This window comes from Capra hircus, chromosome 13, assembly GCF_001704415.2.
Source record: "Capra hircus breed San Clemente chromosome 13, ASM170441v1, whole genome shotgun sequence".
In the NCBI taxonomy this organism is placed as follows: domain Eukaryota; kingdom Metazoa; phylum Chordata; class Mammalia; order Artiodactyla; family Bovidae; genus Capra; species Capra hircus.
In genome coordinates, this window is record NC_030820.1 from 59,823,484 (window position 1) to 59,895,572 (window position 72,089).

Below are 72,089 nucleotides of genomic sequence, written 5' to 3' on the forward strand. Positions count from 1 at the left end.
GTCATTACTGTGGACTTTCAGTCCACTGAGGTCAAATGCCACAGACCTCTCTGACAGACAGAAGAGGCCCAGTAAAGGTCACAGCCACCTCCTTGAGACCACCACTGTATGTCTGCAGCTGCCACCACTCCATCCCTGAGGGGAGGAGACTGTCTCTTTGACAGCAGAGGTGCCAGTCAGCTGACAGCTGTGAAAGGAGAGCTGGAGAAGGTGGGGAGGCCCATCCCCCGGGGTCAAGCAGCTATTCTGAGGCAGCTCAGGGATAAAAACAAGTACCAAAATAACCCAGCCTTCTCACCCTTGTTCCAGACCTCACACCTCTGCCCCACCAAAGGTGAAGCTAACACTTGAATACCTCCCAGTAACACACACACCAGCTTTCAGCAGGGCCTGCAGGGAACAGGGTGACCAGCAGACTCAGCCCTGTCCACTGGGAGGTCACAATCTAATGGAAGAAGCAGGCCACAGATGGTGAAAGACAGGGAGGCCTGGTGAGTTGCAGTCAATGGGGTCGCAAAGAGTCGGACACAACTTAGCAACTGAACAACAAAGGGAGGGAAGAACCCCAGAGAAAATGATCCTTGGATTGGTTCAATGGACATACTGAAGTTAGCCAGTCAAGGAGGTGGCAGTAACACAAGTAATTGCCAGTGCAAAGGGAGGGAGGCAACACAGAAAAGATCCAGGAACAGTCGGCAGTTTTAGTGAGTGGGAGCCTCAGGAAATTTTAATGAGAGCAGCAGAAGAGGGGGCTTGGGGCGAGGGGTGGCGGGGTGGGGGGGCGCCGTTTTGCCTGGGGGGTGGGGAGAAAGGATGGCGGTAGTGTCCAAATTATGCAGAAATTCCGTGTTAAGAGCTTGCGCTCTTTTTGGTGCACAAAGGAAAGTCTTGGGAGATGTTCAACCAAGAGGACGTCATAATCAGTTTTGCACAATAGAAAGTGCCCTGTATCTGCCTTGGGGCGGTTGCCTGGTAAAGTAGGGTGGAGAGGCAGATCGAAGAGAGAAAATATTTTATTCTGGCTAGGGCAGCTCTGGCGAGGACTCCTGTAAGAGCAGAAACTGGGTCTAAGTCTCCAGAAGGCTAGTACCGTCACTTCTCGACTCCTGCGCCATCCCACTCCTGGGGTCCAACTTTCGTTCACTTGTTCCGGAACTCGAAGTGTGAGCAGAAAAAAATGTGCTGCTGGAACCCCGAGCCTAGACGAGGGACCAGGGTAGGAGACTTCAACTCCCAAAATGCTTCGCTCTCCAGCTCTGCAGGTCGCGCATGCTTCTTTTCACGAAAGGCGGACCGGCTTGCAGACTGTAGGACTTGCCAACTGGATGAAATGCAGGAAACCTAGGGACCGCCATCTTACCTGAGGTCAAACCAATTGTACACATAGGGGGAGGTTAGTGTTCTCTCTCTCGTCAGCTCGTACAGGTACTGCAATAAAGTTCGCTTAATTATTGCAAGTCTCCTTATTATGATTTACGATAAGAACGCCTTCCATTTTGCGCCGCAGTTCAGAACTGAACCCCTAGGGATTCAATGAGACATCCCAGCATGGCCGCACTCTGCGAGACTCCGCTGGGGGAGGAGTCGGAAGCGGTCCCTCCTCGCCTCCCGGTCGGAGGGGGGTTTCCGCTTCCGGCAGCGACGGCTGCAGCCTCGCTCTGGTCCCTGCGGCTGGCGGCCGAGCCGTGTGTCTCCTCCTCCGCCGCCGCCATATTGTCTGTGTGAGGAGAGGGGAGAGCGGCCGCCGCCGCTGCCGCTTCCACCCCAGGTACCGTGGGAGCTGCCAGGCGAGGTCGTTGTGGGGTGCGGGTGGGCCCAGACGGGGCAGCGGGGCGCGGCCGCCTCTCACGCCTCCAGCAGACTCCGGAGCAGCCCTTCGCCTTCCCCTGCCCCCCTCCCTCCCCCCTCACCATCCGAGGCCCCTGCAGCTCATCGGAGAGGCCTGGGGCCACTCCCCAGGGCGGGGAGGGAGGCTTTGGGGGCAGAGGCTGACATGAGGATGGGAGCTGGCTCTCGAGTCCAGCTTATGGCCGGGGAGAGGGTTGGGCTGGGGCGGGGACTAGGGGCAACTTGGAGAAGGGGGTCGCCAGAGGGGGAAGGGAGCTTGAGGGGTGGGGCCGCAGGGGGGATGCTAGCGGAGGGTGTCTAGGGGACTGATGCCCTCAGTGTAGGCTGGGGTGGACCTTCCTGTGGAGCAGAGCTGCTGGAGTGGGGGCCTCCTAAGGTCCCTCTGGGCGAGGCAGGGCTTCCCACCTGCACACTGGGGTGCAAGGTGGAGGCGACCCGGGGCGAGGTCATTGAAGATAAAGGGGAAGGGAACCGAGAAGTGGGGCAGAACGGGTGGAGTTGGAGTTAAGGTTAGTTGGGAGCTTGGGTGGAAGAGGAGAGGTACATAGAATGAAAGATTGGTTGAGTTTACGTGTTAGTTTGTGACCTTTTGAAGAGTAGGACTTTTATTTTTGTTTTTCGGTTGTGTTTTTGTTTTTGCAGCGTTGGAACATTTCTTGCCTTGGCAGGTGATGGGTGGAGCTTATGTAGTTTGTTTTTGGGAAGCAAAGTTGAGGTCAGGAGAAGTTACTTCTTGTCTATTGCTATTGTGAGAAGGAAAGAGTTCTGGCAACGAGGTGGCAAATTAATTGGGGAGGCCTGATTACCTTTTCAACTGCTAAATTCTATGAGAAGTGGGCGTGCGGAGAGGAAATGAAAAGAAAGCTAGAAAGGGAAGATTTTTCTAAGAGTTGGAAGAGTCCATTCCATCTAAGGAGTGGCAGTACATCTCTGGATTCCCAATTAGAAGTGCCACTGCTGTTTCCCTGTGTGACCTAACTTCTGTAAATCTTTGTTTTTCTGTCTGTAAAATGGGGATGATGATATTTCTTAGAGGATAAGTTTGTGGTGAGTGAATAAGATAATTTGTGTCAGGTGCTTACTACAGTGGCTGGCAGGTCGTGAGTGCTCCATAGACCTTACATGTCACTTTTCTTAAAGGGCCTACTTGGTATATTTGGGGTTCCTCCAATCTAGGTAAAGTGTGTGGTCAATAATCTGACAGTAGGCAAGGCTTCAGAATATTATATTTGTAGTTGTTGTAGTGTTTTGTTCTAAGTCACTTGGCTTAACTGTCTTGGTGGACCTTGAGCTGAAAGACCAGGACCAATGCTAGTTCTACCTCGTGGTTTTTTAAAAAGTTCACCTGCAGTTTTGCCTAGACAGGTTTGTGTCCTTCTGTGAGTTTGAAATACTTGACTTTCATTTGCTGTTGGAGGAGGGTGTGTGACTTAAGAAAGAATGAAAATATTTCAAGTTTGCTTAGATCAGTTTATCAACTGATTGCAAAATTAGGTCACCCTGGGGTAACTTTTTTTAAAAAGCAAAACCCAAATAGGTCTGGTTATATCCTTTTATATGGAATACAGTAGAGAAGAGAAGCACACATTTAAGGGAGAGCAAAGGGTGAGTTCCTACCTAGTGTATTAATTGCATAACTGTTTAGGGATGAAACAAGTATATTTTTAATCTCTTTTGCTTAGCCAGTCTCTTCCAGGGTGAGTCCTTGGTTTTACTGTTGTCTCTGTCTCTGACCATATACCTTTACTTCACACACTCTTGGAGAAAGAAATTTTCTTTGGGAACTGAGTTTAAAGCTTTACTTAGGGTTTGGAGTTGTAGTGGGCAGAGTGACCACCACCACCACCCTTAAGATATCCAAACTCTTAATTCCCGGATCTGTAAATATGTTACATGGTAAAAGGCCTTTGCAGATGCTATTAGGGTTAAACATCTTACAACCGGGAGATTATCCTGGATTTTGTGGGTAGGCCCAATCTAATCACGTGTGCCCTTAAAAGCAGAGAACTTTCTCCAGCTGGGAGTCAAGCGAGATGGGGCAGAAGGGGAAATCAGAGAGAATTGAATCATGAGAGGGACTCCATTTGCTGTTGCTAGAGGGGGCCACATGGAAAGCATGAGAAGGAATGCAGGGAGCCTCTAGTAACAAAGACCAGCCCCGGCTGACAGCCAGGAGGGAAATGGAGACCGCAGTCCTACAACCACGAGGAACTGAAGTTGGCCAACAACCTGAGTGAGCTTGAAAGTGGATTCTTCCCCAGTTTCCAGCAAGGATAACACCTTGATTTTGATCTTGTGAAACCCTGAGCAGAAGACCTAGCCAAGCCCACCCAACTTCTGACCTATAGAAACTATGAGATAATAAATTTCTCTTGGTTTAAGCCACTTCGTTTGTGGTTTTGTTACGGCAGCAGTAGAACACTAGTATAAATTTTGGTACCAGAAATGGGGTACTATTACATAAAAACGTTGCAAGTGGCAGTAGAAGAGGCCAGCAGGTTTTTGAGGAGCGTGAGATAGAAAAGGCCTAGAAACAGATTGTTAGTAGAAGTAATGAGGACTCTAGTGGAAGTGAAGTATACATTGGAAACTGGAGAAAAGAGGATCTTTTTACATAGTGGCAAATAAACTTAGAATTGTGTTCTGAGGTCATGTGGAAAAGAAAACTTACAAGTGATGAACTTGGATGTTTAGCTGAGATTTCCAAGCGAAGTGTTGGTTTACTTGTAGATGTGGGTCTAACGGTGAGCTCCTGTGAAATTCACGTGAAGCTCCCTAAGTTCTTGAGCATTTTATTCTAACAGAAACAATGTCCGCTTGATTGAAAAACATAGAGTAGGAAATTAAAGGGGGCTCTCAACCACTCCCCTCCCCCAGATTTTTTTTTCACTAGTGAGAAGCAGGCTGGTAAAACTAGAGATATGAACGTGTTTCTTTTCTTTTAAAAAAGGGTGACTTAGAGGCTGGAACCAAGAGCCCAAAGAGGTAGAACTGAAGGTTACAGAAGAGATTTCCCTGGCTTTGAAATGTAATGGAGTTTGCCCACATTTTGAAACTGCTTTGGACCGATGGATCCACTTTCCCTTATATTTTGCCTGCTTGCTTTTATAGTTACATTCCGTTTGAACTGGAATGTTTTTGACTATTGCCTTATGGCTGTCTCACCATTACAGATTGGGAGCAGATAACTAGTTGTCTTTTTTGGTGTTTTTTTAGAAATTGTGCTCCAGGGGGGTGCACTTCATATATTATACCCAGAGCTTCATCCACACCTGCTTTAGATGGTGAGATTTGGGAGTTTTGAATCGATGAACTTTAGATGAGATTTTTGGACTTTGAGTTGATGCTTTAATGAAATAAGACCTTATGGTGAATTGGATGGTTTTTGCATTTGGGAGAGGTGTGAGTCTTTGGAGGCCATTAGGGTGGACTCTATTCCAGAGATCCTTTGGAATCTGAGTTTGTTACTGTTTTGTGGCAAAAGGGACTTTTCAGATATAACTGGTTTAAGAATTCTAACAATGGTTATCCTGGATTTTCTGGGTAGGTAGGTCCAGTCTGTTCACGGGAAAGCAGACGACTTTATCCAGCTAGAGTTAGATGTGAAGCATGAGAGGGACTCAACCACCGTTCCTGGAGGGGGCCACGTGGTAAGCACAAGAAGGAATGCCATCAGCACCAGCTGACAACCAGCAAGGAAATAGGGACCTTAGTCCTGTGCCCACAAGGAACCTCTTTCAGCCAGCAATCTTAATGAGCTTGAAAGCAGATTCCCTACCCCAGAATTTCCACCAAGGAACATAGCCCTACAGACACTATGATTTTTGGCCTTGCAGGACCCTAAGTAGAGAATCCAGCCAACCCTACCTTCTAGCTATAGAAACTGTGAGATAATAAATTGCGTTGTTTTATGTTTGTGGTAGTTTGTTCCAGCGACAATAGGAAACTAATTAGAAGAATTTTAAAAGAAAACTAATTAGAGGGGTTTTGCTTACTTTAAGAATCTTTCAGGGATTATTTTCCAGAGAACAAAGACAGTAGAGATTATTCTGTAAAGTGAGGATTTGGTCCTGGAAGACCTCACAGAATAATGGTGTTAAGTGGAACCTAGGCTTCTTCCTAGATGTGTAAGCGTCCTTACACGTCCTTACACGTCCTTACACGTTTCCTAGATGTGTAAGCATGTGTCATTAGATGAAGTTTGAAGGGCCTAGATGAACAGCTTGGTAAAACAGATTCTAGAGTTCTAGGCCGTTTTGGTAGAATTTCTATAAATTGATGATTCTTCCATGCCTGTTATAAGCATCCTGGATAATTCCTTCATTTTTATTAGCTGAATAAAGCATTGAGTTTATTTGACAATCCTTTAAAGATTTCCGTTTTTTTAGAAGAGCTGAAAATGGGTGATTATTTTTTAGTAATTGATAACCACCTATATACAGTAGTCTGTTCTTTCACGCTTCCCACCCCAACCCAAAATTGTTAAAAGGTCTTTTCTCCCTGTCATTGCTGCCCGCCTCCTTTTTTTTTTTTTTTTTGGCTGAGCTGGACTTTTGTTGCTACACGGACTTTTTCTAGTTGCGATACACAGGCTTCTCATTGAGGTGGCTTCTCCTGTAGCAGAGGATGGGCTCTAGGGCACAGGCTAGGTTGCCCCACAGCATGTGGAAACTTCCCGGACCAGGGATCGAACCTGTGTCCCCTGCATTGGCAGACAGATTCTCTACCATTGGACCACCAAGGACGTCCAGTCATTGTCATTGGTCACTTGAGGTTAAGAATAAGATTTGGGGACTTGCCTGGTAGTACAGTGTATAGGAATATGCCTGCCAGTAAAGGGGAGACGGGTTCGATCCCTGGTCTGGAAAGATTCCACATGCCGCAGAGCTATGCACCATGACTGCTGAGCTCGCGTGCTGCAACTACTGAAGCAAGTGCGCCTAGACCCTGTGCTCCCCAACAAGAAAAGGGACCGCAATGAATAGCCGACTCTCACGTCTACGAGAGAAAGCCCATGCACAGCCATGAAGACCCATAGCAGCCATAAATAAGGTTTGGGTATATGTGTATAACTAAATCACTTTGCTGTACACCTGAAACTACTGTAACACTGTAAATCAACTATTAATTTCTAAAAAAGCCAATACAGTTTTAAAAAGAATACGATTTTGGAATCATAATTGCAGAAAAGACTTCTGACTTTTAAGAAAGGCCTTCTTGTTGTTGTTTATCAGTATGTTACTAATTAGATACAAAAATGTGGACTCTCAACTTTAGTGAAGGGAACCTCAGAGGATGGAGGAAATAAGACAAGTTTCTCTTTGAGTTAGTTACCTGAATAGAAAGATGATTACACAATTAGAGCATTTCAGGATATGAAGGACTTTTGTGATTATCCGTTTGACTTTTAGGTTTAGAGTAAAGGAAATTGGGCCACCTGAAGGTTAAGTGACTAAACCAAGTATCTCAGTCCTACAGCTGGCCTAGAATCCTGGTCCAGGCAGTGGGGATTCGTGGCTTTAAGAATATATTCTCTGTGTACCTTGATCCTGTCCTTTTTCCATAGTTTACCTTACATAGATTATCTCTCTGTGCCTCATTTTCCTCATGGGGTCATTGTGAGGATTGATTGAGGTAACACATAACACATTTAGCATAGCACCTAACACAGGAAGTGCCCAAAAGATGTTAACTGTTACATTTATGATAATTGTTTTGACAACTGTTTGACATCTTTCGCATAAATATTACAGTACAATTTGTACAAGTTCAGAAACAGAATTACGTGATTTGGCATTGGATTAGGTAAGGACTTACTGTTTTAAGGTAATGCTTGTGATCCTTAATTTAAAATGAGAAGCTGGATTTGATCCTTGGTCTGTCACAATTCACTGGGTGACCTGGACCAAGTTTGTTTCACAAGAATGTTCGTGCCTTCATACACCCAGATTTCCCTGAACTCCTGAAAGGGATCATTTAAAATGGTACTGTGTCGTTTAGTTGTTCCTTAATGTATTGAGATCTAAGCCATCTAGCTTTTCAAAGGAAAAAATTCCTCTAGAATTATTAAGAAAAAGGAACTGCTGTCATTGTAATAAATATTTACATTGGGTTATAGGCAATTGGTAGTTTCTCCAAGGTAGAGTTCAGCTGACCTACTTGTTGACCAAACTTTTTTCTCCTTCACATTATAGAAGTCAAGTGTTATCTTTTTAAAAGTTGAAGGTGAAAGAATTAATAGTATCATGCTAGGAGTGACTTTTCACTGGTTTCTACAGAGTGTGTGTCTTTCAGCCTTAAACATAAGAAATATACTTAGCAACAGTTAGTATGGTGGGCAAGCTTTTATTACATTAGTGATGATAGTGTTTTCTTGCATAGAAAGTATGTGTTATCTGAAGTGAGGGTTTTAGGGTTAAATACTGGGGTATACTTAGAATAATGTTTTATAATTTTATATGTGTCTTGTCTTAAATGCCTTTATACTGGCCACTTTTTTCTTTTCACACTTTCTGGTCTTGTGGATTTTTCTGACAGATTTCTATTAGCTGAAACATTTTAATCTGCTTAGAAAAGTGAACACTTGAAATTTTTCTGAAGGTATGACTAATGCCCTAGTGGGCATTTCTCAATTTAGCTATCTCATTAATGTTCTGTAATTTTTAAGAAAGCAACCTTGTTAAAATGAATGGATAAATTATTTTCCTAAAAGTTTAATCATGTCATATCAGAAAGTACAAAATAGCCATTTGACCTTATTAGATTTATAACCAGTGAAACGATGTTAATTCTTTCAACAAGCCGTGAGTGCCTGGTGTATTTCACTAGGTGCTGTGCCTACCTGATCTCTAGATGGTCCTTGACCTCAAACTTAAAATTGAGTGTCATTTTGTCTTAATGTTATGTATCCTTCCGTAACTTGGCAGCTTTCTGCACTTGATCTTGGCCAAAAGGCAGAGGCTTTCTGGAGTGGTTTCTTATGAAAACTCTTACTGGCTTTGTATCTTAGGTATAGCTTCTGAAACAGCTGCAGAAATTTGGTGGGCAGTGGATTCAGGATTTCTGATTCTTGATGAAATTCTTTAACCAAGATTACTGGGGCTCAGCCATAAAAAGGAACACATTTGAGTCAGTTCTGATGAGGTGGATAAACCTAGAACCTGTTATACAGAGCGAAGTGAGTCAGAAAGAGAAAGATAAGTACCATATTCTAATGCACATATATGGAGTCTAGAAAAAATGGTACTAAAGAATTTATTTACAGAGCAGCAATGGAGAAACAGAGAATAGACTTATGGACATGGGGAGAGGGGAGGAGAGGGTGAGATGTATGGAAAGAATAATATGGAAACTTACATTACCATATGTAAAATAGATAGCCAACAGGAGTTTGCTGTATGGCTCAGAAGACTCAAACAGGGTATTTGTGTCAACCTGGAGGGATGGGATGGAGAGGGAGGTTCAGAAGGAAGGGGATATATATATACCTGTGTGATTCATGTTGAGGTTTGACAGAAAACAACAAAATTTTGTAAAGAAATTGCCCTTCAATAAAAAAGAAAAAGAAAAAAAGATTACTGGGGGAACTAAGGGAGAGAGCCAGCAGGATAGTTGGAAAAAGCTTCAGCTTTGGAATGAGACCAAGTTTGGGTTTAGTAACCAAGTTTACTTAACTCTTAAGCCTGGATTTTGTCATCTCTGCAATTGGGATAACAACTACCTTGGGCAACTTATTTATTAGCCTTTTGTTCCTTCATCTATAAAATGGGCATCAGTACTTACCTCAGAATATTCTTGTGAGGATTAATAACTAAAGCAGCAGCTAGTTATCATAGCTCGGTAAAGAATCCGCCTTTAATACAGAAGACCCTGGTTTGATTCCTGGGTCAGGAAGATCTGCTGAAGAAAGGATGGGCTACCCACTCCAGTATTCTTGGCTTCCCTGTGGCTCAAGCTGGTAAAGAATCTGCCTGCAATGCGGGAGACCTGGGTTCGATCCCTGGGTTGGGAAGATCCCCTGGAGAAGGGAATGGCTACCCACTCCAGTATTCTGGCCTGGAGAATTTGGGTCACAAAGAGTTGGACACAACTGAGCGACTTTCACTTCACAACTGAAAATTAAAGGAGATAATTTATAAAATGCCAGGTACCTTTTCCTTCCCTGTCAGTGAAAACTGTGTTCATTGCCAGTGCCGATACTCTTGATTCTCATTTTCTGCTGCCAGGAGTTCTTATTTTTCAGTGAGGCCTTTCAACCTGTACTTCCTGTTTCTGATGTGGCCTGTTGGATGGGTGAGGTACTGAATTGCTGCTTAGGGGTGGGTCAGTATGTAACTCATGCCCAGTGTAGATTGCCTCAGTTACTCATCTACAGTGAACATGGTCAGGGTGTTATCTAGTCTTGGTGAATCTAGGGTTCTGTTGCTTCTAGATAGAAAAGTGACTCTTTCCGTCTCAGACTTGGGGAAAGTTCAAAGTTTGCTCACCTATGGACTTGTGAACCTGACATCAGAGATCTTATTCCTGATGGTTCTTTGATCACAGTTTGGGAATTAACTTGTGTATTGTGTGTTAGGGATATGTTTAGAGGAGAACTTTTTCCTGCATTAACATCTGTGTGTCTTGCTCGCTAAGGTAATCCACTAACTTGCTTGCTTTGCTCTGTATTCTTAAATCATACACACACACCTTTAGGCATAGCAGAAACCTGCCTTCATCAGTACTTACAGTCCTCTGTATATTTATGACTGTATAGAATGAGTGCAAATAGCCATCTGCCTTGGGAATTGTCCCATCTTTTCAAATCTGATTTTTTATACCACTGTGACATTGTGGCCAGCCTGTTCAGGTAAGAGAATAACAAAGACTCCAGATTGTCGAAACTCAAATCTCTCACCCCTCACCTTGCCTCCAAATTTAAAGAAATCCATTTCATTTTAATATTACAAATGATAGGTTCTTGCTGAATCAGTATGCAGAATTGGGGAAATAGTGTTAAATTAGTGAAGAATAATCCCTGTTTAGGCTTTGAAATAATAGTTGACTTGGGTTAAAATCTGGCCTCAGTTACTTAGTAGTCCTGTGATATTTGGCAGGTTATTTATCCTCTGAATCCATGTTTATTTCTAAAATGGGAATCTACATCTAATACCATGTCTGGCTTATACGAGACATTCAAATGATAGTTATTACATACATATATGGGTTATACTTTAGATTCCTGTAGGTCACAACGAATCTTTTGGTTCCGGAGGGTGGTGGCAAGTGGAATAGAGTAGCAGATTGGGACTTTATTCCACTGTGTTGCCTGGTAAAAAGACACAGGTAATAGCTTCTTTGCCCACCATTTATTGTATTTTATATTATTGGAAACAGTATTGTACTTCATACTTATGTCCCGTGTTTGAGGTAGAACTGTGTTAATTCAGATCAAACTGCTTGGGGATGTTCGATTTCAGTATTATTAAAGTGTAGTTGACTTATAATGTTTCAGATATACAGCAAAATGATTCAGAAATATTTGTATGTGCTAGAGTAGTATAGTGTTAGTCGCTCAGTCATGTCTGATTCTGCGATCTTATGGACGTAGTCCGCCAGATTCCTCTGCCCACGGGATTCTCCAGGCCAGAATACTGGAGTGGGTAGCCTTTCCCTTCCCCAGGAGATGTTCCCAACCCAGGGATCAAACCCAGGTCTCCCACAATGCAGGCAGATTCTTTTACCAGCTGAGCCACAGGAAAGCCCAAGAACACTGGCATGGGTAGCCTATCCCTTCTCCAGGGGATCTTCGCAACCCAGGAATCAAACTGAGGTCTCCTGCATTGCAGGCGGATTCTTTACCAACTGAGCTATCAGGGAAGTCCTTGTTAGGATTATATCAGGTGTTATTGTGAAATTTATATTCCTAATTCAGACCCGTAACAGGATCTAAAAAAATTTACACTGTTAGCTTTGAACCAGGTAGTTTTCTTGCTTTTCAGTGTGCTCTTGGGATCTTGGAATTTGAGGGTTGGAGTGGGTATGGCGAACTGTCAAGGAGCTAAATTGTTAACATTTTTACCTCTGTATTTTTCCCAAATTGAAAAAATAAAACACCATTACTTATGGCATTAGTTTAATAGATGAGGGAGAATCATTTTAAAATAGAGGAAAGACGATCGCTTCATTTAATCTTCATTTATTTCCACCATTGACCTGTTTTCTTTTGGGTTATTCTTTCAAGCTATAGGGTTAGGAGGTTTAGGTTGTGCTTATTGTTTTGGTTTTCTTGTGCCAGCGACCTCTGAATGGATGACCTCCCAGAAGAAATGGTAGTATATTAGTGAACTGTACTTGAAAGCTGTGAAAGATGAATTGTGTATCTCTTAAAATAAAGGAGCACTAAGAAAATAGTTTTCTCAGCCTACTGCATGGATTTTGACAATTCAGCTCATGATCTCTTTAGTTAAATGAGAATTTTTCAGCCAATGGACTATGTCAGGGAGAGTTACAGATATGCTGAGATTCTGGTCCCCTCAGACTTCAGGCCATTTGGGCAGAGTACAGGGCCTCCAAACCAGTGACCTTAAGTCCAAAAGTCTTGATCATTTATCCATTATTACAAATACTACTCTTTGTGTTTTGAGTTTTTAAAAGGCTGCGTGTAAGCGCTAGTTGAGAAAGTTCAGTAATTGAGTGTCTTAACAGTTTTAAGGTTCGAGGGGATGCTGATCTGAAAATAGTCTTGATTTTAAGTTTAGAAAAGACCGTTTTAAAGTGTGTCTTCCTGATCCTCAAGCAGTTTCCTTTCCACATATAATTCAGGGGTTATACTTTAAAATGTGAGACTAAACGATTAAGAGTTTGGGCACTTGTGAAGAAATTTGAGTTCTTATTTGTTTAAGCAATAATGTGAAGCAAAACAAGTTCCCTTGTATAAAATTGGTGTCCTCATCTGACTCTGAATGCCACTGTATCTTTTCTGGGAACTGACACTTTGTTAATCATTCATCAGGCATGGGTCTCCTGCTTTAACATAAATTGAAATCTAGGATACATTGTCTTCCCCTCTTCCTTTCGGAAATAATGGGATATACTAGCTTAAAATTTTTAATTGTTTAATATTTATGTAAATTATTAAGTTAGGTCCGGTCCCCCCGCCCCACCTTTTTTGACCGTGCTGTGCAGCCTGCAGCCTCTGCCCAACCAGGGATCAAACCTCTACCCTCTGCAGTAGAAGCATGGAGTCCTAACCACTGGACCACCAGGGAATTCCCATCAAGTTAACTTTTAAAAATTGATATTTTGCAGTGTTAAAAATATACCTCTCCTTTTGTCTAACTTAGCAATTCTTAATTCTGCCGGGGTTTACAGATTTATCTGAGCCTGTAGTGAAAGCTGCAGATCTTTATTTAAAAAAATGTACTGTACATGCTACTTTGTATTACTTTAGGGAATTCATGGACCTCCAATCTCATTGATGAATTCCAGTTTGAAATAATTTTTTTAGTCCAAATAACAGTTTCCCCTTTTTATTATTTTTAATACAGTAACATTTGTATGGTTATCATTTTTCACAGTATTTTTTAAATTGAAATATAGTTAATTTACAGTGTTGTGCCAGTCTCTGCTGCACAGCAAAGTGACTCAGTTTTACATACGAGTGCATTCTTTTTTTTTTAAATATTCTTTTCCATTATGGTTTATCCCAGGAGATTGGATATGGTTGCCTGTGCTATACAGTAGGAGCTTGTTTATCCATTCTAAATATTGTAGGTTGCATCTACCAACCCCAGATTCCCAGCCCACCCCTCTTCTTCCCCTCTCCTCCTTGGCAACCACAAGTCTGATCTCTGTGTCTATGAGTCTTTCTCTGTTTTGCAGATAGGTTCAGTTGTGCCATATTTTCGATCCCACATACAACTGATGTCATACGATATTTGTCTTTCTGACTTACTTCACTTAGTTTTAATAATCTTGCATCCATGTGGCTGCATATGTCATTTTTATGGCTGAATAGTATTCCATTGTATATATACATACTACATCTTCTTTATCCCTTCATCTGTTGATTGACATTTAGGTTGTTTCCATGTTTTGGCTATTTTGAATAGTGCTGCTATGAATATAGGGTTGCATATATCTTTTTGAATTACAGTTTTGTCCAGGTATATGCCGGGGAGTAGGATGCTAGATCATTCTATTTTTAGTTTTCTAAGAAACCTCCATACTGTTTTCCATAATGACTGTATCAAACCTACCTTTGATACTTATGTTTCCACCTATAGAGTAGGAGGGTTCCCTTTTCTTCACACCCCCTCCAGCATTTGTTGTTTGTAGACTTTTTAATGATGGCCATTCTGACCAATGTGAGGTGGTACCTCATTGTAGTTTTGATTTTCATTTCTCTAGTAATTAGTGATGTTGAGCATCTTTTCATGTATCTACTGGCCATCTGTAGGGCTTCCCACCTGCTAATGCAGGAGACATAAAGATATAAGTGTGATCCCTGGGTTGGGAAAATTCCTTGGAGGAGGGCATGGCAACCCACTCCAGTATTCTTTTCTGGAGAATCCCATGGACAGAGGAGCCTGGCGGATTACAGTCCATAGGGTCGCAAAGAGTCAGACACAACTAAAGCCACTTAGCATGCACACATGCTCTAGCCGCTGGTGTGTCTTCTTTGGAGAAATGTCTGTTAAGGTCTGTTTGGTTTTGCTGCTGTTGAGTTGTATGAACTGTTTGTATATTTTGGAGATTAAGCCCATGTTGGTTTGTATCATTTGCAAATATTTTCTCCCGTTCCTTAAATTGTCTTGTCATGTTTTGTTTTGGTTTGGTTTTTCAGTTTCTTTTGTTGTTGTTTTCCTTTGCTATGCAAAGTCATACGTTTGATTAGATCCCATTTTTTTAATTTCTTTTGTCTTGGGAGACTGACCTAAGAAAATACTGGTACAATTCATGTCAGAGTATATTTTGCCTTTATTTTCTTCTAGGAGTTTTATAGAGTTGTGTCTTATATTTAAGTCTATAAAGCATTTTGAATTTATTTTTGTTCATAGTGTGAGGGTGTGGTCTAACTTCATTGAATTACTTTCCCAGCACCATTTGCTGAAGAGACTGTCTTTTTTCTATTTTATATTCTTGCCAGCTTTGTCAAGGATTAATTGGCTGTAGGTGTGTGGCTTTATCTCTGGGCCCTATTCTGTTTCATTGATCCATATGTCTGGTTTTGTATCAGTACCACACTGTTTTGATTATTGTAGCTTTGTAGTATTGTCTGCTTCCCTGTGGCTCAGACTGCAAAGAATCTGCCTGTAAAGCAGGAGACCCGAGTTCAGTCTCTGGGTTGGGAAGATCCCCTAGAGAAGGGAATGGCAACCCACTCCAGTATTCTTGCCTGGAGAATCCAGTGGACAGAGGCAGGCTACAGTCCATGAGGTCACAAAGAGTTGGACACGACTGAGCGACTAACACATACATACGTATGTACATACATAGTATTGTCTGCGGTCTGGGAGAATTATGCCTCTTGCTTTGTTTTTCATTGCTTAGGTGTCACAGTATCCAACAGATATTTTCTGCATGGTGTTCTGTATGTCAGCTTCTGTGATAGCTTCTGCGGATGCACAGGCAGTATTCTCTGCCTTTGAAGCTTTGTTTAGCTAGGGCGACAGAGGTGTAAACAGTACAGTGACAGTGCTAAATGGAGGAGATAAGCAGAGTATGCTGTTGGAGTACAGAGGAAGGGGGGTCTTGATCATTGAAAATTTTCTATAAATCTCGTCAGTTCTGTATTTTCTAATTGGCCGAAGACATACTGCGAACTACTCCATGATTTTTGTTTTTTTTTAAGCTCGAATTGAACTAGTAATGGAAACTAAATCAAGGAGCAAATGATCTTAAATTGAGAGCTTAAATGGGCTTATTACTGTTGCATCTGATCATGCTGAACATTTTCTTTGCCCGTAGTTTTCCCTAGTTATCTTTTTAAAATAGTTTTAAATTTATTTATAAATTTATATGTTTAGTATATATAGTTCAGGGGTTGCTAATCGAAATACCTGCAGGAGTCAGGCCAGCAAGATAAATGTAGAATTGTCCAGGTTTACCTATGGTATCTTTGACTGCATAATCACAGTCAGCAGAAAGTGATGTGGTCAGTGCAGGAATGCAGAATCATTGTTACCGAAAAGACAGACCTACCTACCTTTTCTCATTTCTTCTTATAAGAAACAACATTAATTTGGTTTTTAGTGTTGGCAACCAAGACACACTTAAAAATACTAATTTTCATCACGAAAATCTTTTATACATAATTCAACTTAATAGCTGATTCACTTTTTAAAAACACTGGAAAATTTGCATAGAATGTTCATAGCGGCATTAGTCATAATGTCCGTAAAGTAAAAACAAATGTCCATCAACTGATGACTGGATGAACAAAATGTGGTAAATCCTTACAGTGGATTCAGCCGTAAAAAGGGATGAACTGTTGTAAAGCTACATCGTGAATGAACCTTGAAAACATGCTAAATGGAAGAAGCCAGGCACTTAGGGTTATGTATTGTGTGATTCTGCTTTTATGAAATGTCCAGAATAGGCAAATCTGTAAAGACAGAAAGCGGATGAATAGTTGTTAAGACTTGGGGGGCGGGGTGGGGAGTTATTAGGAGTGACTACTATGGGACGTTTGTTTTCTTTGGAGGTGAAGGTAATCATATGGTGGTGACAGTTGCATGTTAAAAACATCAGAAAAACCACTGAGTTGTGCACTTTTAAATGATTGATGTGATGTGTGTATTTTATCTCAGCTTTAAAAACTGAGCGAAAAGAGACTGTGTGAGCTAAATAGGGTGTATATGTTTGCTATAAAACAGAATGAATAGGTTTTGAATCTAGACAGAATATTTTAAAATCACTTGCCCTCTGTGACATTGTAAAAGTTGTTCAGATTCACCTACTGTAACATGGGAAAGGTATTACATAGGTCTTGGGCTTCCCTGGTGGCCCAGCTGGTAAAGAATCCATCTGCAGTGCAGGAGACCTGGATTCGATCCCTGGGTTGGGAAGAACTCCTGGAGAAGGGAATGGCCACCCACTCCAGTATCCTTGCCTGGAGAATCTCATGGACAGGAGCTTGGCAGGCTACAGCCCATGGGGTGACAAAGAGTTGGACACGGCTGAGTGACTTTCACTTTCACTGGGCTTGTTATTTTCAAAAGTGATCATTTTAAATCCCAAGAAACAGTACAGGTATAGGCATTCACACTTCTTTAGATTTGGAAGCTGGATAGATAAAGTTTGCTGTCCTGTTTCCAACCTATTTGTTTTTGGCAAGTCTAGGACAACCCACCCTATTTTTTATTGCTTATTGATCATCTGCAAGAAGTATGATTGTCTCCTAGGTTACCTGCCTCCATGATAGTAAAGGAGGGAGAGGGAGAGACTGCTACTCCTTATATCCTGCAGTTTCCTCAGTGAAGTCGGATAGGTTAAATGGCAGTCCCAGAGCCATATTTGATCTTAATGGCTCAAGTGTTCCTGTTCTTTCTACCACCTCATGAAGCCTTATAAATCCAAGTTCATGTTTTTCAGTAACAGAGTGCTATATTGTTTCTGTAGTTCTATCAAGGATGCTCATCACATGGGTAAGTTATATGGCCTCACAAAAGCTCATGGCTCTAAAGAAACATCTCCCACACATATTGACTAAATTCATATCTCATTGGGCAGTGATAGTATGACTGTTTCACCTCTGGTGTTAGTGATGTGTGTGATAAAATTTACATGTAAGACTGAAGAGCAACTTTAAAATCAGCTACAGATCAAATATCCACTATACAGCCAAACTACTTTTCTCAGTGTTGAAGAGGAGCAGATCCATATGCAAACAGCTTTGATTTTCGCCAATATATTGTCTGTTACTGTCTTAATATCAGTTAATGAAATATTCATAAAACATATTCAGCATGGCTTAGGCACAGTGATAAATAAAAAGTGTTATAGAAATATTAAGCTATGCAGTAGGGAAACATTAGGATGGAAAGGAGGTTGAAAACTGATAGCCAGTTATCATACTGATTGAAATGGAAATGGCTAGATATTCAGGATTTTCATTTCTTTTTGTATCAGCTTTGCTGAGTCTTTTTCCTCTCAATATTTCAGATTTGTCCCTCGTGTTATCCTATGTTTTAGGATACGGCATATGATAGGATTTTCCCTTTTTTTAATTTTATTTTTTTAATTAATATACAGTAAAACTGATTTCCTTTCTGTGTGTTAGTCACTCAGTCGTGTCCGACTCTTTGCAACTCCATGGACTGTAGCCTGCCAGGCTCCTCTGTCCTTGGAATTCTCCAGGCAAGAATACTGTAGTGGGTGGCCATTCCCTTCTCCAGGGAATCTTCCCAACCCAGGGAGCAAACCCAGGTCTCCTGCTTTGCAGGCAGATTCTTTACTGTCTGAGCCACCAGAGAAGTAACCACCATCACAACCAAGACACAGAACAATTATATCACCTCTCTGTATTACCCAGCCTCCCAGCCCTATTCTCTGGCAACCACTATTCTATTTTCAGTTATTATAGTTTTGTCTTGTTGAGAATGTTAGATAAATTGAATCAGGCAATATATAATATTTTGAAAACTGGCTTCTTTATTGCTTTTGAGATTCATTGAAATTATGTATATCAGTGGTCAGTTCCTTTTTATTGTTAAGTAGAATGCCACTGTATGGATGGACAACAGTTTGCTTATCCATTTAAGATTTTTTTGGTGATTATGAGTTGAGCTGCTATAAATGCACTTGTATAGGCTTTATGGTAGGGTTGCCAGGTTATATGAAAATTTGTAACTTTCTAAGAAACTGCCACACTGTTTCCATAAGGGCTTTGCTGTACTAGTTTGCATTCCCACTAGCAGTGTAAGAAGAGTATTCAGTTGTTCCCTATCTCTCTAGCACCTAGTATTGTCTGTATTTAACTTGTAATTGGAAATAATTTTAGACTTACAAGAGTTGCAAAGATAGAATCCTCACATACCCGTCACCCAGCTTCCCCTAATGTTAACATATCACATAACCTGACACTTTATTAAACTAAGAAATTAACACCGACACAATACTGTTAATTAAATTGTGGACTGTATTTCGATTTTTAGCAGTTATGTCCTTTTTCTTATATTTTCTCTGACTCAATCCTAGAATTACCCATTTCTCTAAAGAGCCCTCATTCCTTTTTATTGGAGAAAGGTATTGAGAAACCAAGGTTTGGATACTACTTATTCTTGTTGCTACTCATTAGCACAGCTTCTAGGTGCTGTTAGTGGACAGATCTCGGAATTTGCAACCAGTAATGTCCACTCTTTGTCATGGACAGTTGTGTGGGTTTTGAGAATACTGAAGATTAGCAAATTAATAGTAAACAGAACAGTAGCATTTCCATGTGTTGGTCATTCCTGGTTTTTTTAGTATGTCATATTGGAAACATACAATATCTAGCTTTTTGGATCTGGCTCTTTTACTTAACAAAATATATTTAATATTCATCCATGTTGTACAGATCAATAACTTATTTTCCATTGTGTGATTATACACATACCATTTGTTTATCCATTCACCTCTTAGACATCTTGGTGGTTTCCCTTTTTTTTTTTTTTGCAATTATGAATAAACTTGCTGTCTACATTTGTATACAGGTTTTTGTATGAACATATATTCACTTGAATAAATACCTGGAGGGGAATGCTGAGTTTATGGTAAGTGTTTATGTAGCTTTGTAATCAGTGACCAAATTTTTCCAAGGTTCCTATACCATGTTGCAGTCTCATCAGAAGTCAGTCAGTTTCTGTTGCTCTAATTTAGTTCCTGTTACATCCTCACCAGCTTTTGGTGCTGTCATTTGTTTTTAATGTGACTATTCTAATGTATAGTGTATCTCACCGTTCTGTGTGGTTGCACTGGGTTTTCATTGCTACATGCAGGCTTCCTCTAGTTGTGTCAGGGGCTGCTGCTCGTTGCCGTGCTCAGGGTTCCCGTTGCCTAGGCTGCTCTTGTCGCAGCGCACAGGCCCTAGGTTCATGGGCTTCAGTAGTTGCAGCACGTGAGCTCAGCAGTTGCGGCATGTGGGCTTCGGTGCTCCACAGCATGTGGGGTTTTCCTGGAGTGGAGATCGAACCCGTGTCCCCTGCATTGGCAGGTGGATTCTTAACCACTAGACCATCAGGGAAGCCCTGAAATTGGCTATTTTTAAAATATTCTGTTCCCTGCAGATAGTCTGAAGTTTATTTCATTTCTGTAAGGGTAGTCAATGTAGTTGTTTCCTTGAGTCTAAGATCAAAAGTCTGTAGGTTTTTTTGGTTATCTGTTCTTTTTCTGCTAGTTCTTACTCTGTTACAAGCTGGATGTTGTATTTGAAAAATTATTTATAAGATTCATTTGAAGCCCGTAGCAAGGTTCTTTTCTCCACAGAGAACTTGCTCGTGTCGGGTATCTGTGGACACAGGTGATCTAGAGGTCACCTTAAAACAGGCTTCACCGAAGATATTCCCTCTGTAGATAGGACTGTAACTCTTCCCTGGATCTTTTACTTCCTGTTCACTTCCACCCTAAGATTGTGACTCTCAAGTCTCAGCCTATTGTGACAAACGTCTTTATCCTCCTCCTTCCCTCCTCCCTCCCATTTATTTATATACCTGTTTACTAATAAATATCTATTCATTATTTATTATGACTCCTTACCTTGTCAGAACCCTGGGGCTTTGCTTTCTGTCAGAACAGCGTTCTAATTTTAGGGGATCAAACAAAGACCCTTGGGGCTTCCTTGTTTGCTTTCTTCTCTGAGTTCTCATTTTCTCTTCACTTTTGGCTTTTTGCTTGTTTGTCAGATGTAAAGAACAGGCTTGTGGACACAGTGGGGGAAAGAAGGAGTGGAATGAATTGTGAGAATAGCATGGAAACACGCACATTACCCTGTGTAAAATAGATAGCAAGTGGGAATTTGCTGTTTGACACAGGGAGCTTAACCCAGTGCTGTGTGACAGCCTTGAAGGTGGAATGGGGAGGGAGGTGAGGGCGTTGTTCAGGAGGGAGGGGACATATGTATACCTATGGCTGATTCACGTTGATGTATGGCAGAAACCAACACATTATTATAAAGCAATTATTCTCTAATTAAAAACAATTTTTTTTAAGTGAGACAGATGAGCAAAGGAAGAGGGAAGTGGTGGGGGGAGGCGGGGTGTTAAAGCTGTTCTCTTCGGTTCTCAGTAGGAAACTTCACCTAGTCTGCCATTACTGAAAACAGGAATTACCTGCAAAAACCTTGATTTCTTATTTTTAAAACTGAGAAGCAATCACACTTTTAAGGATCATCTACATACCCTTTCTAGGCATTTTCCTTTGTGACCTCGGCACCTCTACAGTAGAACTGATTTGTTTGAGGAGTAGAAAAGGAAAGAGAATGAGATCTCAAGTGCAATGGTTGTGGATTAATCATTGTTTCAGGACAGAGGAGAGAGGCACACACAGTAACAGTGGAGTAGAGTGCACTAGATCAGATATTAAAAGATTGTTGATCTGATATGCTTCTTATAGAGGACTGCAGGGTGTGCCAGCTTTTGGTCATTTGGAGATACAAATTACAGTCTTCAAAATTCCTAACTTGCTTAAAGAAGGGCTTTGTGATTTCTTGTTTTGGTGTTTTTCATCTGAATAATTGCTGTGCATCCTTCAAAACTGAGTATAGGTGTTACTTCTTCCCTGACTGCTTTTCCCAAACATTGAGGTACTCCACAGATGTTTATTGAATGCACGGTAGTGGGTTGGTGGGTGACTTGAGTTCCCTTCAATTCCTGCAAGAGCACCCTGACTTTATTCTTTCAAGTGCTGATTGCTTGTGATTGTAATGGTCTGTTTGGACAGACCATTACAATGCTTGGAGGGCAGAGTTACTTTCTCTTTATTCTCTAGGGCCTAGAGAAAAGATCCCTTCCTGTCAATCACGCGTGTTTCCTGGTGCATAGTAAGTATTAGATAAATGCTTAATGAGTGAACATTCTGCTCTTGATGTGAAAGGAGTAGATAATTGGAAATTAAGAGCAACTGTGGGCATTTGAAACAAGTAATTTTGTGTAGTATTAACTACTTTAGGCTCTTTTGGTGTTCATTTGGCCTTCTAAACAGTGCTACTTTGACAGAGGAAAGGACAGGTTTGTATGACTAAATGTTTGCTTTTGCTTCTACAGGAAGGCAAAAAACATACTCATAGTTTGTTCTGCAAAGCCTCTCACTAGTTTATGCTGCCTGGTTGCTGAGAAGAGGTCATTCTCTGCCGCTGCTTCAAGGTGTTTTTTCCTCATACAGCGGCTTTCCCTCTAAACGAGGAGTCCTGAGTCATGTAGCCAATGCGGTGTAGGCACATTCCTCATTCTTTACGGTGGAGCTCATCTTTGTCCTGTCTGGATGAGTATGAGCTGTTGTTTGTTCACCGTGGTTGATCTAGGGATGGAAGGGGCAATTTTAATTTTTTTTAAGATGGAGACCATCAGTAAGTATTAGGGTTAAAAGACCTAGAACTGTTTCATGGCTTGAAAATTGTTGAAAGTTTCAGAATAATCTTTTCCAGTTCTCATACTAGAAAATTTATCCATAAAAATATATTTAGCACAAATAACTGATTAGACTTATGCAGTTTTCTGATATTGGACCATTTACTAAGCCTATAATTTTCTTTTTTAGTTACCAGATTGAAAAACAGAAATCACATGGAGTAGAAGAGATTAGAGGGAGAGACTGGCTGAAGAGGGCAAAAGGAATTTTTATTGAAATTAATTAGTTCTGTTAAATTTATGTCAATAAACTTATGATTTTGCCAGTACATATTTTAGCCTGATGATTTAATGACGTTTTCATTTCCTTGCATTTTATTAAAGAATAGGTCAATCCGAGCCATGTAATTGGCCTTGGTTGCAAGTGTAGTCTGACTTTAGTAGGGAAACTTTTGTTGACAGGATAATTTTTCATAGTTGATTAATTGGCTTTTATTAGGCTAAACTTTGAACAGACAAAACTTAGCCATGTCTTCAGTTAGTCTGAGGGCTTTTAAAATAGAAGTGATCTGAAATTATTAACCGCAAAAGTTGCATGTATTATGCTTTACGTGGGGACAGTGAAGACTAAGTAAGGTCATTTAAAATAGAAATTAAAAGGAAAGGTGATGCTGCTTCTGTAAGTTATATATTTTTTAAGGTACACTTGATGGTGAGTGGTAGATAGGAGAATTGAACTTCAGAACTCAAGCAGTTTCCCTGACTTTTCAGATAAGCCATTGTAAAAATTGCTAAACTAAATCTCTTAGTATTCTTTTAATTCTAATTGTTGTGTAAGAAAAAGACAAATTTTAACTGTGGCCCTGTTATTTGATAGAAAAAGCTGTATTGGGGAGGAGGAGAGAATGGAAGGAAGAATTACTCAAGAGCCCTTGAGTTAATCTTTTAGTTTTCCTAGCTATGTACCAGATGACCTGAAGTGTTTAAAGGTACACTGCATTTTGGAGGCAACTTCATTTATGTTTCAGTTTTTGGATAAAAAACCAACATTGATTTAATTGATGAATAATATTTACTGAACATCCTACAAAATGCAGTGCCTTGGGCTGGGTACTGTAATGTAAAAAGATGGATTAGACAATCAATCTTGACTTCAAGGAGTTAAAGGTCTAATAAGGAAATTAAAGTTTGAAGACTACCATATGATGTAGGAAGTGGTAAGTTCGATAGGAATGTAAAGACACCTTGAAGGCCAGTCATCTGGGCTTTGAATCCCAGCCCATCTCTACTGGATGGTCTTGGTAAAGCTGCTGAATTTACTTAGGCTGTTTTCTTACCTGTAGATTAGGAAAAGAAATGCCTGCCACATAGAATTCTAGGGGAGAGGTGGGGGGTAGATATTTTTTGTTTGTTTGTTTGTTTGTTTTCTAAGGGGGGTAGATATTTTAAAGCTGGAAAACTTTTAGCTCCAGACTTGTAATACCTAATTGCCTGTTCAGTTCTCTTTTTAACATGTCAAAGAAGCATTTTAACCTCACGGACCTTACGTTCAAAACCTGACTTGTGAGCTGTCTTCCAGAATGTTTTCTATCTCCCTGAATGGCATCAACAGTCTCTATAGCCAGACATCTGAAAGTCACTTCCACTCCTTACACCATTAATCCAGTCCACCCAGAGCTGTTGATTTTACACCATAAATTTTGTTCATCTTAGTTAGTTCTTTTTATCTCCATTGCTACCACCATAGGTCAGGCTTTCATCATCTCTCTCGCATAGGCTACTGTTGATAACTTTTCTGTTTCCCCAGATGTATTCTCTCTGTCTGTCTCACACCACCCAGAATAAACTTACTCAAAATGTACATACAGGTCACTTGTCTGCGTAAAACTCTTCAATGAATTTCCATTGTCCTTAATCTGTAGGTAAAATCTTAAAGGCATATTCGTCTCACCCTGTTCTGCCATGCTCATTATTATATTCCCACAGGCTAGCACAGTACTTTTTCATAGTAGATGCTCATATAGTTAAAGGGGTAAACAAAGGAAGAAATGTCTGAAAGAACCAAATCTGTAGTTGAGAGATTTAGCTCATCCCTGTATTTCCTTCTTGTTAGGCTGCACGTAAATGTTCAGTTGCTAAATCGTGTCCGATTCTTTGCAACCTCATGAACTGGAGCATGCCAGGCGTCCCTGTCCTTCACTATGTCCTAGAGTTTGCTTATACTCATGTCCATAGAGTTAGTGATGCCATCCAACCATCTCATCCTCTGTCACCTCTTCTCCTTTTGCCCTCAGTTTTTCCCAGTATCAAGGTCTTTTCCAATGAATCCCAGCATCAGGTGGCCAAGGTATTGGAGCTTCAGTATCAGTCCTCCCAGTGAATAGTCAGAGTTGATGTCCTGTAGGATTGACTGGTGGTTTTGTTTGTTTGAACCCTAAATTAGTTATTTTTATTTATTTTATTTTTGGCTCTGCTGGGTCTGTGGTATGGCACACAGGGTTAGTTGCCCCACAGAATGTGGGATCTTCCCAGACTAGGGATGGAACCTACATCCACTGCATTGGAAGGCAGATTCTTAACTCCTGTGTCACCAAGGAAGTCTTAGGATTGACTGGTTGGATCTCCTTGCTGTACTCTCAAGAGTCCTCTCCACCACCACGGTTCAAAAGCATCACTTCTTCAGCGCTCATGCTTCTCTGTGGCCCAACTGTTACATCCATACATAACTACTGGAAGAACCATAGCGTTGACTAGACAGACCTTTGTCAGCAAAGTGGTATCTCTGCTTTATGCTGTCTAGGTTTGTCAGAGCTTTTCTTCCAAGGAACAAGGGTCTTTTAATTTCATGACTGCAGTCACCATCCCCAGTGATATTGGAGCCCAGGAAAATAAAATCTGTAAACAGTTTCCAGTTTTTCCCCATCTATTTGCTGTGAAATGTTAGGACTGGATGCCATAATCTTAGTTTTTTGTATGTTAAGCCAGCTTTTTCACTCTCTTCTTTCACCTTCATCAAGAGGCTATTGAGTTCCTCTTCACTTTCTGCCATTAGAGTGATATTTTCTGCATATCTGAGGATGCTACTTCTCCTGGCAATCTTGATTCCAGCTTGGAATTCACTGAGCCCAGCATTTTGCATGATGTACTCTGCATATAAGTTAAAATAAGCAGTGTGACAGTATACAGCCTTGACATACTCCTTTCCGAGTTTTGAACCAGCCCATGGTTCCATGTCTGGTTCTAACCATTGCTTCTTGACCTACATACAGGTTTCTCAGGAGACAAATAAGGTGGTCTGGTATTCCCATCTCTTAAAGAAACTTTCACACAGTCAAAGGCCTTATTGTAGTCAATGAAGCAGAAGTAGATGTTTATCTGGAATTCCCTTGCTTTTTCTGTGATCCAACAGATATTGGCAGTTTGATCTCTTGTTCCTCTGCCCTTTCTAGGTTCTACATCTGGAAGTTTTTGGTTCGTGTACTGCTGAAGCCTAGTGTGAAGGATTTTGAGCATTACCTTACTAGCATGTGAAATGACCACAGTTGTACAGTAGTTTGAACATTCTTTGGCGTTGCCTTTCTTTGGGATTGGAATCAACACTAACCGTTTGCAGTCCTCTGGCCACTGCTGAGTTTTCCAAGTTTGCTGACATATAGAGTGCAGTACTTTAACAGCATCATCTTTTAGGGTTTGAAATAGCTCAGCTGGAATTCCATCACTTCCACTAGCTTTATTCATAATAATGCTTTATAAGGCTCACTGGACTTCACTCTCCAAGATGCTCGACTCTGATGAGTGACCACATCAGAGGTTATCCAGGTTGTTAAGACCTTTTTTGTGTAGTTCTTCTGTGTATTTTTGCATGAAATGTTCCCTTGGTATCTCTAATTTTCTTGAAGAGATCTCTAGTCTTTCCCATTCTGTGTTTTCCTCTAATTCTTTGCACTGTTCACTTAAGAAGGCTCTCTTATCTCTCCTTGCTCTTCTGCATTCAGTTGTATATATCTTTCCATTTCTCCTTTGCCTTTCACTTCTTTTCTCGCTATTTTTGTAAGGCCTCCTCAGACAGCCATTTTGCCTTTTTACATTCCTTTTTCTTTGGGATGGTTTTGGTCACCGCCCCCTGTACAGTATTATGGATCTCTGTCCATAGGTCTTCAGGCACTCTGTCTACCAGTTCTAATCTCTTGAATCTGTTCATCCCCTCCACTGTATAATCATATGAGATTTGACTTAGGTCATAGCTGAATGGCTTAGTGGTTTTCTCTGCTTTCTTCAATTTATGCCTGAATTTTGCGATAAGGAGTTCATGATATGAGCTACAGTCAGCTCCCAGTCTTGTTTGGCTGACTGTATAGAGCATGTGAATATCCATACATACTTACAGAGGTGCAAGTGAAGTAGTATTTCTTGAGTAGAATAATGTTCATCATCTTTTTTCCATCCTCTTTACTCCATTCCATCACCTTCCCTCACCCCTCCTTGTACCATTTCACTTATCTGAAGGTGCTTGGCTGTGTGGTTCAAAAATACACACATGCACACGCCCCCATTTCCTTCTCCCCACATAAGGCCTTCTCCCCACGAAGGCCAGCTATTTAAAATTCATGTGAATGACTCTTACTCTAAGCAGATTACTCGGTATGCATGACAATAAAGTAAAGTACTGCTTTGGGTTGCTGCAAAACAACCATTTGTCCTCCCAGTGGAGGATCAAATTCCCCTGTTCATAAATTAGGTCCCTGTTGATAAGGCACAAAGCTGCAAATGTCAGTTAAACAGGTATTTGAGGATCTCAGGAGTTTCATTAGTGAATAGTCTTCCTCTGCTCTTCTCAGAGAATACGAAGGCTATATGAGAGCCGAAGACTTGGTGGTAAGAGCGTGATTGATATTTGGTCTATTAAAGGAGTTGGGGAATATTTTCCATGTGAGTCAGATGATTTCCATGGAGAAATGAGTCTCATTTTGTAATGGCGTGTCCACCCATAAGTTGGCCCTCAGAGGCTGGGAGTTAACCTCAACTCCTATAATTTTTGTAAATGAAGTGAAGAAAACTAAAATTGAAGACCACAGCCTTTTAAGGCCAGGCTTCTGCTTATTAGTTTTCACAACAATGGTAGAGTAATCATTTAATGTTAATTTACATTGTATTTGGTGTTTCTGAGCCCTTTTTAGAAGAACATCTCACTTGAGCAAGTGCAATTAGACAGGTTTTATAAGTGATGAATCAAAGCTGGAAGAAGCCCAGTAGAGGTCCTGCAGCCAATTAGGGATTTGAACCTAGGACTTGACTGCTTGTTTCATCACCCTGTTGCAGCTAATCCCAGTTATTAAATTTGTGCTGGTTTTGTAAACTTGTTAAGTTCATAGGGGAAGAGCTTTGAGATCCACAGTTAAAGGTCGTCTTATATCAGGTATAGAATATCAACAGAAAGAATAAATTTTAAAGGAATATAGAGACTGAAGAAGAAGATACTGTTGCAGAGAAGAAGGTAAGAATTTAAAAGTATCTAGTATCATAATTTATTAATTCCCGGGATAGTATTTCTTCTGGCTGCTGCTGTCTCTGATGGCTGTTTGTGCACATACACACACCTTTACTCATCTCCCTAGTGTCTTTTGCTGTTTTTAGTGCAAGGATAATAGTCACCAAGAAGCCAACAGCCCTAAAGCACAAATGACCTTGTTTCTTTGGGAGAAAGGAAAGTTAAAAGTGTCTGCTTTCTGGGTTTTTGCTTGTTTGGGGTATGTGTGTCTGTTTATAATTAATTGATATTAGATAAAGATAAATTAGGTTAGATAAATTAGGTTATTATCACTCAGGTTGTTTTATAAAACCAAAGAAATAATTTGGAAATGTTTTAAAGGCAGTTTTGGTCCACTTTTTAATAACTATCTGAACCATGTTGTTGTTTTCTGGCCATATAAATTGTACACTTAAGGGACACCAGAGGTCAGCAGAGGTGGTTATATTGGGTTTTATGAATGGGGGAATCCATTTGTCCAAAAGACAAATGGATCTTTTGGCCTCATGTATTGTGGGGGCAGTGGGAGTATCACTGTTGTTATATACTTCTGGAGTATATTGTTAACCCTTGCTCTGGTCTTTTATGCTCTTCCTCTAAAGCTTTAAGCCACTGAAACTAGGTATAAGGAGACAACACTGGTTTATCTTTTGGTGTAATAGCTAAGCTCCAACTTAAATACAAATTGGAGACAACGTGCAGATTGCTGTAAATGAGTTCTCAAGTAGGCAGAATTCTACACACTTTATTAACTTATTGGATCCTCACCACAAACCTGAGAGGTAAATAGTTATCTCTTGATTTGTAGTCTGGTTAAACATTGTCAGCTCCTTCTAACTGTGTGTCCTTTGGCAAGTTACTTAATCTTTTTTCACTATTTTCCTCATCCTGTAAATTAGAAATAATAGTAACCTTTCCTTACCATTTCCTCCTGTGGTAAGGATTATGAAATATTCGCGCAAAGCACATAATGAATCCTGTAGACATTAGCTTTTGTTATCTAACTAGATAACGATTACCTGGCAGGAAAAAGGTGTCACAAGAAACAGAAGTTCGGTTTCTGGTCCTTATTCTGCTATTAAGTAGCCATGTGATTGTAGGCAAATTTTCCTCTGAGGTAAATGAGCCTCAGTTTTCTAATACTCGTTTTTTTAAAACTTTTTATTTGGAAGTAACTTCAAATTAACATGAGACCAAAATAAAAATAGTAAAGCACAGACAAGACAGAAGGAAGAGACAGATTAGACTTCATCAAAATTTGAAAGTTTTGTGCATCAAAGGATACAATCAGCAGCTTACAAAGACAAACCACAGGGCTTCTCTGATGGCTCAGTGGTGAAGAACCCACCTGCAACCCAGGAGATGGCAGGTTCGATCCCCGGTCTGGGAAGATCCCACTTGCCACGGAGCTACTAAGCCCATGTGCCACAACTACTGAGCCTGTGCTCTAGAGCCGGTGCTCCACAACAAGAGAAGCCACTGCACTGAGAAACCCATGGACTGCAACTAGAGAGTGGCCCCTGCTCTCTGCAGCCAGAGAAAAGCCCACACGGCAACCGAGGCCCATCACGGCCAAAAAATAAGTGAACAAAATTAATTTTTTAAAAAACAAATCACAGAATGTGAGAAAATATTTGCAAATAATATATCTGATAAGGGATTAATGTCCAAAATATATAAGGAACTTCTGCAGCTTAACCACCCCACCACCCACCCACCCCCCGCCAAAGAAAAAACAGTTAAATAAAATACTTGCGTAGTCATCTCTGAATAAGATAAATGGCCGATAAACACTTGAAAAAGTGGCCAGTATCACTAATCATTAGGAAAGTACCAGTCAAAATTACAATGAGATACCACTTTATATCTGTTAAGATGGCTGCTATTTTTTTTTTTAAAAAAGCTGTTACATGGAGAGGATGTGGAGAAATTGGAATCTTTGTGCATTGCTGTTGGGAATATAAAATGATGCAGCCACTGTGGAAAAGAGTGTGCTGGTTCCTCAAGAAATTAAAGATAGCATTGCCATATGATCCACAGTTCCACCCTGAAGAATTGAAAGCAGAAACTCCAGAAGATATTTGTACATGACTTTCTAGCAGCATTATTCACAATAGCCTAAAGGTAGAAACAACTCTGGTGTCTGTTGAATGAATGGATAGACAAAATATATACATACAATGGAGATATTCAGCCTTAAAGAGGAAGGAAATTCTGGCATATGCTACAACATGGATGAACCTTGAAGACATGCTAAATGAAAAAAAATGAGCCAAATGTGAAAGGACAAGTAGTCTACGATTCCAGTAGTATAAGTCACCTAGAGTAGTCAGACTGAGAGACAGAATAGAATGGTGGTTATTAGGAGCTCGGGGATGAGGGAGTCGGTGTTTAATGGGTATGGAGTTTCAGTTTGGCATGGTGAGAATTTCTGAGGATGGATGGATATGATGATTGGACAAGAATGTGAAAGTACTTAATGCCTTTTAACTGTATGCTTAAAAATGTTTAAGTTGGTAAATTTTATGTATATTTTAAAAGTTTTTAAAAATAACATGTTTCAGCAAAATAAAAATAGTACAAAAAACATGTTTTCCCATTTGCTTTATCATGTGTAAGTATACTCTTGTACATACCTACTGTCTAAATTCCAGTTTTGTTATTTGACCTGATAGTATTGTTTTTTATAGCATTTCTCCCCCTCTAGTACAGGATACAGTCTAGTCTAGGGTAGGACATTGTATATAGTTGCCATGTCTCTTTCAGTTCAGTTCAGTTGCTCAGTTGTGTCCGACTTTTTGTGATCCCATGAATCGCAGCACGCCAGGCCTCGCTGTCCATCACCAGTTCACTCAAACTCATGTCCATCGAGTCAGTGATGCCATCTCATCCTCTGTTGTCCCCTCTTCCTCCTGCCCCCAATCCCTCCTAGCATCAGAGTGTTTTCCAGTGAGTCAACTCTTTGCATGAGGTGGCCAAAGTACTGGAGCTTCAGCCCCAGCATCATTCCTTCCAAAGAACACCCAGGACCGATCTCCTTTAGAATGGACTGGCTGGATCTCCTTGTAGTCCAAGGGACTCTCAAGAGTCTTTTCCAACACCACCGTTCAAAAGCATCAATTCTTTGGCGCTGAGCTTTCTTCGCAGTCCAACTCTCACATCCATGCATGACCAGTGGAAAATCCATAGCCTTGACTAGATGTACCTTTGTTGGCAGAGTAATGTCTCTGCTTTTGAATATGCTATCTAGGTTCCTTTATCTTTGATAATATTTACATTTTTGGAGAGCACAGTATATTATTCCCCACTCCTGACTTTTTTTAATAGAAGCTTCCTCATTTTCTGTTTGTGTTTTCCTTGTAATTAAATTGAGGTTACGCAATCTAGGCCGAAATATGCACAGCCTAGAGACTCATTACATTTTTAAAAAATATGATTGTATTTATTCAGATTTATGCATTGGACAGTGTCCCATCAAACAAACAGAGGGAGGTTCCCTCAATACATTTGTAATTCAATGTAGAGTTAAGGGAATCAAGAAATGCTATAGGACTCAGAGAATGGAGATTACTAGATTGGAGTGGTTGTTGATGAAGGAGACTTCATTTTTTACTGGTTTGGTAGAAAGCACGTTTCTGAAATTTCACCAGCTTTTCCTGGGTATAAAATTTTGCATTAGTTCAGTTAATAGATATTACTGTCTTCTACCAATTTGTATTAAGCTTGCTCATATATTGGAGAAAATTAATGTTTTTTTAATGAAGTGTGTTTCTCAAATGATGATCACCAGCCTATTGATTATTACATAATGTTCCCCCAAAAATAAAATAACATTGAACTTTGATGTATGAGAGCAAGTGTTTATTCCCTTCCTGGTTTCATCAAATATTAGAGTAAGACTAAGATTTGTACTCTACTTTGCCACCATTCTAAAGCCATTTAGCACCCCTCCTTGAGCTGTAGAAAACTGTTGAAAGCTTTTTGTAGAATGTATAAATAGTAGTAATGCCAATGAGTGTAACCTCAATGCCATTCTTCGCTTTCAGACTGCAAGAGCATCCAAGCTTTTGATGAGGCAGTAACAGGCTACTTTGTAGGATCAGGGCCAGTACAGGCTTAGATATGTTTCTTGGAGTTCTGTTGTTTTACTTTTTCCCCATGTTTTAGGAAATACTGATTGGCACAGTTGGGATACATTCATTGGTTAACCAGTAAAGAGCCTGAGGTATACTTGAGACCATTACTGTAAGATGACTTTTTTTCTTCCCATGTGCTTTTCAAAAATGGTTCCTTGGCCTTTATGTGTTTTGTTTCTGCAGTTTGAAGAAAACAGGTCTGAAACAAGGTCTTACTCCCCAGCTGCTTCTCAACACACTGACTGCCAGCTCTCCAGATACCAAGTCCAGCTTTGTCCGCCAACCTGTCTGACATGTCGGGACCCGTGCCAAGCAGAGCCAGAGTTTACACAGATGTTAATACACACAGACCCCGAGAGTACTGGGATTACGAGTCACATGTGGTGGAATGGGGGTAATAATTTCCATTCACTTCACTGTACTCATCCAGAGGGCTGACTGTGGTGGATTTATTGAGTAATTTACGTCAGAAATTCCCTGACTGCATTTATAAACCTCAAGATTGAACCCAGTTTTTGCTTTCTTCTACAGTAAAGAAACAGGTTATTGGCTTTGGCAAATTAACAGTTTTGATGGCTTATCATTTAAAAATCATTTCAATCTCTTATTTTTTTTTTCTCTGTTGTATATAAAGCTGGTAACAAAAGAGTTACCTATTAGTTTGCTCAGCTAAAGGCTTTGCATTTAGATGAGAATTAATACTTGAGAGAGTTTGAAAATACTAGACTCTTACATAAAAGAATTTTTGAGGTCAGAGAATGTTGTCCCATGATGATACTGATGGATAAAACAGTTCTCCAGAACTGAGGACACCCAGAAAGGTGTCCTCTTTCTGATGAGAAGCAAAATTAAAACTTTAAAACATTTGCCCTTATCATGAGACTAGCCATATGTAACATGGAATTCAGCCCCTTTTCCATTCTGAACAGTTGCAATCTGCCTGAACAGCTGTATTTGCAGTTCTAATCCTCTGTGCAGTCTCATCTGGATTTTTGCATATCTTATCCCAGCATAGTATGTACTTAACTATTGATCAGGTTGTACATTTTGTGATAAAATTATTTTGATATTCAAATACAAAAGATAGCCATTTACTCAGTAAAGCTGCAGCTCCTATATGTTACATTTTATATTTGTCCACATGTGATTTTCATAGCATGTGAGTGTTTACAGACAGTCTTCAAAAATTATCATAGGGTGTGTTTTAATCCTGATGATTAATATGTTGATGGCCGTAATTCTTAACAGTAAGTATATTGCCTCTGCACAAGGAAGCACAGTGTGCTTCAAAGATGCCATCAAGAACTGTGGTACAGTGCCAATAAGTGTTATTAATAATCTTAATTTTCCTCTACATTACATGCTTTGGACTCTAGGAATATCTGAGTTTTACTGCAGAAATTTCAGCCACTGTCTTCAAATTAAGTGCATTGTGCTTAGTTCTGCTTAAATGACACTAAACAACCCTTTTGAGTTTTTGGCTTAGTGCTGTTTGCTTGCTTGCATTTATCTTCTAGGCCCTCCCACAGGAAAAGAACTCAACCAGAACTAAGAGCTTCCTTCCCTAGACCTGTGATGATTATTATATTGTCCATTGTCCGTAGTACCTTTTGCCTTCTCTGTTCATTCACTTTCTTTATAGCTGCTTGAGGAAAATGAATGGTAGATTTTTTACATGTTGGATTTTCAAGGGTTCTCAGCAGGAGTAAATAGCATTTAGGCCTTATTGAAAAGGCTGCCATTCTTTAGAGCAAACTCCTCTAAGTTGTAAGCAGAGGCAAAGAAAAGGTGTTGGCATTTTCCCTTATTCCTTTTCACCTCAGATGTTGCTTAGTGGTCTTGGAATGTGGGTGAAAGTAGCGGGAGGAACACCAGACTATGACTCATGTTCTGTAGTGTGGTTTGCAAACTCCAGTGCATGGACTGTCCTCAGAGCCTTGGAGAACAAGCTGGCAGTCAAACCTATATGTTTGAAAGCCACTTATCTGCAAAGAGACCCATTAAAAATCAGCAACTCCCAAAGTGTGGCTGAATTGAAATATTCTTAGAGCACATATTGACTTCTTGCTAGATGCCACCAGTGGGCAAAGCTGTGGGGGGCAGGAATATAAAAATTATTTTCCAAGGGAAAGCTGTCTGTTGTTGGAGATAAACATACATAACAAACCCCAATACATGCTATCTATGTGTGGTATGTCAGTAGAAATATGAACAGCTTGGGATTTGAAAGAATAACTGAAAGACTTAAATTTTTTAATTCTGGGATTTGGAAGACACATTTTTAATTGCCCAACTTACAAAATACAAAGAAACCAATTGAATTATTTGAAATACTCATTTCTTTTACTCTACTGGGTATAGTTTTGTATGGACTCTGGTGGCTCAGATGATAAAGAATCTGCCTGTGATGCAGGAGGCCGGGGTTTGATCCCTGGGTGGAGAAGATCCCCTGGAGAAGGGAAGGGCTACCCACTTCAGTATTCTTGTCTGGGAAATCCCATGGAAAGAGGAGCCTATAATCCATGCAGCTATAAACCATGGGGTTGCAAAGAGTCATACTCAACTGAGTGACTGATAACTTGACAGTTTTGTGAATTGAATTAGTGCTTGATAATTTGAACTTTGTAAATCACTGTGACTTGGATTCTTTTTGTTCCCAGAAATCAAGATGACTACCAGCTGGTTAGAAAATTAGGTCGGGGTAAATACAGTGAAGTATTTGAAGCCATCAACATCACAAATAATGAAAAAGTTGTTGTTAAAATTCTCAAGGTAAGTACAAAAAGATTGTAATTCAGAGATTTTAAGTAACATTTGAAGGTATTTTTCTAGTGCTTTTAATGTCTTTATTTTATTGTTTCTTTGAAGTTGATAGAAGAGATTATCTTCATTTGACAAATCAGGAAACTGAAGCAAGAGCAGTTTTTTGACTCAAGTCATATAGAAGAACACTCTGCAGGCCACATTGGCCCGTGGGCTACTGGTGTGCAGATTGTTTTAGTTATAACTGTGCTGTGCACTGCACATACCAGGAACACAGCATACAGTCCCTTACCACAGAAGCTCCTCCATATTTGACATGAGAAGGAGAGGGCCCCAGACGTTCTCAATTTATAGCACCCATATTGCTTCAATAAGTTTGATGATGCCCCTAAGCCAAATGAAACAGTTTTGTTTATTAAGTGAAGTCCAAATAACTAAAAATAGTATTTCTGTTTCAATTTGGTAGCCTTTTAAAAAATTATACAAATGAAGTTAAAGAGAAAAGTAATTTTGTTTTATTCTTCTGTCACCATAATTACTGTTGTGATGTGTATACCTATTAGTCACTACACAGCTTCTCATATGGTGGAATCACACTGGACATCAGTAGCCTCATTTCCTGTTCCATGCTGATTTTTGCATAATATTTGCTTTTTGTCACAGCAACTGCTGAAAACCCAGCTTCACAAAGATATGCCATCAAAGAGAATGTAGTGCAGTGTAATTTTGAAACTGAACTACCTCAAGCTGGTAGTGTGCTCAGTGACTGGCAGACCGCAAGTAGTAACTGGTGCTTCCCTCAAAAATTAAAAAGCCCGCAGAGCACCTGTGAATTTTCTGGAGTGTTTTGGTATACCTTTCCAGAACCAGAGAGTTTTAAGTATTTGTATCTTACTGTGTGTACAAAGAGAACTAGGCTGAAATCTGGACTTTTAGATTCTAATCCCACTTTAAAAGTGATTAGCCATGGTAGCTGTTTTTTTTAAGACATGTTTATCTGTGAAAATGAGATAGTCTGGCTTTACCTGTCTTTCTCAGAGTTATTAGGATCAAGCACAATATTGTATATAGATAAATACTTTGGAGACCGAAGTTCTATGTAATTATAAAATGATATTCCTACAGAAAAGTATATGTTAGACTGAGGTAATAGATCATTTAGAGTCATATGAAAGGCACAAATAGTCTTACAGTGTAGAAGATGGTGGTGCTTGGGGAAAGGTCCCTGAAACTGTTCTCAGGGCCTGAGTGAGGAAGATTAGGATTGGTGTGCATGGGAGGGACGGGGGAAGCATAATCTAGAATGCACAAGGAGAGGAAGAAATAAGTGAGAGAAATGTTTCATATGGAAGTTTACACAGGAAGTAAACTTGGAAAGGGAGAATAAATTAGTGATGACCTGGAGAAGATAACCTCTGCATTCCCTTCCAGCCTAAAAATTATAATTTTTGTCTCTTCTAGGTTGTTGAGAGCCATTAATGGTCTTTAGTGATGGGTGGTTTGGAAAGATTTTTTTTTTTCCTTCCATTTATTAAGACAAAATTTGCATTGATCACATTAAATTAGGGTTTAAGTGACTTGCCTGGTTTATCACAAACTAGCTTTTGTAAGTGTATAGATTTTAAAGGATTCTGTAGGAAAAAATGTTTGTAAACCAGGAGGTATTTGCCATCAGCCAGCAGTAGGGATATAGCAATTAGTAGAAAACAGAAGAGAGATTAATGGATTAGTTTCTGGAGAGAGGGGATTCCCTGGTGGCTCAGATGGTACACATTCTGCCTGCAATGCAGGAGACCCGAATTCAATCCCTGAGTCAGGAAGGTCCCCTGGAGAAGGGAATGGCAACCCACTCTAGTTTTCTTGCCTGGAAAATTCCATGGATGGAGGAGCCTGGCAGGCTACATTCTATGGGGTTGCAAAGAGTCAGATACAACTGAGCAACTAACACTTTGACTTCCCTGGAGAGGAGAAACATCTCCTAGATACTGTAGCAGATGAGAAAGATATAGTTGAAGCAAAAAGAAAACTTAAAATTAGCTAAGCTTCCCACCCAGTGTACTGAATTCTAATAGAAACAAGGCTGAGGCCATGGATTGAATTAAAAATGGAATTCACTGTTAGTATAATAAAGTAGCTTTCATTTATTGAATGCCTACTTTGCATTGGACTTTTTTTTCTTTTTTTGGTCCACCCTAGGTCCTCATTGGTGTGCATGGACTTTGTCTAATTATGGCAACCAGAGGTTACTCTCTAGTTGTGGTGCAGTGGCTTATCTTGTTGCAGAGCATGGGCTTTAGGGCACACGGGGTTTCAGGAGTTGTGGCATGCATGCTCAGTAGCTCTGCAGCATATGGAATCTCCCCAGGCAAGGGATTGAACCTGTGTCCCCTGCATTGGCAGGCGACTTCTCTGCCACTGAACTACCAGAGAAGTCCCCACATTGGGCCCTTTTCTAGCTGTGGTATTTACAAGACTGGTGTAAAGTTCAGAAATACTTAAGTATTTTTCCCGAAGCTGCACAGCTACAAAGCCAGGGTTTGGGGACAGTCTGTTTCTAAAACTTTCTGTCTGCTGCACCGTGTGCTTAGGACTCAAGGTTTAAAAAGTCTGCAGTATTGTTTAGTAGTTCCTAGACCTAAATCATCAACCTGGGAAATGTCTAAAAACAGATCTCCAGTTCTGTCCTCAAGATTCTGATTCAGTGGGTCTGTACAGTTTGTATGTTAAAAGCTCCAGGTTGATCATCAAAGTTTAGTAACCAGCAGTCTTGTTAAAGAAGATATATGCTTACAATAATTTCTAAGAAGTATATACTTGTGTGTCAGTAGTCTGAAGTGACCAAAAGATAGGAAAGATTCACATGGTCCATTGTGGCAGACATAGGTCACACTGAGCATTTGAAATATGGCTGATCCAAATTGAGATATGTTGTAGGGATAAAATACAGCAATTTTAAAGGCTTAGTACCAAAGAAAGAGTATGAAATGGTTCATTAGTAATTTTTTTTATTGATTGACCCATTGAAATGATAAGATTTTGGATTTTTTTTTGTTAGCCCTAAAATATTAAATGTGGGTGCTAGAATATTTTAAATACACACATGGGGAAATCCCTGGCAGTCCAGTGGTTCAGACTTTGTCCTTTCACTGCCATGACCTCTGAGTTCATTCCCTGGTCAGGAAACTAAGATCCTGCAAGTTTTGTGGCATGGCCAAAATAGATTGAAAAATGAAAATAAAAGACACATGTGGCTTGCATTGTATTTCTTTGGACCAGCACTGTTTTAACTGTTTAGAAAGAAGACTTTATAGAGGAGGTGCGTTTGGACCACAGCCCTTCTCAGAAAAATGAAAGCAATTTCTGTACTAAAACAGATGGGGAAATGATAGATGAAGACAAAGGAATATGAAAGATACATTGGTTATAAGGCTAAACAGATATTCTGTCTCAGCCATATTCTGAGATCTTTTTAGATATCTCATTTGAGTCTTGCAATAATTTTATAAGAATTTATTCTTATTGATTGTTTTACCTGTAATGAAAGGTTTAAAAAGGTTATGTAACTTGCTCATAAGCACACAGCTAGCAAGTAATAGAAGTAGGAGTCACATTAAGTGATCTGACTCCGCATTTAACCGAAAAGGTTATATACTGCACAAAGATAGTTTGGCCCTCTTTGCTACTGGTCCTGATTTCCTTCATTTCTATAGCATGTTTAATAAGACTTAGAGGAAGGAATGGAAAGAGCCCCATGTCTCATTCTAATGTTAACACGTTAAGAATGATCATCAGAATTAAATGCTAATTCTGCAGAGTTCTGGTGTTTGGAGTACAAATCTTTTATTTTGTTTCAATTCAGTATTGCTAAGTAGCTGCAGAGTACCTGGCACAGGACTAGGAGAGAGGGATTCAGAGATGAGTCTGACACATTTCCTTCCTTCAAGGAGTTCATAAGCAAGCCATTTGTGTATTATACTACCCATTGAAATATCCTGAAATAGTTGTTTTTAATGATGTACTCTTACCCTTTCAGCCAGTAAAGAAGAAGAAAATCAAGCGTGAAATAAAGATTTTGGAGAATTTGCGAGGCGGTCCCAACATCATCACACTGGCAGACATTGTAAAAGACCCTGTGGTGAGTATAGTAGGCACTAGTAAGGCCCACAAGGGCTGAGGTGGTGTTTGACCTTGAGCACAACTGGCCTCTTTCTGTTCTTCCCTCTGCCATTAAGTCCTGCTTTAAAAGTGCTTAATCAGTTATACCATTTGACTAGTTCGGGTCTTTCTTTCAAAGAGACCTCCACCCACAGACTATTTCTTATTCTTCTAGGCTAAGAGACTGATAGCACTGGAAACTGAAATGTGTTAATCCATTTTGCAAACTCAGGTCCGATGCCGATGGGCGATGGGCGCATTGTCGGGCTGCCTAGAGCCTGGTGAGACTTCAGCTCCATATCTTCTGTTTGAAATCCATCCCCAAAGTGACCTAAGTGTGGTGATAATCAGAGTGGGGAGGGCTTGTAGCAATAGAGGGTTTCCTACTACTGAGGCGAGGACTGCCAAATTCACCACGTAGTGTCCACAAACATTGTGCCCACTAGAGCCAGGTCTGTTAGCTGCCAGGTCTGTTGCTAATGTGTGTTTTCTTTTTCTTTCCCCTAGTCACGAACTCCCGCCTTGGTTTTTGAACACGTAAACAACACAGACTTCAAGGTATAATGTATAACCAACCATTTCAAGCTGGGTTTTAGGCCACATAAAAAACCTTTTAGGGATGTTACTGTTAGAAGAGTGTCCTTCTAACTTGCTTTAAAAGAGCTTTTCATCCTGATAGTATTAAAGATAGACATACTCTTGTAGAGTGCCTACTTTCCACATCTTGTATTTTGCTCTTTTATTTGTTTAATGCTCTTGAATGACCAGTGCGTAGGTTTGTCACCATCTGGCAGTTTACCATTCATTTGACAGTTCCCACTGATGTCAAACTTAATGAAAGCAACAGCTCATGTTTAATCAGGATCTGGCCTTACAGCATTTTGCTTTAAAAATGATAAAAGTTCAAGAAGGAATATATTGTATATATAAAAGCAAGGACTGCTTGCTTATACCTTAGAATTCCTCAGAAACTTTGGGCTCTTGATCTTAAAAAGAGATGGATGGGAAAGAAAGGGTGGTAGTAAATTCTGCTAAAACACAAACTCCTGCAATAGGTATCTCTGCCTTCTAGCCAGTTTCAAACAGTTCTCAATTCCAGTACAGTAGAAGAATGTGGGCACTTCTTGGATTTTAACTTGCAGAAATATTTGATTTGCCTTTGCAACAAGTCCAGTGTCAAGAATGTTAGATGTCAATAAATGATTGAATTGGGGCAGAAATATTCTGTTAAATTGTCCTGATGTGTTTGGCAACAAGCCATCTGTATACCCACTGGTGATCTGCAGTGGCTATGACTGTGTAGGCCAAAGGCAGGTTAATTCCCTACCAAGGAGGTTATGTATTTGTCCACATTCCTTTTATGAGAAGATCTGGAAGTAAATGAAAAACAAAACTAAGCTGAAAATGTGTATCAGCGCATGTTGCAAATATCGATTGGTATGCTTCCAAAAGTAGATTATAGTTTGAACAATATGAGCTTAAGAAGTTCTTCACTTTTACATATAGAGTTGAAACCCCAAAGTACATCTTTAAAGTTAATGTTATGTTGGAGAAATAGAGACTGGTAAACAGACAGGTCTTAGAACAGTGATACATGAGCCAAGTCTTGATTTGAATTACTACAAATGAGGATGAGAAGTTGCCCTCCTTTCAGTACTATTTCATGGCTCTAATGTTGCATTTGTCTTTAACAGCAATTGTACCAGACGTTAACAGACTATGATATTCGATTTTACATGTATGAGATTCTAAAGGTAAGGAATTCTTGAATACTAAATATCTTTGGATTGATCTCCCCTTTGTTAAATAATCCAAATGACTAGAAAAGCCAGTGTGTTGACTTTGTAAAACATGCTGTAGTGGGGGAGTCTGTTTCTGTAACTACATAATAAACTAATAGCATCAGAACTCTTATGCTGATTGAAAGGTAGGGTCTAATAGGAATATAATTTATAATGCTTTGGAAAGGGTATTTAGAAGAGAGGTTAAAAGACTCCTTAACAAATATTTGTAATCTCTATCAAAAATAATTCTTGATGTACTGGCTTCTGGTATACTTTATTTCACTTAAAATTGGTCAGATAAAACAGTAAACTTTGACTTAACCCTCAAAGAGCCGTTGTCCTAAGGATTATGTGAATCTCTGCTTAAAAGTTGCTGATTTAGAATAAGCTTTGATTTCTAAAGCAGGATCACCAAATATGTTGCTTCCAGTACTCAAAAGATCAGCTTTATAGGTAAGAAAATTGCTAAGAGTTGACTAGTGCCTTACTAAATGAGGGTTGACATAAAGCCTACATTTGAACTATAGAAGTACCCCAGAGAAACTGTGCCAGCAGAAGTATTTATCTTTCATTGGCCTCATGCAGTCTTGTGCCACTCAGGACTTCACAAAGTTAAGGATATGCTTGCCTATGCCTGGGTATCATAGGAACCCAAAATGCCCTTCAGAAAGGACAAAAACTTGGCCAGTGACTTCAGCTGGCTTAAAGGCCTGGATTAGCAAACTCCAGAAGTTATGCCACTCACTAGTTTGAAATTGGACTTGGTTTTCAAATCGTATTTGATGTCATAAATCAGGAGTTTGCAAACTTTACAAGGCCAAATGGTTTAAACATTTTTGGCTTTGTGGGTCATAGGGTCTTGGTCACACAACTCAGCTCTGCTGTTGTATCGTGAAAGCAGCCACAGGCAACATGTAAGCAAATAGTTATGGCCATTAAACACTAAAACAATTTATAAAAACCTTCCAGCAAAACATTCACAAAAACAAACAGCAGGTCATATTTGGCCCATGGGAGCATCGTGGTTTGCCGACCTCTGTTGTAGACTCTTAGCTGCTAGAGAGTTACTACTCTATGAGTAAGAGGTTTGTAGTACAGGTCAGGTTTCTTCCTTTGAGGGGCTCATGTTTATGAAAATAATCCAGGCTCTTGGTAAGAGGGAGAAATTAGAAGTGATGTAGTCGGTATACACTTTTGAGTCTTTAACAAAAAAGATGTTGAAATACCTCTGCAGGAACAGGTCTTCGGAATTTAGAGTCCGTGGGTTTGCACAAGTCTCTGAAAAATACCTGTGGAAGTGATTGTCCTAACCTTGACTCTCAGGAGTGTTGTGAGGCTTGAAGGAAAGCTGGAAGAGAAAATAAAAGACTTCAACTAAAAAAATCTCTTATACAAGCTAACTCTTCCCTTTTTTACATGTTCCTCCCACAGGCCCTTGATTACTGCCATAGCATGGGGATTATGCACAGAGATGTCAAGCCCCATAATGTCATGATTGATCATGAGCACAGAAAGGTAAAGTGATAGAAGGACAAGTCTTATTTATCAGCACAAGAGAGTTAACAGCCCATTTTTCAACATTTTATCCCTAGCATCTGTCATAGTCTGTGGTACCTACTGGGCACTTGATAAATGTTTGACAACTGAATGAATGAACAAATCAGTGTGGAATCTAAAATATGGCACAAATGAACTTATCTGTGAAACAGACAGACTGGATGCCGAAGTGAAGGTGGGTGGGGGAGGGGTGGGCTGGGAGTAGGGAATCATTAGGTGCAAAACTATTACATATAGAATGGATGAACAACAGGGTCCTATTTTAGAGCACAGGGAACTATATGCAATATCCTGTGATAAACCGTACAGAGAAGAATATGGAAAAGAATGTATATATGTGTAAAACTGATTCACTTTTCTGTACAGCAGAAATTAACACAACATTGTAAATCAACTAGAATAAAACAAATTTTTAAAAAATCACAATGTTTAAAACTTCATTCATATTCCTATCAAAAATAAAAGAGATTAGTGTTGTGGGTAAAACATTAGTTTGGGTTTTAGTCTTATTTATTGAAAAACTACTCTGTTGGGAAATGCTTTTTCTCATCTGCCTTTTTTTTTTTTAATAGAGCGTATTCAAGTAATATTTGTTATATGTGCCACTAGGTTATTATGAGGATTAAGTGTGTACAGTTGTAAAATAGATGAAATATTCAGAAATTGCTGATGCAGGTGTCATGAGTATTAGTTGCAGTATAACATTTCTGTTTTTTAAGGTGACCCAAGCCCACCTTTTGTATGCAGTGATGGCTCTCTGTTGCAGGCTTTGGAGATAATAGGTGATTTATTCATTCGGTTAATATCCTGTTACACATTTACACACTATGTGTAATGGGTACTATTCTAGAGGCTGGGGTGTGTGTGTAAAACAAAAAATTCTTGTCCATAGAAGCTTGCATTTGAGGGAGACTGGTGGGATACAGTTAAAAGTGGTATGGAAGAAAAATAAAACAGAAATGGGGAGTGTCAGAGGGTGTTGCAATTTTAAACAGGGTGACAAGGAAAAGATTTTGTTAGGAAGGTGACATTTTGTAGAACTTCTGAAGGGAATTAGCTGTGCAGTTTTGAGAAGAGGGTATAGCAGATACAAAAATCTTGAGACAAGAATGTACCTGGCATATTTAAACAGCACAAGGGTAGAGCTGGGATAGAATGAACTCGGGGAAGAGAAGAAGGAAATGAGATTGAGAGAGATAAATAGAACCACATCTTGTAAAACCTTGAAGATCACCGTCAGGCCTTTTCTCTGAAGATACAGAGGTTTTTGCAGGGTTTGAGCAGAGGGTTGATAAGTTCTCCGTTCTGTATTTAAAAGTTCACTATATATCTATTAGTACAGCCAAAATTTTTTTAAAAAGAATTCCAAATATAGACAGGAATGTGGAGTAACTCAGTCTCTCATACATAGCTGGTGGGAATGTTAGATGGCACACTCATTTTGGAAAATGTCAGTCTATATTATTTTATAGTTTGTCAGTTTCTCTAAAAGCTAAACATACGCTTACCAGACAACCCAGTAGTGACATTTGTGTCAGAAAAACAGACTGAGATCTATACAGAAACTTTCAGTTGGGTAAATGATTCATTAAACTCTGATGTATCTATACCATTGTAGTATCATTACTGATTAGTAAGAACTCTTGGATAAGTCTCATGCTGAGTGAAAAAAGCAATCTCAAAAATTTAAACTGATGGTTCCATTTCTGTAATTTTCACGATGACAGAGTTAGAGAACAGAAGGGTTGCCAGGGGTTAGAAAGCGAGAGGAAGGAGTATCTGTAAAGGATAACTGCTGTGATGCTCTTTATCTAATCATGGACTAGATATGAATCTAGCTGTATGAATCTGCATATGTGATAAAATTGTGTGGAATTATACACATTTGTAAAACTGTTAAAAAGAAAGGTCTCTGAATTGTGTTGGTTTCCTGGCTTTAATATTGTACTGTAGTGACGTAAGATGTTACCATCAGGGGAAACTGGTTGAAGGGTACACAGAACATTTCCAGATTCCTATGAATTTATAATCATTTTAAAATACTTTAAGAGGATTATTTTGGTTCCTATGTGGAGAATTGAGGGTAAAAGTGAAAGGTAGACCAGTTAAGAAAAGCAGCTATTGCAGTAAATCAGAGATTGGTGATAGCATGGACCAGGGCAGTGGCAGTGGATGTGATGATAGGGTCAGAATCTGAGCCATCAGCATATATTGACAGATTAGATGTGGGATAGAAGGGAGAGAAGAGTCCAAGGTGAAAAGTTTTTAACCTGAATGATAGGATAAATGGAATTACATTTAAGGTAACAGAGGAGGAGGATTCCATGGGAAAACAGGTTTTGCAGTGAATAATCAGAGTTTTAGTTCTGAAATGTCTTTCAGGTGATCAAAGAGAGATGACTGGTGAGAGGTGTGGGCTAAATATAGGTCGGAATATCAGAGATGCTGTGTGTGAAGCCACAGACCAGAAATAGTCATCTGGGAATACTTACTGATAAGACAGGAAGCTCAGGAATAGCTCTGGAGCACTGATATTAAGATGTTGCCAAGAAAGACTATAAAAAAGCTACATTTTCATATTTTTTGTTATATTTCCCTTTGTTTACTAAAAGAAGACACTGAACCTAATTAACTGAAGTTTTGGAGACAGTGCTGGAACAGTCAGGCTTTACTCAGGCCCTTCTGCTCACACTACAAGTTATGGTCATGCTTTGCATGAAGGTCAAGTAAGGTTGCCTCTTGTCCTTGCTACTATTGGGGTGGCCAAAAAGTTTGTTTATTTCTCCATACAGTGACTCTAGTAGCACTTAGTTGTCTTTAACTTCATTGGAAATAATTTTGTTGGATTATATTGTTATCAGTGTGCGTTTTTTAAAAAACTTAGCCAAATTGGTGAATTTTTGTGAAGCCATTTTAATGTTGAAGATGGAAGAAAAAAAAGCAACATTTTCAGCATATTATGTTTTATTGTTTCAAGAGAGGTGAAAACGCAACTGAAATGCAAAAAAAGATTTGTGCAGTGTGTGGAGAAGGTACTGTGACTGATTGTTTCAGAAGTGGTTTGCAAACTTTTGTACTGGAGACTTCCCGCTGGATGATGCTGTTTGGTCAGGTAGACCAATTGAAGTTAATAGCGATCAAATCGAGACATTGATTGAAAAAAATCAATGTTATATACCACGCAAGAGATAGTCAACATACTCAAAATATCCAGATCAAGCGTTGAAAATCCTTTGCACCAGCTTGGTTATGTTAACCACTTTGATGTTTGGGTTCCACATAAGTTAAGTGTAAAAAAACCTTCTTGACCGTGTTTCCGCATGTGATTCTCTATACTTAAACGTAACAAAATTGTTCATTTTTAAAACAAATTGTGACGGATGATGAAAGTGGATACTGTATGGTAATGTGGAATAGAAGAAATCTTGGGACAAGTGAAATGAACCACCCATCAACCACACCAAAAGCCGATCTTCATCCAAAGCTGGTGATATTGTATATGTGGTGGGGTTGAAAGAGAGTCCTCTATAGTGAGTTCCTTCTGAAAAACTAAACAATTAATCCCAAGTACAGCTCCCAGTTGGACCAACTGAAAGCAGTGCTCCAGAATTAGTCAACAGAAAATGGATAATCCTCCACCAGGATAACACAAGACCACATGTTTCTTTGATGACCAGGCAAAAACTGTTTAACACCTTGGCTGGGAAGTTCTGATTCATCTGCCATATTCACCAGACATTGTACCTTCGGATATCTGTTTATTTTGGTCTTTATGGAATTATCTTAGTGAAAAAAACTTCAGTTTCCTCTAAGACTGTAAAGGCACCTGGAACAGTTCTTTACTCAGAAAGAAAAAGTGTTGGGAAAATGGAATTGTGAAATTGCCTAGAAAATGGCAGGATGTAGTAGAACAAAACAGTAATATGTTGTTCAATAAAGATCTTGGTGAAAATGAAAAATGTGTCTTTTACTTTTACTTAAAAACCAAAGGAACTTTTTGACCAACCCAATACTATTTTGGTAAGAGCTGTATTTTTATTTTTCTCCTGTGTACTGAGCATTGCATTGAATTCTAAAAATTAGCAAAGGCGAATAAAACAGTCCCTATCTTCAAGGACCTTACAGTCCATATTTTGTAAAAAAGTAGAAAGCAAATATTCAGTAAAGAGTTGTAGATTCTATTAAAGAAATTTGTCTGAGGTTGGTGGGTGAGGCAGTTCAAAGACAGTAGTTGCTTCTATTTACATAATTAAAAAAGATTTCATTGAAGGAGTTAACTCAGAAGAGATGTTCACCAGAATAGGAGTCTAGATTGAATAGTAGAGACATTTTAGTCAGAGGAGGAGTAGAAATTTGCAGAAACACAAAATAATTGTATGTTAAAAAGAGTAATTTTGGAAATTCTCAACTGCCAAGGGCCCAGGTTCAATCCCTGGTCGAGGAACTGAAAATCCCACAGACCACACAATGTGGCCAAAAAAAAAAAAAAAAAAGAGTAATGGCACTGTGGAGGGTATCTTAAATAAGATACACTTATTTATTATCTTTTTTTCTCCCTTCAGCTACGGCTAATAGATTGGGGTTTGGCTGAGTTTTACCATCCTGGCCAAGAATATAATGTCCGAGTTGCTTCCCGATATTTCAAAGGTCCTGAGCTACTTGTAGACTATCAGGTAAGAAGAGAAGGGCAGATAAAATTTTTGTCCTATGTTTGTTTTGCATGTAATTTTCTAAAAATGTTATTTTGTGTTTTGAATGGGCCGTTTTTGCACATCCGTGACTGTCCTTTTATAGGAGGGTCAGATATGAATCTCTTCAGTTCATCTACCACAACTTTTGTGTGTATTGTCACAATGTCAGTAGAGTATAAATAAATCTGCATTTGATCCTAACTGAAGAGAAAGACACTTCTAATTAGAAATTCCAGAGCTTGTTTTAGAATTGAAAGAAGTTCATGCTCTGTTCTAGAAACTTCTTTTCTGGTATAGCACTGAATTCAAAGAACATTTTATACATAAAAATATTCTTTACAGCATTATTTATAATGGTGAAAAACACTGTCCTACTATAGGGTACACTAAAGATTAAATTCTGAAACAGTCATGCTGTAAAATAATGGTACACATTAAAAGGTTTCCATAAACTTTGTTTATGGGTGTTCTTATGTAAGTGAAGAAAGTAACTCAAAATAGTATGTACAGACTTCAAATGAGAAGGTTAGAGAGTATAAGTAGAAATGCATAGAAGGAAAGACTGAAAAGAAATATGAAGATACCGGTATTTGGACCTTAAAGTCAATGGAGTGGGATTTGTTTATTTGTTTTTCTATTTTTAAAAAAAGAGCTTTTTTAATTTGAAGTGACAAGATTCATCTTGTCATTTCATGTGTGATGACAACGTTTTCTTTAATGCAGATGTACGATTATAGTTTGGATATGTGGAGCTTGGGTTGTATGCTGGCGAGTATGATCTTCCGGAAGGAGCCATTTTTCCATGGACATGACAATTATGATCAGGTAATATATGTTGTTCCTATTGGGAAATTTATTGATGTACCCTAGCAATGGCCAGATCTGCTTACTCCTTAGAAACTGCAATGGATCTTGCTAAAATAAAAATGCCTAACCCCTACCTGAGAGCTATTAATAAATTAGAATCTGTGAATGCAATAATTTTCAATTAATGGCTTGTTCAGTTAATGATTCCAGGGCCTTGTGGAGGTACTGTTGCCTTGTTTGAGCACAGTGATTTAATGTGAGATAATGTAAATTGTTGTGAAAGTCACTCAGTTATGTCCGACTCTTTGTGACCACCTAGACTATACAGTCTGTGGAATCCTCCAGGCCAGAATACTGCAGCAGGTAGCCTTTCACTTCTCCAGGGAATCTTCCCAGGCCTTCCACATTGCAGGTGGATTCTTTACCAGCTGAGCCACCAGGGAAGCAAATTGACGTGAAGTTGCCATAATTAATATAGAGAGATATAGTATCTTTTACCCAGTTTCCCCCAAATAGAACTTTTTGCCAGCTATGTACAGGATCACAACCAGGATATTAATACAGAGATCAGGAATCCTTTATATGCCCTTTTGTAGTCAACACCAGCTTCCCCCTGGCCTTCACACTACTATGTTGTAATCTCATTTTTGCAATTTTATCATTCCAAGAATGTTATGTAAAGACAACTTTATGAAGTCATATTTACCTATGACTAACATATTACAACTCATATGAAAATGACTAATGACTACTCTTCATATCAGTTGAAGAATACCGGGTAAATTCAGTTAAAATCAGCAACTTTTTGTTAGATGCCACTCAGGTTTGAGGAATATAGGAAAAAGGTAGCCTTCTGCCCCACAAAAGGTTTTTCACAGTCTTACCTAGTAAGAAAACCAAATGTATAAGAAAATAAGTTATAGTCATAAATGTCGGTAAAAGTGTAGATAAGATACACAAAGGCAGTTAAAATGCGAGTGAGTGGTCTGATGAAGTGGAGAACTTTCCAAAGGAAGTAACATCTTCAGCTAGGCTGTTGCGGTGTGGCGGGGCAGGGGGGTGGGGGACAAGACTTCACCACAGGAAAGTTCAGTTCAGTTTAGTCGCTCAGTCGTGTCTGACTCTTTGTGACCCCATGAACTGCAGCACGCCCGGCCTCCCTGTCCATCACCAACTCCTAGAGTCCACCTAAACCCACGTCCATTGAGTCGGTGATGCCATCCAACCATCTCATCCCCTGTCATCCCCTTCTCCTCCTGCTCTCAATCTTTCCCAGCATCAGGGTCTTTTCTAATGAGTCAACTCTTCGCATCAGGTGGCCAAAGTATTGGGGTTTCAGCTTCAACATCAGTCCTTCCAATGAACACCCAGGACTGGTCTCCTTTAGGATGGACTGGTTGGATCTCCTTGCAGTCCAAGGGATTCTCAAAGAGTCTTCTCCAGCACCACAGTTCAAAAGCATCAATTCTGTGCTCAGCTTTCTTTATACTCCAACTCTCACATCCGTACATGACTACTGGAAAAACCATAGCCTTGACGGACCTTTGTTGGCAAAGTAATGTCTCTGCTTTTTAATATGCTATCTAGGTTGGTCATAACTTTCCTTATAAGGATTAAGTGTATTTTAATTTCATGGCTGCAATCTGCAGTGATCTTGGAGCCCAGAAAAATAAAGTCTGACACTGTTTCCACTGTTTCCCCATCTATTTGCCATGAAGTGATGAGACCGGATGCCATGATCTTAGTTTTCTGAATGTTGAGCTTTAAGCCAACTTTTTCACTCTCTTCTTTCACTTTCATCAAGAGGCTCTTTAGCTCTTCTTCACTTTCTGCCATAAGGGTGGTGTCATCTGCATATCTGAGTTTATTGATATTTTACCTGGCAATCTTGATTCCAGCTTGTGCTTCCTCCAGCCCAGCGTTTCTCATGATGTACTTTGCATATAAGTTAAATAATTTAGGGTGACAATATACAGCCTTGACATACTCCTTTTCCTATTTGGAATCAGTCTATTGTTCCATGTCCAGTTGTAACTTTTGCTTCCTGACCTGCATACAGATTTCTTAAGAGGCAGGTCAGATGGTTTGGTATTCCCATCTCTCTCAGAATTTTCCACAGTTTATTGTGATCCACACAATCAAAGGCTTTGGCATAGCCAATAAAGCAGAAATAGATGTTTTTCTGGAACTCTCTTGCTTTCTCCATGATCCAGCGGATGTTGGCAATTTGATCTCTGGTTCCTCTGCCTTTTCTAAGAACATCTGGAAATTCACAGTTCATGTATTGCTGAAGCCTGGCTTGGAGAATTTTGAGCATTACTAGTGTGTGAAATGAGTGCAGTTGTGCAGTAGTTTGAGCATTCTTTGGCATTGCCTTTCTTTGAGACTGGAATGAAAACTCACCTTTTCCAGTCCTGTGGCCACCGCTGAGTTTTCCAAATTTGCTGGCATACTGAGTGCAGCACTTTGACAGCATCATCTTTCAGGATTTGAAATAGCTCAACTGGAATTCCATCACCTCCACTAGCGTTGTTCGTAGTGATGCTTTCTAAGGCCCACTTGACTTCACATTCCAGGATGTCTGGCTCTAGATGAGTGATCACACCATTGTGATTATCTTGGTCGTGAAGATCTTTTTTATACAGTTCTTCTGTGTATTCTTGCCACCTCTTCTTAATATCTTCTGCTTCTGTTAGGTCCATACCACTTCTGTCCTTTATTGAGCCCATCTTTGCATAAAATTTATGTTCCCTTGGTATCTCTGATTTTCTTGAAGAGATCTCTAGTCTTTGTCATTGTATTGTTTTCCTCTGTTTCTTTGCATTGACCACTGAGGAAGGCTTTCTTATCTCTCCTTGCTATTCTTTGGAACTCTGCGTTCAAATGGGTGTATCTTTTGTTTTCCCCTTTGCTTTTCGCTTCCTTTCTTTTTACAGCTATTTGTAAGGCCTCAGACAGCCATTTTGCTTTTTTGCATTTCTTTTTCTTGGGCAATGTCTTAATTCTTGTCTCCTGTACAATGTCATGAACCTTCGTCCATAGTTCATCAGGCACTCTGTCTATCAGATCTAGTCCCTTAAATCTATTTCTCACTTCCACTGTATAGTCATAAGGGATTTGATTTAGGTCATACCTGAATGGTCTAGTGGTTTTCTCCACTTTCTTCAATTTCAGTCTGAATTTCGCAATAAGAAGTTCATGATCTGAGCCACAGTCAGCTCCCGGTCTTGTTTTTGCTGACTGTATAGAGCTTCTCCATCTTTGGCGGCAAAGAATATAATCAGTTAGATTTCGTTGTTGACCGTCTGGTGATGTCCATGTGTAGAGTCTTCTCTTGTGTTGTTGGAAGAGGTGTTTGCTATGACCAGTGCGTTCTCTTGGCAAAACTCTATTAGCCTTTGCCCTGCTTCATTCTGTACTCCAAGGCCAAATTTGCCTGTTACTCCAGGTGTTTCTTGACTTCCTACTTTTGCATTCCAGAGGGAAGGAACCAGGTTATAAAACAGTTTGTTTTTTATTATTGATATGTTCACATTTGGTAGTAATTTAGGGAATGTTGTAAGGAAATCCATTCATGCTATGCAAGGAAATTTGAAGTAAATTGGTGTAACATTCATACCTGTAGCCATGATGGTCCCATTTTGTTAACTTGATCATGGTTTATTGTTGATTTAATCATGTAATATGCTTTTGGTATGGGTTTTGTCTTCTTTCAATCCTAGTTGGTGAGGATAGCCAAGGTTCTGGGGACAGAAGATTTATATGACTATATTGACAAATACAACATTGAATTAGATCCACGTTTCAATGATATCTTGGGCAGGTAAGTCATAAAACAAAATTATGCATCTGCGCCGTAAGCACTTTGGATGTAAAATGATACTTTGGATTCCCAAAATAGTTAATGTTCTCTTTGCCTGCAAAGTGTCTGTGGTCCACTGCTGCAGGATGCTGCATAGGCAAGCCTGTGATGAAAGCTTTGGATTGTATGGCCATTTTCCCAGATTCACTAACAGGAGTGTGGAGGTTGTAGGCAGAGGATCCCTCACCTTGTAGAGTCTAATAGAAGGGTTGTAGTTGAGTCAGAAATCAAGATCTAGATTTATCTTGCTTCTGTAGATGATAAAACCCCATCTAAGAGAAAGAAATAATCATAGAAAGGGCATGTTTCAGACTGATTTACAGACAGTAGACTCTAAAAGTAGTGACTAGACCCAATACTAACTCATTCACCACTTAATGGGAAGAGGTAGGCTTTCTTGTTACAAAGGCTTTTGGGGGCCGAGCAGTAGAGATGCCAGGAATATGGGTGGGGGTTGGGAGGAGGCCAGCCAGCCCAGCCTTCTTTAACCTGAATTATGTCTGTTTCATAAGATTGTCTGGACCCAGATTTCCCTTTTCTACAACACTGCCATTTCCAGTCTCTACAGTTAGCTCTTGAGTTTTGACCTCTGTGATTGGCTGGAATGCTAGCCACTAAGGAAAATGTAGGACTGAAATGTTGGGCTTCTCTCCCCCTGGGTCCATTTCTCATTCTCCCTTTTGGCTCTGCAGACATTCCCGTAAGCGATGGGAACGCTTTGTCCACAGTGAAAACCAGCACCTTGTCAGTCCTGAGGCCTTGGATTTCCTGGACAAGCTGCTGCGATATGACCACCAATCACGGCTCACTGCAAGAGAGGCCATGGAGCACCCTTATTTCTGTGAGTCCAGCTGTTCAGTCCACAGAGCCTTGCAGGCCTGCCCAGCAGACTGTACAGAGTAAAGGAGAATATATGCTGTGAAGAAAACTCTGGACCCACAAAACACAATTGGAATCCCAGCCTCCCTTACTTAGCTTGCTGCAAAGTTACTTCTCCCACAGTGAGCCTTGGTCTCTTCAATACGGATAGTGATGGCAGTTGTCTTGCAGAATTGTTGAGAGGATTCTTGTCTAACAGTACCTGACACATGATCATCCCTAAATAAACTTCTTTTCTTACTATGTGGGTGACAGTTCTCATTGCTAGTTTGGAGTGGTTGGATTAGAACATACAGCCCTATGTCTGTCCTATTAATCACTCATTGGAGAGAGCCAGAGAGGCTTGAAAATCTAATTATATGAACACCTTGATCTAGGTTTGTGAATATAGCTAACTGCTATCTTGAGTGAAAATGCCACTTAGCTAGCTCCGCTGCATCCTCACTGTGATGTTAGCTTTAGTATCAGGTTGTTCCTTGGGGAGTGGTGGAATGGTGTTTCAGTGAACCAATTATATTCTTGCTCAGTCTTTTGTACTTGAAGCAGACTGACAGGCTAATCGAGGTGGAGAGTGAAGTCTGTGGTCGTAGCAGTAACTTGATCAAACCTGTAGTTTTGGCCCATTTGGCACCATGCTTGACCAACTGCAGTAAAACTCATTCATTCTCATAATATAATACTAAAAGGTAGGGTAGATTGTATTGTCTTGTTAAACTATAACAGGATTGTTTTTGTTTTAAATTAGCTCTACTGGGACTTCCCTGGCAATCCAGTGGAATCCTCTGTACTTCTACTACAGGGGGCACAGGTTCAATCCTTGGTTGGGGAACTAAGATCCCACATGCCATGCAGCATGGCCGAAAGTAAATACCTTTTTTTTTGTTTTTTAGAAATTAGCTCTACTATGATTACTTCATTTTCCTACCATTTACTTTAATAGTTGGCCTTTGTCACAGTTTTAAGCAAAAATAGTTCTAATTTATATTACTTGTTGATTTCATAGTGAAGGTAGTTGACACCTCAATTCTATTATTAGGGGAATAATACAGAGTCTAAATAAAATGTAAAGAATCAGGATAGCGGCTATAAGACCCTAGACCATTAGTTCAGTTCTTCAAGCATAACAGAACCTAACATTTTTGTCTCTTTTTCTAGACACTGTTGTGAAGGACCAGGCTCGAATGGGCTCATCTAGCATGCCAGGGGGCAGTACGCCTGTCAGCAGCGCCAATATGATGTCAGGTCAGTGTCATTGGTAAATTTCCTTTTTTTTTTTTTTTTTAATGTATATATAGAAGTCAATTGTCATTCTTAATTTTGCTCCTTCTTTGTGGCCTGATGTCTATGGCTCTCCTCTATAATGATTACCTTATTAACATACTGACTTGTGTGGTTCTCTCCACCAGGTTTCAGGATGCTTTTGAAACCTATTTTCCCTAATAGTTAGAGCAGGGGTCCCCCAACCTCTGGGCCACAGAATAGTACCTCCTGTCAGATCAGCAGTGCCATTAGATTAGAAATAAAGCACACAGTAAATATAATGTGTTTGAATCATCCCGAAACCATTCCCCACAACCCCAGTCCATGGAAAAATTAGCTTCCGTGAAATCAGTTCCTGGTTCCAGAAAGGTTGGGCATCACTGAGTTAAGGTATCAACAGTCTCTTTGAGGCCAGAATCACAAAAGTTATTTGGGACCTGAAAGTCTCAACAAGCCATTAAGAATGAAGAGAGATCCTTTCATCTCACAAGTTAAAGTGGCAGTAGATGATGTGGTACTCATCACATGAGAAAATGAGGGAGAGTAGAGATGGGGTTTGTACATGGGCACATGTATGTATAAGAATGGTTCTTTTTTCCAGAGCAGCTACAGGGTGCCTAGTAAATTACAGTGGTTTTTGTGCAATTACTTTTTATTGTTGTTGAGTCATTATGATTTAGAGTGAGTTTTTACAGAGGAGAAACCACAGTTACCCAAAAGAAACCATAGGCCTGTCCCCTAAGAATTATATACATGGGCAGCATCCACATGGGTCCTCTTGTGAAAGTACCTACTCCAGCACCTTCAAAAAATGGCTGTTGTCTCATTTTTATTTATTTATTTATTTTTAAAGAACTAGCTGCCTTCTAGAGTTCAACCTCTGGGTATCATGCAAGTGTGCAAAATGATACATACACAAGGTTACTCATTCTAGCCATATTTGTAATCAGAGAGCATTAAAAACAGCTCCTTGTAGAATAAGGAATTGATAAGATGAATTATGGGGCATCCTTTCAGCAGAGTACTATATACTCAGAAAAGAACAAGTGTTCCGTCTTCTTTTGTAGCTTCAGCTCAAAGGTGTAATGTGAGGTGAATAGAAGCAAGATGCAGAACCATGCTCAAGACTAGGAATGGGCAAAAACATAGAATCAAGTTCTTATATGTGATTCTTACATGCATGTTTTTATACAATTCAAGTAGACCCATAAAATATTTCTGGACGGATACACCGCCAAAAATAGTGCTGTAAGTTGGCCAAGTTACAGGATAAGGGAGAATTCTCACTGTATCTTCTGCAGTTATTTGAGTCATGTAACCATATTACCTATTCAGAAAATATATATAATATTTTGAAAATTTAAAGAACTAGCTGACTGAGTACAATGTAACAGGTAATATGGTCAAGAAAGTAAATGGAAATAAATCCTAAAACACTGTTTTAACTTAGAGATGAGAAATGATCCTCTCTGCACCGGCTGACTCTAGGCACAGTGGCCACGAGCACATGAACTTTGACTCCAGCCTTCTGCTGTTCAATTTGTAGTAACTAGCCACATGTGGTTATTGAAATTCACTGAAGTCAAATAAAATTGTAAAATCAGTTGCTTAGTTTAGTTACACATTGCAAATGCTCAGTAGTCACATGTGGCTAGTGACTGTCATGTTAGTACAGGTTACAGAGCAGGTTTGGTTGGACAGTGTTATCTTAGACAATCTTGGGTTAGAATCCAAGCATACATAGCTGTACATGCTTAGTTGTGCACCTTGGACAAACTGCTCAAACTCTCCAAATTTCCGTTTCTGTCTTCTAAATTTATTGGAACTTAAATTTTAATTTGTGAGGATTTAATTTGAAATTAATTTGTAAAAATTAAGGCGACGCCTTCAATAAAGAGAGTATTTATTGTGTCACTTTTGAGATAGGTGCTTTGAAAAACTGGTGACTTAAGAGTTCCGTGGTTGGTGCTTCTAGCTCACTGTTGGCTGTTTACTTTCAGGGATTTCTTCAGTGCCAACCCCTTCACCCCTTGGACCTCTGGCGGGCTCACCAGTGATTGCTGCTGCCAACCCCCTTGGGATGCCTGTTCCAGCTGCCGCCAGCGCTCAGCAGTAACGGCCCCTTCCGTCTCCTGATGCCTGAGCAGAGGTTGGGGAGTCCACTCTCTCCCTTGATGCAGCTTGCGCCTGGTGGGGAGGGGTGAAATACTTCAGAAGCACCGTGTCTGAACCGTTGCTTGTGGATTTATAGTAGTTCAGTCATAAAAAAAAAAAATTATAATAGGCTGATTTTCTTTTTTTTTTTCTTTTTTTCTTTCTTTCTTTTTTTTTTTTTAACTCGAACTTTTCATAACTCAGGGGATTCCCTGAAAAATTATCTGCAGGTGGACTATTTCACGGACAAATTTTTTTCTCCCCTTTCAAATTCAGTTTCTCATCACTAAAGATCGAAGATAAACCAGCCTCAATTCCAGCTGCTGTGTTTGGGTGGAGATTTCTTCCCATGCTTACCATTGCTCCCCTAACCATCCCACACTCTGGGGGGGTTGTACTTCACACTCTTCTCCAGAGATTACAAAAATGTAGCTTCTTCGAGGGAGGTGGGAAGGAAGGAGGAAGGGAGGACCCAACCTATAAGAGCAGTACACTGTTAGTCACTTATATCACTTTACTCCAAAAGTGCTTCAGTGGGGTTATCCTGGTGAATCTAGTGGAAATATGTCTTAGTTACATTGAGATGCTGAAAATCTACCCACAGTGCAGACACGTCCTGAAAACTTCTGTGCAGTTTGAATCATGTCTTATTGACCTAACCTAAATCCAGCTCATTTATAATTTAGTTTCAGTTTAGTTTAAAACTTTAATACCATCCCTCCCAGACTCCTTACCTTGGTCCTCTGCCCTTTCATCTCCCAACATGCTCTATAGTTGGTAGGAGGGGAAAGGTAAAATCTTTTTCAGTTTTCTTTGACTTGACCCTTTTGAATTCAGTTAGTTATTGGGCATAACTTATTGCTTTTTACAAAAGGAAAAAAAAATTGTCTATGTAGGTTTCATGCTAGCAACTGTTTAAGAGCTAATGAGAGATGTGGCCACTGAAGTTTATTTTCAGCTTTCTACCTTCATTTCCTCCTACCTTCCCCTTCCCTCATATGCCATCCAATGAGAAGACCTGCCCCTCAGGTTTATAAATGTATCTGAGTGGTAGGAGCAGAGCCACTATCTCCAGTGAAACTGAAATGGTAGACCTGTAATTGTGGGAAAACTAAACTCTCTTGTTACAGCCCTGCCACCCCTTGCTGTGTGTATATATATAATACTTTGTCCTTCATATGTGAAAGATCCAGTGTTGGAATTCTTTGGTGTAAATAAACGTTTGGTTTTATTTATCAAGGTTAGATTTAAGTTCCCTGTGTAAAGGTCTCGCTGGGTGGGTGTCTCACGTTCACATCTGAAGGGCCTGCAGCCCTGTACCATGGAGGCTTCCCAAGGCCCCCATTTTTATACACCCCTCGTTCAACCCATGGTACCGGGCAGGGCAGAGAGGCCTTAAAAAAGCACCACAAGCCAAAGCGTCTCTGGGGATTAAGGATCCTTTGCCATAAAATCATTTTGTGTCTCAGCAGTGCAGGGATTGGGGATGGGAAAAGTCACCAGTTTTTGTGTGTTTGTGTGTAAAGTGGATTTTCCACTGTAATCCAACCACCTAAGTTTATCAGGTGCTTCACTGAGGAAGCCTAGTTTTTTAAGCACAATAGCAAAACCATCAGCTCTGTATTTTCTCCTGTTATTCCATTACAGTAGCTGCTTGTGGGGACTAGGAAAAATTCTTCCAACATATTTTAAGACCTGAAGTCTTAGTTCCCCATTCTCCTACCTTTATAGATTTACAAGTCTTTCTCACCCGAGCAGCAGAGATAAGCATAATTGTTTGAGGAGTTGAACTGAACTTATCTAACTTTGTAACCCATCTTGGCTCTAGTAACTTTATCAAGGTGGTGGCTTTAGTGAATATAATGGTAAACTTTAGAGAAAGCTAAAGCCTTCTTTTATAATGTTTCTCCACCATAGGGAAAACATTCTGACTGTGTGGCAGGGTGATTTTCTTCTTTGTGGCCACGTACAGTGGATATTTATTGTTCTTGATCCTTTTTTGCCCTAGAATGCTGTAGGGGGTTACCATGTTGAATCTGTGCAGAAGCTCAAAGTGCCGGATGTGCCAGAGATGCAGTCTGTGATTTCATTTGCACTGGATTATGATTTGAACAGGACTAACGAATTCTTTCTTCTGAGGTGGGGAGGAGGGTTGTAAATCAAGATTTTACATCACATCCTTGTAGCTCAGAGAACAACCTAGGTGTAGCTGAGGCTGATGTGGGAAGCTGCAAATAGTTGGACCTCCTAACATGCATCAGACCTTGAAGGAAGCTGAAGGTGAATGCAGAGGACTCTGAAATGCTACCCAGGAGCCTTTTAAAAGAAATAGAAGTTTTTAAAATGCTACTTAAGGAGTCACTGCAGAAGCATGAAAAATTTTAAAAAGACCCAATTGGGTGGGTGGGAGGGACAAGGGTTTACAGAGTAACAACTTCTGTGTTGTTGTAAATTACCTCATCTGTATACCTTGTATTGGGACACTTCATTTCTCAGCACTACCTGTTTGCATTGATTAGATGGCAGGATCTGGAATGCCAATCTCAGACAGTTGTGTTGGCAGTTACTCTGAAAATTTTTTTTTTTATATATTTTTTTAACATTGTTTGAAGTGCCCCTCCCCCCACTTTTAAATTTGAAGTCATAAGTTTCCCCTCTCCACCTCGACGATTTATTGGTTGTAATTGTATTGTTATTGGTATAACGAAAACATAAATTGTGCTGGGAAGAAGTTGTGCCATGAAGGTCTTTAATTTTTTTTTTTTTTAAATAAAAAACATTTAAACAAATGAAATGTCCCTGCAGCCTGAGCAGTATGCTTCTCCTACCGACACCGTGTGCTGTAGATGCCTTAGTTCTCATGTGCTTTGAATTTAATACTGGGTTGATGGCAGTGTGAAGAGGGATGGATTAAGGTTGGTGGAGGAGCACTGAAGTCTAGGAATTTTTAACATGGAGATACAGTGAAGAAAGCATGATGTTGCTAAACAGGATTGGTTTCATTCCTGCCCTTGTTACATACTTGGCTATTTGGCACTTCTGGATCTGTTTCATCATCCATAAAATGGAGCCGCTGCTGCTTTGGGATTGAATGAGAGTAAATGTCAAGTGTCTGGCACCTGTTAAACCTAACTCCCCTGGCCCCTTGTACGGCCCTGACTTTGCAAGTAATTCACAGTGTGACTTCTCTCTCCTCTGGCTCTCTCTCGGGACGTCTGTGTGTTCAGTCAGGGGGAGACTGGATGAGATTTCTTCTGAGCTGCTTTTCAGCTCTGACACTGATTTTAGAAAGTTTGAGTTGGTGCATAAAGGCCCATAGAGACAGTGTGTTAGCAGAAAAGACCAGTGTTAGTTAATGGCAGTAAGCCCTGTGGAAGACTGGTCTTGGAGATATTTCCCAGTGTGGGAGGCAGTTTGCAGTCTTGGAGTCTGGAATGAAAGGTCTACTGGTGAGCTTATGGGAACATATTTGGCAGCTTGAAACTATGAAAAGGCCAGTAAAGAAGTGAAATAGAGTTGGGTTTTGTTCATTTGGTAAGTCGTGTCCGACTCTTTGTGACCCCATGGGCTGCAGCACACTAGGCTTCTGTGTCCCTTGCCATCTCTTGGAGTTTGCCCAAGTTCATGTCCATTGAATTGGTGATGCCATCCAACCATCTCACTGTCTGTCACCCCCTTTTTCTGCCCTCAGTCTTTCTCAGCATCAGGGTCTTTTCCAGTGTGTCAGCTCTTTGCGTCAGGTGACCAAAGTAGTGGAGCTTCAGCATCAGTCCTTCCAATAAGTATTCAGTGTTGATTTTCCTTTGGATTGACTGGTTTGATCTCCTTGGTGTCCAGGGGACTCTCTCAAGAGAAAAGCATCAGTTCATTAGTGCTCTGCCTTCTTTATGGTCCAGCTGTGACATTTGTACATGACTACTGGAAAGACCATAGCCTTGACTATATGGACCTTTGTCGGCAAAGTGGTATCTTTGCTTTTTAATACACTGTCTAGGTGTGTCATAGCTTTCCTGCCAAGAAGCAAGCGTCTTCTAATTTCATGGCTGCAATCACCATCCACAGTGATTTTAGATGTCACTGCTTCCACCTTTTCCCCTTCTATTTGCCGTGAAATGATGGAACCAGATGCTGTGATCTTAGTTTAATACTGAGTTTTGAGCCAGCTTTTCACCCTCCTCTCTCACCCCCATCAAGAGGCTCTTTATAGTTCCCCTTTGCTTTCTGCAATTAAAGTGTTACCATCTGCATATCTGAGATTTGATACTTCTGGCAATCTTGAGTCCAGCTTGTAACTCATCCAGCCTGGCATTTTGCATGATGTGCTCTGCATCATAAGGTAAATAAACAAGGTGACAATAAACAGCTGTGTCGTACTCCTTTCTCAATTTTGAACCAGTGAGCTGTTCCATATAAAGTTCTAACTTGCTTCTTGACCTGCGTATGGGTTTCTTAGGAGTCAGGCAAGATGGTCTGGTATTCCCATCTCTTGAAGAGTTTTCCACAGTTTGTTATGATCCACATAGTTGCTTACTGATGTCAAATGAGTATATTCTAGCAACATTATATACTTGAATTGCCATTTATTCTTTCTCATTTAAAGAAATAAAGTTGAAATCAGGAGATGCTGTTATCCTAGATTCCTAGTTTTCTTTAAATGTTTAGTGCATCCATATATTATTAATATTGGGAGTTGAGAAACATAGTTTAGATAAAAGGAACCATTGCATAATATCATGTATCTGAAATGCCTAGGTTAAATGAATGTTAATTTCTGACATTATCTCTTTCTTATTTTATCCATGAGACAGATAGGAAGATTAAATTGTTAGAGTGGGCCTATTAGAGGCAGAGGAATATACTTTGTAAAATTAGAACTTCAGGGTGTGGCCAATGACTGTAATCCTAACGTAGTAGAGAACATTATGGATTGGTTGACAGATTTCAAAATTTTTTTATTTCCTCTCAGTCTTTAAATTTCATCATGTTTCACCTGTTGTCAGGTGTGTTACAAGTATCTCGAAAAAATACCTGGTTCTGTCACCATTCCCACTAGCAGATTTCTCCCCTGAGATTAGAATTGGGTTTGAGTAATTGTTTCATCTTTTCAGCCCTTGCACACTTCTCTGCTGGTAATTTCACCCTCCCTTGTGCCTCAGCTTTGAGGACTGTGGCTGATCGTTAGTGGTGTGCATGCTAGGGAGGCTTTCTTCCTGGGACTTTTTCCTGCTTGACAAATGTTCACCAGAAGTCTTTGAAGTAAAGCAGTCCCCATTTCTGTCTTCAAAGAAATGGGTCTAAAAACCATAATCTCCACCATATTTAAAGTCACCTCTCTCTGCTTCCCCCACTGCCATCTCTACCCCGTGCCCTTTTTCCTAGTAATACCTGAACTTGTTATTTTTGTCTCTATCCCAACCTGCATGTAAACTCCCTGATGACCTTGTATGTTTTACTAATCTGTGAATCCGTGCATCCTCATAAAAGCCTTTTATGAGGATGTGGTAATATCCCTCAGAATTGAAGATCAGTGGAGTATCACAGGGAGAATGCTTGGCACCTTGTGTGTGTATACTTAGTGGTGTCCAACTCTTTGTGACCCCATGGACTGTATAGCCTGCAAGGCTCCTTTGTCCATAGAATTTTCCAGGCAAGAATACTGGATTGGGTTGCTGTTTTCTTCTCCAGGGGATCTTCCTGACCTAGGGATTGAACTTGCATCTCTTGCATTGGCAGTCTCCTGCATTGACAGGCAGATTCTTTACCACTAACACCACCTGGGAAGCCCTACCAGGTTCCTAGTAGGTGCTCAATAAATAGTAATTCCATCCTACACTCCCAGTTCCACCTTCTTCCTCCCTCACATACAATAAGTTAATTGGGAGTATTGTTGAATAAGATCTTAAGATCAGAAGAACCTTGTTCATAGGTTTGCAGCTGTAATTATAAACTATAGGCCAGACTGGATTAACATGACAAAATTTTTATTTAATGTTTGCTTCTTTATTTAGTAATATAATGAGCCTTTGGTGAAATCTTCAGTGGCTGAAGGCTGAGCAATGATCCTGACCAATTTAGAAGATTTAGATGCCACAAAATCTCTGCTTTCCACCATTTGTAGATAATGTGAAATTCAGGCTGTTCTCCAAGTAGAACAGACATACAGAGGGTGTCACAGGGTAGTCTGATTCTGGAGTCAAACTTAATGTAGACAAGTGTTTTCTAGATTTTATAACCTTACTGTGATTATGTGGTAAATTTTAACTACTGCAAAGAAGTAATCTAGCTGAACTTCACGTGCTCTGGTTCTGCTGAGAGTTAAGTAGTACGCTACACAAGAATGTAGTTTTAGGTCAGTAGTTTAACCTCTTAAATCCTCACAGATGACTTAAATTATCATTGTAAAACTTTTTAGATGTACCAAGTTGTAAAGGAGCTGTAACAGACCCATGAACCCACCCAAGTCTGTATTACCAATACGAATGAAGCCCCTTCGCCCCTCTTCTCTTCCTCCCTGCCCCAGAGGTTCTAATATTGTTTTCATATGTAAAATTGGAATCTTAGTATCTATTTTGTAAAATGGTTATTCAGGTTAGATACAAATGCTTGCTACAGTGTCTGGCACATAGCAAAGTTAGGCTGAAGATTCATTTCCACTCTGAATTGTGTGTGATTGTGTAGGTCATGTGCATGTGCAGAAAAATGCCGCATAAGCTGTACAGTACTGTGGACTTGTGCATTTATTTCTATAATTTTACAGCAGATGGCTGTAAGTATTTGGTTCTAGAAGAAAAAAAAACCCATGCACAAAATACGACAGGTTTTCAACAGATGCAGGTTGTTTCTAATTTGCCTGAAGGCCAGCATTGGCCTGTTTCACCCCCATCACTCTTTCTCTCTAAGATCCTACCACTCTGTTCTCTGAATTTTTCTCTACTGAAAGCCAAATATTTTTGCATTACAACAAATTACAGTCTGGATTTGTCTCCCTGTGGTCATAATCACCAGGGATTCTTAGTGACCTCGATGTAAGAAGCTGTTCCCCAGACACCTCCAGATGGGTGACTACAGGATGGCCAATCCCTTTCTTGGAGAAGTTCTTGAGGGGATTGGGTATTTCTGAATCTGTTTCAGTCTTGCATCACCTGCTTTGACAGAATTTTCTTGGCTCCTCTAATGATAAAAAAGGAAAAGTAGCAGCAGCTGGCAAGTGGTTTCCTGATTTCACCCTATGAGTCAGAGTCTCAGCTATAGATAAACATTTGTAGATTTATCTAGAAAGGGAGCACTTTGCTTCTCTGTTGAACAGTTTTGAGAATTCTATGGTAAACTTCCTATGAAGAAACCTAAATTCTCATAGCTGTTTACTCATTCTGTTCCTTGCTCACCCACTCAACTTCATCCCCTCAGCCCAGAATCAAGGTTACTTATCTACTCATCTTGACTGGTCTTTGCAGAATTTATTTTTTTAATAAAATAAACCCCTCAATAAACATGTGCTGATGTCCGTGAGCCTGGTCCCATGCTGAACACTGGAGACTGGGAGAGATGAGATGCACAACCATGGGGAAATGTGTTACTGTCAAACAGAAAAGCAGAAAACAAATTGTTCCCTAGAGGGGAAAAACCATATTGCTAGTCAGTATAGTGGATTGCTCTAAAGATAGGTACCTACCTCTAAATATGTGAGGGTGCTGAGATAATTTACTTTAAGAGTTTCAAAGAAAGAAGTAGGAATTTCCAGATGGCAGAAAGGAAGACAGAATTCATCCTGAAGGTAAGTGGGTATTGAAGTCACAGTGAGCCCCAGGACATGTGACTTGGATACAGGTGGGCCTCAGAGGCTAGGGGCTAGGGTTTGAATGCCCCGAGGGGGAGAGAAGACAACTTCAGTGTCTTTGAAGGTAAAAACAAAGAATCCTCTGGCACTTGAAAAGGCTGCCTTTGGGAAACAAGTTTAGAAGAAAACTAAGTTTAGCTGTAGTTGCTTCTGAAGGGTGTTTGTAATACGATGTTGTAGAAAAACTCCTTAGAAGTCCTGAGCTCTTGGAGAGGGGAGAATGATCAAGAAAGCGGGGATAGTTGGATCTGAGTTGAGAGAGGTCCTGCCTTAGCAAGTTCAAGCTGCCAGGGCCCACACTTGCCATCAGAATCCATGTGTCTTATTTAGTTCTGCTTCCCAGAGTGCCTTTGTATAGCTGTGGTTCCAGGATTGCTGTCCAGGTTTCTAACCAATCATTAAAGATAAACTTTCTCTTGCCTTTTTTTTGCTCTCTGGTCCTTTCATTATCCTCACACAGATCTCTAGGTCAGCTATAGTTCAACTGATCTAAAGTGGGTTCAGCCAAGCAGCTTAGTTTCAGGTTGAGGATTGATGGGACTGGACTGAGTTCCTGTGTTTGGTTTCAGGCTCCATGCAGTTCCTTCTGGGTCCCATGCTGAAGTTGCAGCAGCTACCCAGGGCATGTTCTTATGGTGGATGGCTTGGGGCACAAGAGGCCAAAGGACAGACACCAAGCCACATAGAGATCCAAGAAGCTCTAAGAACATGAAACAAATTTATACACACAAAACTAGGCATTCCATATTCAAAATGCTAAAAGGACGTCCCTGGTAGTCCAGTGGTTAAGAATCAGCCTGCCAATGGCAGAAGACACAGGTTTGATTCCTGATCTGGGAACTAAGATTCCACGTGCCAGCTAAGCTGGTGTGCCACAACTACTGAAATCTGCATGCTCTAGAGCCCTTGCTCTGCAACAAGAGAAACCATGGCACTGAGAAGCCTGTGCACCACAGCTAGAGATTAGCTCCCCACTGGCCACAACAAGAGAAAGCCTACCTACAGCAATGAAGGGGCAGTGCAGCCAAAAATAAAATATTCTTTAAATTTTTTTAAAAAAAGAAAAAATCTTAAAGGCAGCCCAGAAGGCAAAAAAATGGGACATTGCATGTAGAGGAAGCTTAAGAATTATCAGAAACCATACAAGCTAGAAGACAATGGAGTAACTTTAGTACTCAAAAGAAAAAACTGTCAATCTAGAATCCTATGCCCACTGAAAATATCTTTCAAAATGAGGGGGGAAATAAAGCCTTATCTCAGACAAAGAAAAACTGAGGAAATATGTTACTGGAAGAAATATTAAAGGAATATTGAAGTTCTTTAGACAGAAGGAATAGGATGCCAGACAGAAACTTGGACCTACACAATGAAAGAGTGCTGTAAATGGAATAGATGAAAGTAAATTTTTAAAAGATGTAATTGCCTTAAGTCTAAAGTAGGAGGTCAGCAAACTTTCTGTAAAGGAGCAAATAACTTAGGTTTTGCTGATTACATGATCTCTATTGCAACCACTCTGCTGTGGCATGAAAGCAGTCTTAGACAATAGGTAAAGCATGGTTGTGTTTCACTAAAACTTTATTTATGGATTTAGATTTGCATTTCATAAAAGTTTTATGTGCCACAAATTATCCTACTTTGATTTTTTTTTTTTTTTTGCCAATAATTTAAAATTGTAAAAACCATTCTTAGCTCATGGACTGTACGAAATCAAGTCAGTGAGCTGGTTTTGGCATGTATGAGTTACCCTTTGCCAACCCCTAATCTAAAGCAAAAATAATAACAATGAATTGGTAAGAGATTAATTAGCCTGACTGTGCTTCCTGTTTCAGGAGACCTTGAGCTTGAACAGCTTGGACAAATGCTAGACTTGGTTGTTAAAGGTTTTGAAGATGAGTTTTTACTTTTTTGTTAGCAAAAGTTAATTGTCAATCAGGAGACAAAAACGATTTGCCCCATTTCTGCTGCTGCTGCTTCATTGATTTCTTTCTTACACCCAGAGAATTTCCTGAGGTTTCATCACATGGGGGAACTTCTGAGTTCCACATAACAGGTGGAAATCCCATTGCCCGTGCAGAGCCCACAGACCTTGAGAAAAATGTCCAGATCTTTGTAACTGCATTTGCCACTTGAATTGAATAGAATTGTTTGCCAGTAACTTCTAACTAACTTGTTTATTTTGTGGGGAAAAACAAGTTTACATTTATTGTTGTTTTTATATGGAAATAAATGGGTAAGGTTTGGCTGCTTTTTCAACTGCAAGTGAGTAACCATAGGACCCTGGATTTATTGAATCCAAGATCCTGAAGTTTCCTGAAGCATTGCTTATCGCTTTGTGAATCCTGCTCAGGGCTCTGTGTTCCAGGGAAGAGGGTTGGTAGATGGCAGTAAGTGAGGTTTGCAGCTATGACTTTTTGCTCAGATAGTCTTTCTCCCCTTTTACAGCCTCTCCTCATGCCCTGGAACATGTGTTCATGAGGGCAATACTGAAAAAGGAGACTCAAGATCCTCACAAACAAAACATTCTAAGATTCCGGAAGTAAACAAAGCCCTGTAGGATTACTGTGAAAGATCATACTCAACAATGGTTTTCTTTTTTTTTTTTTTGGTCTCTTGACGGTCATCTTAAATGCATTTACACCCATCTCTAGGCCTTAAGGAGAAGGCAGTGGCAACCCACTCCAGTAGTCTTGCCTGGAAAATCCCATGTGCGGAGGAACCTGGTAGGCTACAGTCCATGGGGTCGGTAAGAGTTGGACAGGACTGAGCGACTTCGCTTTCATGCATTGGAGAAGGAAATGGCAACCCACTCCGGTGTTCTTGCCTGGAGAATCCCAGGGACGGGGGAGCCTGGTAGGCTGCCGTCTATGGGGTCACACAGAGTTGGACACGACTGAAGCGACTTAGCAGCAGCAGCATGTATTTATAGCATGTTAAAATTTAAAATGTGAATAAATGAACTGCGATATATGATTAACTACTAAACAATATAAAGTAATAAACTTGATATATGCAACAACATGGATCAATCTTAGAATATTATGCTGAGTGAATATTATGCTGAGTGAATATTAGACCAAAAAGACTACATACTATATGGTTCCATCCATATAATATTCCAGAAAATGCAAGCTAATTTAGTGACAGAATGTGCTTAAGCTGGTGTCTGCAAGTGTAGGTTGAGGCAGGGTTGGGGTAGGAGGGAAAGAGGAAGGAATTTAATAAGCAAAGCAAAGCATATGATAGCAGCATGAAGAACAAAAGGGAGGAAATGGGAATCTACTGTTGTGAGGTCTTTATACTTTCCATGAAAGCAGGATATTATTTGAAGGCAAATTGGGTAATTAAAGATGTGTATTGTAAATCCCAGGGCAATCATAAATTAATCTCCACCTCTTTCCCACTCTCAGCACCAGGGTTTGGGGACTTTCTTGGAAATGCAGAAACAGACAATTCAGCTGTATTCCACAGAGTCAGATGTAGGAAGTATGTGAAACCTGGAGCTGCCAGAGTCATGTTATGAACCCAGGGCCTGTGGAAAAATGCAATCAGCATGAAGAGATGGGCAGCTGAGAGTCAGGAGATGTAGAAGCACAACTTTTCATTTAATGTGAACCATTGTATCTTTTTGCCTGAGCTTTGTTTTGGGTGGGGAGGGGGCAGTGAAATTGTCCATCCCTTGCTCTGTAAGAAAATACCACAAACTGATAAAAGGCCTACCAGAGAGTATCCCCTGCTTTGAATGTCTCTAGGGAAGGCCTGCATTTTTCTTTTAAATGACTTGCTTGATTAGGTCCACCCAGGCCAATCTTTCACTTGACTACAGGATCGACTGATCTGAGACCTTCATTTCCTCTGCAGAATGCCTTCATCTTTGCCATATAACATCACTGAATCATGAGACTGAGATCCTGTTGTCACAAGTTCTGCCTACACTCAAAGGGAGGGAATTAATCAGGCATGTACACCACAGAGTGGGGATCTTGGGGACCATCTTAGAATCCTGCCTACCACACAGACCTAACAGATGCTCCTGTGCCCTTTACTCAATTAAGAGTCTCTTGGTTTCTGGGATTTTCTGTGTTCTCCCAGATTTCTAGGTTGCCCTCTTCTGATCTCTTTTCACTTGGCTTTTCAGTTGCCTGGTTACTTGTCTATCCCATTAGAAGTTGAACAACTCAACTCACTCTATGGCCTGTCTCATAGCCTAGCACTGGTTTCATCCATAAACTTTTGTTATATGGATAAGTGGAGGTGATTCTTATTGGAGATAAACATTAAACTAGACATCAAAGAACGTATTCAATGCTAAGAAAAAAAAAAATCTTTAATTCACCCTGCTGACTCCATCTAGTCCAAACTCTGAATATGGTTGAAGATATTCTGTCTGGCTTGTCCCTGCACACTTCTCTGCCCTCACTAGTGTCAAAGTTCATTTTGTCTTTCCTGGTGTGCTATAAGAAAACTAAACAACTTGTAGTTTCTAGACTACAATTTGCTTCCTCACAGCTTCAAGATAATGCCTGTGCTATTTTCTCCAACTAGAATGCTCTTCCCTACATCAACTGACTTACTGCTACCCTTCCTTCTATATAAGTTTAGAAATTACTACCCCAGGAAACTTTCCTTCATCACCCTCTTCTGCCCTTGTGTGTGGTTGATCCCCTTCTTTGGGCTTGCATAACCCTCTAAGTTTCTCCCTTTCCTAAAACTTGTTGTGCCTTGATAAATTCATCTCCTTTACTAATCTGAGCTTCTTGGAGCCCAGAGAGTAAAGCTTCATTATGTTGATTCCTAGCATGAGCCGGGGGAGGATCATGAATGTTTGTTGGGCAAACAGTAATCTCTGTGTTTGTCACTGGGGGTCTTCCAAGATATTAATGTTTCCCAGTGTCAGTGGCAGACCAACCCAGCGGGCTCTACACCCAGGCCACCGGGGAGTGGACATGACCAGTGTTCAGATCATAGGCTAGTTTCTATTGACTCAGGAAGGTTTCTTAAAAACTTTTACCTGCCACCTAAATCTCTTAACAAGAGTGGACATGGGAAATTATGAGGCAAAATCACTAGCATCTTTGCTCACCCTCTCATTTAGAACTCCATGCTGATGAACTGCAACTGTAAGTGCTGCTCAGCATTTTTTCCACATCCCCACCAGCATTTGATATTATCAGTCTGTAAATTTTTGCCAGAGAAGCAAATTATATTTAATCATCTCTTCATTTCTTGTGTCTATTATTTATTGTTGTATGTCCACCTGCTAGGGCAGGGGCTCTCATAAAGGAAGACTCAGTAGATACTGATTGAATGAGTGGAAGAATGAAAAAAAAAAAAGAATTCCCTGGCAGTCCAGTGGTTAGGATTCCATGATTGCTGAGGGCCTGGGGTTCAGTCCCTGGTCAGGAAGTTAAGATTCTGCCAACTTCATAGAGCTGCCAAAAAAAAAAAAAAGTGCTGTTCAAAAGATAGGGTAGCAGTCTGGGACAGAAACTGATTATCTCTAAGGGACACCTTGTTCATCTTGAGCACTTGACAGTAGTTGGCCTTCTCCCCCTTTTCCTGGTGAGCAGCCACTTTCTTGTTTTAGAGAGGATGTGAGCTGGCCCAAACCTCACAGTAACCACACACTATTTAGCCCTAGAGTTGTGATGGTGGAGAGGGGAGCCAGTAACATCTCATCACTATTGCAAGAATCCAGCTGGCTCACTGGCCAGCACAGTAACTGATAAGGGAAGAAATACCCCAAATTGCTCCAGCACGTTACTCCCAAATTGGGTTGACCTAATTTTTTCTTCAAAGCAATAAACATCTTTTAATCTCAACTATGATTTAAAGATTAGAAATGTTTTAAACTCTGTTAATATTTTTTGGTACTTAGAAAAGTGAATTATTACATTTATAAATGCAGTTTCAAATGTTCAAAGGCAATTAATGGGTGAAGTTTTATTAATGGTACTGTTACCAAACCAAACTTGGTTCTGCTGGCCCATGCACAATAAAGCCAACCTACTGACCCAGGGTTGTGGCGAAGAAAAGTGCAGCATTTATTGCAGGGTGTCAACACAGAGTCCACACAGCTAGTGCTTAAAAGACCCAGATTCCCTGATGGCTTTCAGGGAAAGGTTTTTAAAGACTTGGTGAGGGAGAGGGGTTGTATGGTGTGCAATCAGCTCTTGGACATTTTTCTTATTGGTTGGTGAAGTAATCAGGAGCCAACATCAACCTTCCGGTTTCAACTGAACTGGGGTCTACATGCTTGTGGGCAGCATATAGCTAACTTTTTTCTCCTGGTGGGGGTTTCAGAATCTACAAAACAAGTCAAAGGATATGGCTCCCAGGATATCTACAGCCCTTGAGGAGGATCTAAGGGGCCTTGGCTAAACAATTATTTTCTCTTGTCTGTTTTCCTTCCTTTCTATATTTTTCCCCCTCACTTCTCTAATTAAATTTATTCCTTGGAACTTGAGAAAGGCCTAGGAAGCTAAAGTTTTTCTACAAGACACACATAGAAGACATGGAGGAGGGGTGCAGGGAAGGGCAGAGCAGAGGAAGGGGACCGGGTCTATCCTCCGAGGGCTCCAAAGGGGCTTACAGTACCAAAGAAGTGATTGTTAAACTTATTAGATTAATGAATGGAATTGTAAAATGTCAGTTGAAATCAAGGAAAAGCAAGGTTTAGTAAATTGAATATTAGTTTTAAAAAATCAGATTAACTTCAGTCTTTCAGTTCAGTTGCTCAGTCGTGTCCGACTCTTTGCAACCCCATGAATCACAGCACACCAGGCTTCCCTGTCTATCACCAACTCCTGGAGTTCACTCAGACTCATGTCCATTGCGTCGGTGATGCCATCTAGCCATCTCATCCTCTGTCGTCCCGTTCTCCTCCTGCCTCCAATCCCTCCCAGCATCAGGGTCTTTTCCAATGAGTCAACTCTTCGCATGAGGTGGCCAAGGTATTGGAGTTTCAGCTTCAGCATCAGTCCTTCCAGTGAACACCCAGGATTGGTCTCCTTTAGGATGGACTGGTTGGATCGGGACTCTCAAGAGTCTTCTCCAACACCACAGTTCAAAAGCATCAATTCTTCTGTGCTCTGCCTTCTTCACAGTCCAACTCTCACATCCATACATGACCACTGGAAAAACCATAGCCTTGACTAGACGGACCTTTGTTGGCAAAGTAATATCTCTGCTTTTCAATATGCTATCTAGGTTGGTCATAACTTTCCTTCCAAGGAATAAGCGTCTTAATTTCATGGCCGCAATCACCATCTGCAGTGATTTTGGAGCCCAGAAAAATAGTCTGACACTATTTCCACTGTTTCCCCATCTATTTGCCATGAAGTGATGAGACCAGATGCCATGATCTTAGTTTTCTGAATGTTAAGCTTTAAGCCAAATTTTTCACTCTCTCTTTCACTTTCATCAAGAGGCTTTTTAGTTCCTCTTCACCTTCTGCCATAAGGGTGGTGTCATCTCCATATCTGAGGTTATTGATATTTCTCCTGGCTATCCTGATTCCAGCTTGTGCTTCTTCCAGCCCAGCATTTTTCATGATGTACTCTGCATGTAAGTTAAATAAGCAGGGTGACATACAGCCTTGACGTACTCCTTTTCCTATCTGGAACCAGTCTATTGTTCCATGTCCAGTTCTAACTGTTGCTTCCTGACCTGCATATAGGTTTCTCAAGAGGCAGGTCAGGTGGTCTGGTATTCCCATCTCTTGAAGAATTTTCCACAGTTTATTGTGATCCACACAATCAAAGGCTTTGGCATAGTCAATAAAGCAGAAATAGATGTTTTTCTGGAACTCTCTTGCTTTTTCAATGATCCAACAGATGTTGGCAATTTGATCTCTGGTTCCTCTGCCTTTTCTAAAGCCAGCTTGAACATCTGGAAGTTTGCAGTTCAGGTATTGCTGAAGCGTGGCTTGGAGAATTTTGAGCATTACTTTACTAGCATGTGAGATGAGTGCAACTGTGTGGTAGTTTGAGCATTCTGTGGCATTGCTGCTCTTTGGGACTGGAATGAAAACTGACCTTTTCCAGTCCTGTGGCCACTGCTGAGTTTTCCAAATTTGCTGGCATATTGAGTGCAGCACTTTCACAGCATCTTTCAGGATTTGAAATAGCTCAACTGGAATTCCATTACCTCCACTAGCTTTGTTCGTAGTGATGCTTTCTAAGGCCCACTTGACTTCACATTCCAGGATGTCTGGCTCTGGATGAGTGATCCCACCATCGTGATTATTATGGTCGTGAAGCTCTTTTTTGTATAGTTCTTCTGTGTATTCTTGGCACCTCTTCTTAA

General features: G+C 40.1%; 1 protein-coding gene across 2 annotated transcripts; it reads left to right on the forward strand.

The window, feature by feature from the left end:
* On the forward strand, window positions 1,603-57,187 carry CSNK2A1 (casein kinase 2 alpha 1). Of its 2 annotated transcripts, none has more exons than XM_018057661.1 (13): window positions 1,603-1,768; window positions 32,220-32,430; window positions 34,697-34,808; window positions 38,833-38,934; window positions 39,462-39,512; window positions 40,649-40,708; window positions 42,170-42,253; window positions 46,858-46,968; window positions 47,710-47,811; window positions 51,516-51,616; window positions 52,348-52,496; window positions 53,690-53,776; window positions 55,795-57,187. In XM_018057661.1, the coding sequence occupies exons 2-13, from the start codon at window positions 32,330-32,332 to the stop codon at window positions 55,908-55,910; spliced, it is 1,176 nt and encodes a 391-aa protein (XP_017913150.1). In that variant the 5' UTR covers window positions 1,603-1,768; window positions 32,220-32,329; the 3' UTR covers window positions 55,911-57,187. The 2 variants fall into 2 exon arrangements, with proteins under 2 accessions (XP_017913150.1, XP_017913151.1); XM_018057662.1 differs by lacking the exon at window positions 1,603-1,768 and adding an exon at window positions 28,567-28,682.

Coding starts and splice junctions, on each gene's coding strand:
- CSNK2A1 (XM_018057661.1), top strand. CDS start 32,330: ATGTCGGGACCCGTGCCAAGCAGAGCCAGAGTTTACACAGATGTTAAT. Junction 46,969..47,709: donor AGCTACTTGTAGACTATCAG/GTAAGAAGAGAA, acceptor TCTTTAATGCAG/ATGTACGATTATAGTTTGGA. Junction 53,777..55,794: donor CAGCGCCAATATGATGTCAG/GTCAGTGTCATT, acceptor GTTTACTTTCAG/GGATTTCTTCAGTGCCAACC.